This window comes from Oncorhynchus keta, chromosome 21, assembly GCF_023373465.1.
Source record: "Oncorhynchus keta strain PuntledgeMale-10-30-2019 chromosome 21, Oket_V2, whole genome shotgun sequence".
NCBI classification, from domain to species: domain Eukaryota; kingdom Metazoa; phylum Chordata; class Actinopteri; order Salmoniformes; family Salmonidae; genus Oncorhynchus; species Oncorhynchus keta.
Genome location: NC_068441.1, coordinates 46,471,049 through 46,543,137, shown reverse-complemented (window position 1 = coordinate 46,543,137; position 72,089 = coordinate 46,471,049). Strand labels below are relative to the sequence as shown.

General features: G+C 41.1%; 1 protein-coding gene across 5 annotated transcripts; it reads right to left on the bottom strand.

Moving 5' to 3' along the window:
* Positions 1-14,383: 14,383 nt before the first annotated feature.
* LOC118399721 (nuclear factor of activated T-cells, cytoplasmic 2-like) lies at positions 14,384-59,054 on the bottom strand. 5 transcript variants are annotated; one of them, XM_052474038.1, is made up of 10 exons: positions 58,785-59,054; positions 42,249-43,272; positions 40,780-40,951; positions 38,725-38,927; positions 38,388-38,560; positions 35,168-35,308; positions 27,957-28,012; positions 25,388-25,520; positions 24,464-25,171; positions 14,384-16,425 (listed from the first exon to the last, which is right to left on the bottom strand). In XM_052474038.1, the coding sequence occupies exons 1-10, from the start codon at positions 58,921-58,923 to the stop codon at positions 16,376-16,378; spliced, it is 2,799 nt and encodes a 932-aa protein (XP_052329998.1). In that variant the 5' UTR covers positions 58,924-59,054; the 3' UTR covers positions 14,384-16,375. The 5 variants fall into 5 exon arrangements, with proteins under 5 accessions (XP_052329998.1, XP_052329999.1, XP_052329995.1 ...); XM_052474039.1 differs by having other exon boundaries at positions 24,464-25,153; XM_052474035.1 differs by lacking the exon at positions 14,384-16,425 and having other exon boundaries at positions 24,378-25,171.
* Between the last annotated feature and the right edge of the window lie 13,035 nt (positions 59,055-72,089).

Below are 72,089 nucleotides of genomic sequence, written 5' to 3'. Positions count from 1 at the left end.
ACCCTACTACAGGGGCTGAGTGACTGGCTTACTGCTGCTCTTCCATGCCGTCCCTAGGAGGGGTGTGTCACTTGAGTGGGTTAAGTCACTGACGTGATCTTTCTGTCTGGGTTGGTGCCCTCCTTGGGTTGTGCCGTGGCGGAGATCTTTGTGGGCTATACTTGGCCTTGTCTCAGGATGGTCTCAGGAAGTTGTCTCAGGAAGTTGTCTCAGGAAGTTGGTGGTTGAAGATATCCCTCTAGTGGTGTGGGGGCTGTGCTTTGGCAAAGTGGGTGGAGTTATATCCTGTCTGTTTGGCCCTGTCCGTGGGGGCTGTGCTTTGGCAAAGTGGGTGAGGTTATATCCTGTCTGTTTGGCCCTGTCCGGGGGTGTCGTCGGGTGGGGCCACAATGTCTCCTGACCCCTCCTGTCTCAGCCTCCAGTATTTATGCTGCAGTAGTTTATGTGTCAGGGGGCTAGGGTCAGCCTGTTATATCTGGAGTATTTCTCCTGTCTTATCCGGTATCCTGTGTGAATCTCTCTAATTCTCTCTGTTTCTTTCTTTCTTTCTCTCTGAGAAGGACCTGGGCCCTACGACCATGCCTCAGGACTACCTGGCCTGATGACTCCTTGCTGTCCCCAGTCCACCTGGCCGTGCTGCTGCTCCAGTTTCAACTGTTCTGCCTGCGGCTATGGAACCCTGACCTGTTCACCGGACGTGCTACCTGTCCCAGACTTGCTGTTTTCAACTCTCTAGAGGCAGCAGGAACAGTAGAGATACTCTGAATGATCCGCTATGAAAAGCCAACTGACATTTACTCCTGAGGTGCTGCCCTGTTGCACCCTCGACAACCACTGTGATTATTATTATTTGACCCTGCTGGTCATCTATGAACATTTGAACATCTTGGCCATGTTCTGTTATAATCTCCACCAGGCACAGCCAGAAGAGGACTGGCCACCCCTCATAGCCTGGTTCCTCTCTAGGTTTCTTCCTAGGTTCTGGAGTTTTTCCTAGCCACCGTGCTTCTACACCTGCATTGCTTGCTGTTTGGGGTTCTAGGCTGGGTTTCTGTACAGCACTTTGAGATATCAGCTGATGTAAGAAGGGCTTTATAAATAAATTTGATTTGATAACTTCAATAGGCACTAAAGGTAGTTAGCATCTATGAATGGTTTAGAGACATGTGAAACAGTAACAGTAGCAAAAGTTCAATAAGCAGACTACAATCTGACTATTCTCACCCACCAGCCGTCTTGGACGTCTGGTTTCACAGCGACTCAGAATGGAATTTGACTGGGAGTCTACAGGCGGATTAAATTAATCTGGCCTGGGGTACATCGGGCGAAAGCGGGGAGGAAGGAGCGCCCTTCTCAAATGGTACAGTAATCTGACCCACTCGATCATGTTGTCAACAAGGCAACATGGAGCATTGTCCAGAAAATAAATGTTTGAAATTTCAAACTAGTTTTCATTGGGATGAAAAGCAATCACCTTTGCATATGAAAACACAGAATCCTACTCATTACTCCACTTACTTAATTATGTCACTTTTGTTTGGAGCTGACTTCGCTGTGGGCTTTGAAAGCGGCACTTGGCTTACCCCTAAAGGCAGCCAGGCTCCAAATCGAACGCAATCAACTTTCAGCCTGTGCAAAAACACACCTAGCCAGGTGCCCGCGAGAGATTAATCGAATCCTCTATATGACAGGAGCGGAAAAAACAGCCATCGGTTTTAATTGGATGATCTCTCTGTCCATCACCATCTAGGATAACCCTTAGAACCTCCCCACTACAACATATGTGGACTTCCAATGAAGTGAGCTCATCTTATAAATAGTTTTCACATATAAACGTTATATGACTGAACTCAATTGGGCACCCCAAAAACAATATGGTATTTTTTGTCTCTAACATGTAGGCTCAGCATTCCCAAACAGTCCCATTACAAGTCCGAATGTTGAAGAATCTTAATTTCAACGTAATATACCTGTCGGATGTAATCTGATACAAAATATCCACAGGGAAGGGTTATGATCTTCAGTCAGGGATGCAAACTGTTGAGGGCCCAAAAAGGTGACACTGAAACAACAACAAAAACCTGCCAGGGGGAAACGCAGGTTTACATTTTTGTAATTAAGCAGGCAAGTCCATTAGAAACAAATGCTTATTTACAACCTTCTCCAGCCAAATCCAGATGACACTGGGCCAATTGTGCACTGCTTTATGGGACCCAAACACATGCAGCCTGGATTTGAACCAGGGACTCATGATGCCTCTTATGTTGAAATGCAGTGTCTTAGATCACTGCACCATTTGGGAGCCCAGTGTTTTAACTAATTAAACAACAAAGAATATGATCTACATGATCAGTCTGTGTGTAAAATAAAAAGTGGTTCATGTGAACCTAACTCACAGATAAAACACGTAATGAAAGCAATCCAATGTTATTTGTTACCTAGACTTTACTGCAAATGACACTCGAGTCTTGAGGAAAAACAATACACTAATACTGCAGTTAGCCATGACAGCCTTTATAATAGAACGCTTGTGACCACACACATCTAAATATTGCACTTGGGAAAAAAACTTCTTAAAGTAGAAATAGAATGAAACAAACAGGCATTCTATTTTTGCTCTATTATAGTGGCTACCATATTAGACATCGATCAAGTGCACAAGGCTACATGTGTGAAAAAATAACATTCACTGAGTAAAAATTGAATAATCCCCCCTCACTCACCCATAAGTGTTACTGTCAAGTTCAACACAACTAAAGCATTATCTTTGGGCTACACTGCACGTTATTACATTGTACACTTTCTGCCTGTGGGCATCTGTTCTACAATGTGCCAGCAGAGCATGATGCCCTTTGTGATACCCTTTGTTGGCATAATTGATCTCTTTCAGGCAGAGAGTACACCCGGTATACCCGTTTTATACACTGTATTGAAAGAGGGATAGAGTGTGGTGTTTCTTTCACCTCTGTTAGCATCCAGCATAAGCTAGGCCCAGCCAGTGTTGCCAACTTAGCGACTTTGTCGCTATATTTAGCGAGTATTCAGACCACTCTAGCGAAACATTTTCAAAAAAGAGACTAGCGACAAATCTAGTGACTTTCTGTTTTTTTGGAGACTCTGACGTGAAAGCACGTATCGTTCTTACTCTTCTCAACGAGCAGCAGGTGCTGCCGTGGGCCCCACCCCAGTCCCAAAGCACTCACAGGCAGCCCAGTCCTCGTGCAGCAGAAGTACAAAATGTTATGTTTAAAAATGTCCGTGTTTTACTGTGACTTGTTGTAGGCTCCTAAGAGGACCATAAGGTTAAAACCAAACCAAATTAAGAAGTATTAAATAAAATAATTTGTCTATTTGTTTACATATTGTGCATCACATGCAATGCTTCAAGAGATTGAAATCACAAGTGACAGAACCTCCCGGCGCCTCAAAGTAGGGTAAACAACATTTTCCCCTGGATACCCTATCTTCACCTCCTACCATCAAAAGGACCAACAGCACAGACAGCCGGTAAAGTGTGAAAATCATTTTATTCAACATTCTGGCTTTGTAGAGACTCTTGTCTTTTTTAGTCAGACTTCTTTCAGACTGAATAGCCATGGGGTAACCATGGTAGCAGTCTGCTGTTTAGGCAAACCCCTTTCAAGTCCCACTTTGTGGCACAGTGTTACCAGGCTCTATGCGCCAGCAATTCGAGCCTGGGGACGAGGTTACAATAAGACAAAGGGGAAAAATACAAACGATCAGGCCTATAGGTCTACGGCTTTCATACATAATGGCGTAAGTAAACCTACATTAAACAATTACAATATTATTATTATTATTATCGCGATTATTATTATTGTTATTATTACAAAGTGTTAACTGCCAACAGAAGAACCGTCTACTATACCTGTTCATACCAGTTGGAGGTGGGTATTATGACAGCCAAGATGCAGAGGAGTTGGACAATAGCTCCCAGAAAGAGTCCATTGTCCAGGAGGCTCTCGCTCCCAGAAAGAGTCCATTGTCCAGGAGGCTCTCACTCCCAGAAAGAGTCAATTGTCCAGGAGGCTCTCGCTCCCAGAAAGAGTCCATTGTCCAGGAGGCCTCTCGCTCCCAGAAAGAGTCCATTGTCCAGGAGACTCTCGCTCCCAGAAAGAGTCCATTGTCCAAGAGGCTCTCACTCCCAGAAAGAGTCCATTGTCCAGGAGGCTCTCGCTCCCAGAAAGAGTCCATTGTCCAGGAGGCTCTCGCTCCCAGAAAGAGTCCATTGTCCAGGAGGCTCTCGCTCCCAGAAAGAGTCCATTGTCCAGGAGGCTCTCGCTCCCAGAAAGAGTCCATTGTCCAGGAGGCTCTCGCTCCCAGAAAGAGTCCATTGTCCAGGAGGCTCTCGCTCCCAGAAAAAGTCCATTGTCCAGGAGGCTCTCGCTCCCAGAAAGAGTCCATTGTCCAGGAGGCTCTCGCTCCCAGAGAGAGTCCATTGTCCAGGAGGCTCTCGCTCCCAGAAAGAGTCCATTGTCCAGGAGGCTCTCGCTCCCAGAGAGAGTCCATTGTCCAGGAGGCTCTCGCTCCCAGAAAGAGTCCATTGTCCAGGAGGCTCTCGCTCCCAGAAAGAGTCCAGTGTCCAGGAGGCTCTCGCTCCCAGAGAGTTCATTGTCCAGGAGGCTCTCGCAGCCAGAAAGAGTTCATTGTCCAGGAGGCTCTCGCTCCCAGAAAGAGTCCATTGTCCAGGAGGCTCTCGAGCATAGCAGCCTACTTTCTGCTCCCTGTGTGCAAGAACATGACATTTGTGAAAATAAGGATTAGCCTGCAATGCTTTCGTGATTTTACATTGTTTGGCTACAAAACTCAAAACTATATTTGCAAAATCATCAAAGACCATACTGTTTACAACAGCTGCAATGTAACAGTGGCTACAACCATGTTGACACGCATCTCTCAGTCTCGATACAACACCAAGAACAATTTGCAGTTCGGCTTAGTGATGGGTCGTTCGCGAACGAATCGGCTCTAAGTGCGAGCTCTTGTAGGTGAACGTTGGGAGCTGGCTCGCATATCAGAAGACCCTTATCTATTCATAAACATATTTTTAAAATTAAGATATGAATAATCAAAATATTTCAATGAATAGAATTAACTAATTCAAAGAATTAAAAAATAAATATAATAATATATACCTAAATGCTCAAGCGCCCACATTCGTTCTGACTGTCTGCTCAGACTAACAGCCTCACCTGTTGTTCCTGTCAATCAGACACGCAGTGCCAACCAATGAACCAAAGATGCTTGAGGGAGGGCCGAGCAAACTCACTCACAGTCACACACTTAGCAGCCGAGGAGAGAGAGGAAGGACAGCTGTGAAAACAAAAGCTGGAAAATGAGTCTGTATCATTTGGATGCATTTTAATAATGTAGACAATGTTAGAGCACAGTGTAGAATTTGCCAAAACAAAATCTCATATAAAGCCGGTTCTATGTATCCACTCAGTCAAGTAGGCCTACTCCGTGACCCACTGCAACGCAGACTTCTATGGACCAGTTTATGCCAATGTCTATGTTTGTAGCAAAACAAGGCCAAATTGATATTGCATTGGCTAAAATGATTGCCACTGATTTCCAGCCTTTTTAGATGGAGGACAGAGGCAGGAAAACCCTTTCAGAATCACTTATTCCACAACTGTACGAGAGCACACAAGCTTCAGTGCGGGAAAGAGCCCAAAAAGCTACTGCAGTTTGCCTTACCACTGACTGCTGGAAATCAGGGATAACCACTTCTTACAAGTCACTTCATTGAAGATTTTACGATGTCTAGCTGTCTTCTGGACTGCTTTGAGTTCAGTGACAGACACACCGCAGAGAACTTGGCAGAGGAACTGTTGAGAGTGGCCTTCTCTGGCAAGTAGATGGAAAAGTGTTATGTTGTGTTAGCGGCAATGCAGCTAACATAACCAAAGCCATGAACATTTTAAAATGGACCCATCATCCATGTCTTTCCCACACAATCAACCTGATTGTAAGAGATGCTCTGAAGGTGATGAAGCCCACTGTGGACAAAGTGAAAGGAGCTGTGGAATACTTCCACAGAAGCAAACTAAAGTCTACACAACACCAGATGGGGATGCCTGAGCTGAGGCCTAAACAAGACTGCACTACAAGGTGGAATTCAAAATGTTATATGTTGAAGGGGTTTCTTGAGTCAAAGGATGCCATCATCTCTACCCTGGCCATTGTCAATGCACCTGTTGATGCTCTGACCCAAGAGGAATGGGAGGTGATGGAGGAGGGGTCACTGTGGAGATCAGTGAAGAGAGGTACAGTAAGCATTTATTACTACATATTATTTAATCCAGTATTATATATGTATATGAGCAGTAGATGAGAATGTAGTATCAGTTGACAAAACATGAACCTGAACTAATAAGTAACTGTTCTCTCTTTCCAGCTATGTGACAGCGTCAACAATTATACTCGTGTGTAAGGGTCTGCAGCCAATCACAGCCAGCTGCCAGAGAGAAGCAAATGTAACCACAGGACATGCGACAGAGTTGATGGACACCCAATGTTCATCAATGGACAGAAAGTTCCACAGAATGGAACATAATCACGTGCTATCAGAAACTGCTGCACTTGACCCCAGGTTTAAGAAGTTAGCCTTCAGTGATGCCAGAGCGATTGATCAGGCTCTTCAAAGAATAACCTCAGCAGCAGGGAGGGACAGCCCCAGCAATCAACTGGCTCAGGCACCAGGGCAACAGGAAGAAGAGGGATCAGATGGAACAGAAGCACCAGAAGTAGTGCCACAAACATCTGCTGTTTGGATGCTGTTTGACGAGAGAGCAACTGGGGATGCAGCACGAGGGAATCCCTCAGCAGATGCCATAATGGAGGTCCCATCCTATTTGGAGGAGCCCCTCCCTCAAAGATATGCAAATCCTCTGAGCTGGTGGAAGAACAAGGCCTCTGTCTACCCACAGCTTACTAAAGTCAAGACAGGGAGACTCTGCATAGTGGTCACATCCATTCCCTCTAAGAGGGTCTTCTCGAAAACGGGACAAATAATTACAGAGAGAAGAAACTGTATCAGCCCCTCAAGTGAGGCAGCTTGTATTTCTGAATGCAAATCTACATTAAAAAAGTTGTACTTTAAATACACATGTGTAATAGCATTCTTCTTTTTTACATTTATTTCAATTTGTTGGATGCTGCAGTTTTGCTAAATGTTATTTATTTTTCTTTGATATGGTGCAATATTCTATTATGCTGTTCAGCCAGATTGTATTCGTTTTGAATGGTTAGATTTATATGCACTAAATACATATGCACTATGTATATAAAGTTATACTTTAAATGCAAATGTTTAACAGCATTCTTTTTTCATAACAAACCAATGCATTTTTAAATACATTGTGGTTAAGGTAGAGTATGATTTCATTTAATAATTTAATTATAATTGTTTTAACACCAATCATAGTCAAACTATCGCAAACTGTTTGACTTGAAAAAATTACAAATCTTTTTTTTTTTTAAAGAGCCATTTGGGAGCCAAAAGAGCCGAATCTTTTTTTGTGAGCTGAGCCGAACGAGCAGGCTCAATGAAAAGAGCCGGAATGCCCATCACTAATTCGGCGAATCTAACCATACAGTGGGGCACTTACTCAGTTCGTCATTCGTTCTTTTTACAGCACCAAACACAACATTGAGTATTCGTGAGTTCAATGTAATTTGTATCAGGGCAAAAATTAACATTTGCATCGGAAGTCAAGTCATTGTGGGTCGAATCCGCTTCCTTTCTTAATTTAATGTGAATTCGCGATAAAGGCTTTCTACTAGTAACCATAACCACAAAGTCAAAATTGGCTGTTGAAACAAAATGGTTATTTTTTGTCTTGATTTAAGGTTGGTGTTATGCATACGGTTAGCAGCATGGTTACGGTTAGGGATAGGTTTAAAATAAGATTTTAAGAAGATCAATTGTAGAAATAGGCGGGGTTTATGACTGTGTGGCTCTACTAACTTACAGCAGGGCCAACCCTGGGAAACGTCGCCCTCTACTGTAATTTATTTTTTACAATTTATATTTTAGTAATTAAACAGACGCTCTTATCCAGAGGTATACACTTAGTGCATTCATTTTAACATAACTAGGTGAGACAACAAAGTATTTATCAACAAAGTCAGTGTTAGTGGAAAAGGGACAAGTAAAAGGAACAAGTACTTTGTTTGTATTCTTAAAAATAAATACATACATTGGGGGGTCGTCAGGGCACTCAGGGCGCTGAAGATAGGAGAAAGCTTGTTCCACAATTGGGGTCCCAGGAAAGAGAAGAGCTTTGACTCGGCTAGGCAGAAGCTGCCCTCCCGCAGGGATGGGTGGGCCAAGAAACCAGAGGAGGCGAAACGGAGTGCTCGAGTTGGGATGTAGGGTTTGAGCATGGTCTGGCGGTAAAAGAGGGGCAGTTCCCCGTTCTGCACCGCAGGCAAGCACCAGGGTCTTGAAGATGATGCAAGCTTTGACGGGGTAACATGGGGGGATTTAGGAAGGTTGAACATGATGGCTGCGCCATTCTGGATACATTGCAGGGGTTTGATGGCACATGCGGGGAGCCCAGCCAACAGAGATTTGCAGTAGTATATACGGGAGATTTCAAATGCCTGGATTAGGACCTGCACCGCATCCTGTGTGAGGAAAGGTTGTGCTCTAAAGATGTTGTAGAGCATGAATTTTTTTTTACCAAGAGATAATCTAACCAAAATGAGATGAGAGATTACAAAAAAATTAGACAATGGAATGAAGTTGGAAATTATATTAAGGCATATAACATGCAAAAATGAGATAAGAGAAGAAGAAAAATTAGAGAGTGGAAAGATTCTGACAAATGAGATGACATATGAAACAATGGAGACCGTGGAAAGAAGTTGTAAATTATATTTATAACATGCAAAAAATCACAATATTAGAAACGAAAGTCACATGAAGACATGTGGTTGAATGAAGGATTAGATAAACAGTTAAACTGTATAAATCATGGTCGATTATATGTGATACAAAAAATATAACGAATAGCCCAGTAAATTAAAAGAGAAGAGACATCATTATATGTTTCCTCAACAAACAGAACTTTACAGATCTCCAACACTTGATTGTAATTAGACTTCCATGCCGATTAAACAATACAGGGTCACAATACAAAACAAAGATATTTATAACTACCCCAAGATAGTTCATCTGTGTCGTTTACAGTGGGAACAAATTAAGCATAGTGGGCAGAACAAGCAAGGAGGTGGGCAAAGCCAAGCACGAGCTAGCAAGATCCTATTGGCGCGTTGTAGTGTGTATTTGCATGTTTCTGTCAGGGGACGTCTCATCTGTAGAGTGCTCGTGTGCACAAACAATTCGCATTTGCACTCCCTTCTAACCAACGCATCTTTGTAAAACTTTGGTAAATCGTCAAGATTATAAATGTTAGTATACTGTGTTCGTAACAGAGTTTAGTTTTGGGAAAAGAAAAATGGATTGAGATCAGATGTTTCATCGATGATATAATTAGAAGACTGTCGGCCCAGTTTCACCTAGTTCCATCCTCTCCCATTACCCGCGAATTGACTTCCTCTCACTACCGTATTTGATGGTGAGAAAAGGTTCCAAACGGATGCTTCAGCTTCATAGCCCCTGTGATGTGTCTGGGTTTCCCCTTCTGTCTGTGACACCAATGCGTCATCATCATTTTCAGAATTCACAGAATTCTCGAGATACGATTATTCATGGTTTAGCAAACAACCAGGACACCACGTTAATCTGTTTCTAAATTGTAATATCAATATTATATTGCATTAAAAAAAGCAAATATGGAGAACGGAGAATGGTGGTGGCAGCATCAAACTGTGGGGATGTTTTTCAGCGGCAGTGACTAGGAGACTAGTCAGGATTGAGGCAAAGATGAACGGAGCAAAGTACAGAGCGATCCTTGATGAAAACCTGCTTCACAGCACTCAGGACCTCAGACTGGAGCGAAGTTTCACCTTATAACAAGACAATGACCCTAATCACATAGCCAAGACAACGCAGGAGTGGCTTCGGGACAAGTCTTTGAATATCCTTGTGTGGCCCAGTCAGAGCCTGGACTTGAGCCCGATCGAACATCTCTGGAGAGACCTGAAAATAGCTGGCAGCAACTCTCCCCATCCAACCTGACAAAGCTTGCGAGGATCTGCAGAGAAGAATGGGAGAAACTCCCGAAATACAAGTGTGCCAAGCTTGTAGCTGTAATCGCTGCCAAAGTTGCTTCAACAAAGTATTGAGTAAAGGGTATTAATACTTATGTAAATATGATATTTCGGGTTTTTATTTTTAATAAATTAGCACAAAATAAATTGCTTTGCCATTATGGGGTATTGTGTGTAGATTGATGAGGGAAAACATTTTTTAAATACATTTTAGAATAAAGCTGTAACCTAACGAATTGTGGGAAAAGTCAAGGGGTCTGAATACTTTCCCGAAGGCATTGTAGATAGATAGATAGATAGATAGATAGATAGATATTCCCAAGCATCTAATAACATCTCTCCATTGGTTGATGAGATGAATTTGTGGGAGCCAATCAACTGTATTGGTTGTCCCTCTGCCATACAGTTCCTCCTGAAGGACCTGAAAGATGAAGCTGTCAAGCCCAGTGCTGAAACAGCTTCAAGTGGCCTGACTCAGGACCTAAACATGGGCTATGATGCCCATAATGACTGCTGTTTCCACCCTGCTCTGTGCTGGTAAGGATTGTGCATCAGTTCATTTTGTGTAGAAAGAGATATCAAGGTGCTAAATCAGGCTTATAGACATAGTTACTGTAGGATGTCATTACTTAGCAATTTAACCAAATACAAAATAGCCTACATATTGAATGATTGTTTTATGCTTGAGCGACAGTATATGTGGAATGTGTATCAGTTGAGGCTCCTTGTCACGCCTTGGTTATTGTATTTTGTGTTTTTGTTATATATTTGGTCAGGCCAGGGTGTGACATGGGTTTATGTTGTTGTATTTCGTATTGGGGTTTTGTATTATTGGGATTGCGGTTGAGTAGGGGTGTTGTATAGGCTGGGCTGCCTGAGGCGGTTCTCAATCAGAGTCAGGTGTTTCTCGTTGTCTCTGATTGGGAAACTTATTTAGGTAGCCGGGGGTTCACTGTGTATTTCGTGGGTGATTGTTCCTGTCTCTGTGTAGTTTCACCAGATAGGCTGTAATTAGGTTTCACGTTCCGTTTTGTTGTTTTGCATTTGTATAGTTATTTCATGTATCGCTCTTCCTTCATTAAAGACATGAGTAACCACCACGCTGCATTTCGGTCCGACTCTCTTTTGACAAACGAAGAACGCTGTTACACTCCTTCCATCTCCTGTACAGATTGGGAGCCCAGTGCCTCCACCATCTCCTGCCTATGGAAACATCTCTTGGCATTCAAAAAAAATTGACGTCTCATTTACTAGTGACCTGGTCTCTGAGCTATAATTTGATTTTGATGAGGAATTCAAACCTCGACGGAAGGATAGTTTGTCCATCATTTCTGATTACCTCACCAGAACCACACAGGCAGGTAATGCAATGGACGTCAAGAACAACGGTTCCCCCATTTATGTTCATATCACACGGCAAGACAGGAAGAGACAGTCTGCTTCCAAGGCCTCTGGAGACTATTTGTATAGGGATAGAAAAACACAATAATAGCATGCTATGCTGTTATTCACTACTATTACTCTAGGTCATTTCTCAATTGTTGCTCACGAGATTTGTATTAGCTAGATTTAAGTTTTTGTTTATTTATAATATTTTTTTTAACCTTTTTTAAACAGGAGAAGTACCTTCCAGCATATGAAACATTCAAACCCAAGGATGAGCTGAGCGATGGTGCAGGTACCTGCAAGAAGCAGCCACTAGAAGGCAGAGGGGAACGTAGACGTTCTCAGCCAAGGATGAGCTGAGCGATGGTGCAGGTACCTGCAAGAAGCAGCCACTAGAAGGCAGAGGGGAACGTAGACGTTCTCAGCCAAGGATGAGCTGAGCGATGGTGCTGGTACCTGCAAGAAGCAGCCACTAGAAGGCAGAGGGGAACGTAGACGTTCTCAGCCAAGGATGAGCTGAGCGATGGTGCTGGTACCTGCAAGAAGCAGCCACTAGAAGGCAGATGGGAACGTAGACGTTCTCAGCCAAGGATGAGCTGAGCGATGGTGCAGGTACCTGCAAGAAGCAGCCACTAGAAGGCAGAGGGGAACGTGAGCTGAGCGTTCTCAGACAGCCAGGATGAGCTGAGCGATGGTGCAGGTACCTGCAAGAAGCAGGTGCTGGTACCTGCAAGAAGCAGCCACTAGAAGGCAGAGGGGAATGTAGACGTTCTCAGCCAAGGATGAGCTGAGCGATGGTGCAGGTACCTGCAAGAAGCAGCCACTAGAAGGCAGAGGGGAATGTAGACGTTCTCAGCCAAGGGGAAAATACCTTCCTTTCAACCTACTGCATCTGATCACCCCTCGTGGTTCAGCCCTGTTTAGAAAGCCTCACCTTGATGTTCATTGGAGAGACCCTCGTGGTTCAGCCCTGTTTAGACAGTCTCACTTTGATGTTCATTGGAGAGACCCTCGTGGTTCAGCCCTGTTTAGACAGCCTCACCTTGATGTTCATTGTAGAGACCCTCGTGGTTCAGCCCTGTTTAGACAGTCTCACTTTGATGTTCATTGGATAGACCCTCGTGGTTCAGCCCTGTTTAGGCAGCCTCACCTTGATGTTCATTGGAGAGACCCTCGTGGTTCAGCCCTGTTTAGACAGCCTCACCTTGATGTTCATTGGAGAGCCCCTCATTGGTTCAGCCCTGTTTAGACAGCCTCACCTTGATGTTCATTGGAAAGCCCCTCGTGGTTCAGCCCTGTTTAGACAGCCTCACCTTGATGTTCATTGGAGAGCCCCTCATTGGTTCAGCCCTGTTTAGACAGCCTCACCTTGATGTTCATTGGACAGACACTTTTTTTATTTAAACAAATGTTAGTTAATTGTGTATTTATTTTTCATCAATGAAAAGCGTGCACTATTTCCTCATGAATAATGGGTGTAATATTGAACTACAAACAACAATCGTTAGAAGTCTTATAGAAAATACAATGAAATGTACAGCTGTGTCGACATTTATCTGACACCTCCCAAGTGGCGCAGTTGTCTAAGGTACTGCATTGCAGTGCTAGCTATGCCACTAGAGATCCTGGTTTGAGTCCAGGCTCTGTCGCAGCCAACTGCGAACTGGAGACCAATGGGGCGGAGCAAAGTTGACTACCATATTTGGTATATTAGATTACATGAAAAAGTCATCATCCAGAAGAGGTATGGTACCTTTGGTAGGGTTGGGTTATGTCCAATTAGATTGACTGCATTGGTATTACAAATCAATGGAAATCTGTGATTGCTACATCCATTTTTGGACTTTTAAACTCATGACATATAGACATTGATTCATTTCGAGATCCATTTAATCAACACACAATACAATTTTAAATATATATTTTAATGACAGGCAGACTAAATGAAATAATAAAATAAAAAAATATAATGAAATTGCCAACATCATGACAGAAAAAATATGTTTCTCAATCATCAATCAGTTTTTTTCATAATTTTCTTCGTAATTACAGACATTTTCATGAAGTTGTTTTTATTTACAATTACAAGAGCTTACATTGAGGCCACATACATGATTACACATGATAAAATAATAAAACTGTTTAAAAGGTAGCCCATGGTCAACACACTTATTGAAATCTGGCACTGCATGCCCCTAACTGGGTATCATGTGCATCCACAATACAGTATATACAGTATGATGTTGGTGAAAACGCACTTTGGCTCTTTGGTGATGAAATGTAACATACCCTTAGCATTATATCAAAAAAGTTGGATTTCTACGTAATACATTCGATAATGAGCACCGAGCTATGTTGGCATAGCCGTGCAGGTTTCTTTTAACAACTTTTGAGGATTTTACATTTTGTGGTCGTCAAGTTGTTTCCGCGGGTCACAAAAATCTAAATTAGCATGACACAAACTGAATTAAATGTTAAAAGTCTTTGAAAATAAAATGTTTGCTCAGTGGCGTGTATTCATGAATGCCAAGGGAAGCCAGGCTTCCCCAAATATTTGACCAATACATCTTTCTTCTCTCTGTGTTTTCATAATTTCCCTTCAATTCACAAGTGGCTGAATCTCACCGGAGAAATCTCATCTGAGTGAGGGAAACAGCGCCCCCTCTGTCTCAGTATGTATTGCCCATGTATCTGATGCTGTCTGAACAGGGAAACAGCACCCCCTCTGTCTCAGTATGTATCGCCCATGTATCTGATGCTGTCTGAACAGGGAAACAGCACCCCCTCTGTCTCAGTATTTTTTTATTTTACCTTTATTTAACCAGGCAAGTCAGTTAAGAACACATTCTTATTTTCAATGACAGCCTGGGAACAGAACTGCCTGTTCAGGGGCAGAACGACAGATTTGTACCTTGTCAGCTCAGGGGTTTGAACTCGCAACCTTCCGGTAACTAGTCCTTCCGGTTACTAGTCCAACGCTCTAACCACTAGGCTACGCTGTCGCCCATGTATCTGATGCTGTCTGGAACAAAAGAGTATTACATGTTGACGCAGTAGCAATTGATTAATTGATACCAGCAAGCATTTGGCCTCCCTTGATTTAAAAAAAATACAATAATTAGCCAATCATCGTTGAGCTAAGCTCAACAGTGGGTTGTCATGGTGTAGCGAAACACCCCCCCAAGGGAGGCCAGTTTAGATTTGGCTTCACACCAATCAAATCAGATCTTCTGATCTTCTTAATCTTTGTGTTGATGTACTGCAGTAACTTGCTTGCTAAATTGGCCCTTTCCTAAGCCATGGATGGAGATGTGGATTTAGACTTGTGGTTTTGACTTAATTCTCTGTACAGGCCAATGACAGCGATTCTGATCTAACCATAAATAAATATGTTGTACCACTGGCCTGAGATGATTGAAGTTCAATATGTAGCCTAGATGTAGTCTAGTAGGCTCACATTAACTAGCTAGCTAACTTAGCTGTTTCATTGTTGCCCAAGCGAGGAAGTTAGGCTAGCAAGCATTTTAGCTAGGTAGCCTATGACAACAAAACTAAAAGTGTACTGTATGGCAGAGCCCTAGACCGTTGTGCCAACATGAAAGCGAGGAGGATGGCATTGGCGTTCAACTAGTCTACCAGTAGGGGGAGTCCACATTTTTTGTTTTACTTGCATGCGCACACACACATACATACACACAGACTGACAGAAATCAATACCATGGACATAATTGATTGGACTAAATCTTTTTTGGTATCTTTAAGTTTGTTTTCAGTGTATTAAACTAAGCATACTGTATATAGCCTTGTTGATTTGATGATGTTTAAATGTTTTAGTTGAAATGGTGCTGAAATAGCAGAGGCAGTGCTCTTTTTGTCTTTGTGCTGACTTGTGGTAACTCTCTGCTTCTAAATCAGTAGAAAACATTAACTTGCTTGATGATGCTGAAGGTGATATATCTGTTTGTTGCATGCAATATTTTCTTTGTGGACTTCACTAGACAGATGTTGCTCTCCGGTTTTGTGAAACAAACTTATGTGTAGCTGAATTTATTCTACCACTGTGTGACTATTTGTCTTTTTGTTGTCACGGGCCTTATTGTATATCAATAACGGTGGCGTATGAACGAATGGGTTATAGAGCAAACAACGCAATTATCAAAACGTAGGTTGTAATATGACTTTTTGACCTTCTTGGCTTGCTCAGTGATTTTACCCACTCACGGCTCCTGGTACACGCTCAGTGATTTTACCCACTCACGGCTCCTGGTACACGCTCAGTGAAATCTTCAAAAAATAACAGTAAATTCAAATGAAACTGAAAAGCATATACTAAAATATTAAAATACAATATGTCTTCTCAAAATCGATATCCATCTTACCTCTACATTTTTTTTTTGTCTCAATGGGAAAGTGAGCCTGTCAGGTAGCCAGAAGCCCAGAGTCCAGCCTCACTGATCCAATGCAATTTTCCTAATTTTATAACTTTTGAGATTTTTTTCTCTGGCGTCCATTGTTTTAGTCACCGTAATTCTGACCATCCTTCAAGGGTAAAAACTCCAATAACTTGTGAACAAATTATGATAAAGACATGAAGTTTGGACCATTTGTTTTCTTAGAGGATTATCTACACAATTAACACATTAGTCTACCCATTTGTGAAAAGATGTGATTTTGACTTAAATAACACCCTTTAAACAGTACATATAAAGGGGGGCAATCAGACAGTAGAATGACGTCATGGCATTTCTGGAGCCCGTGTGATTGTTGGTCACAATATAGATGCTTTTTACTGCTCGTTACTGCGGACAGTCAGATCATTCCTTATGATGTCATTCACTGAAGAACAAGAAAGTGTGAGATAATGGTTAGGACAGTGTGTAACACATAGAGAGAGGCCTGTTGTGTACTAATGGTGTACTGCCAGTTTACAAATCGCATTGACACTTATGCTCCACAAGGTGTCATATCACCGTTTTTTCCTAGCAACCACAGGCAGAGATCATCTTTGCAACAGGTACTCACTTTATTTGGTAGTGCTTCCTGTTTCTGTACTACATAAGATCAAATGGAAACTTTTCTCTAGAATGTACAGGGGTGTATATGTGTTTTCCGACACCTACAGTATAAGCTAACCAAGGGCATTGTTTCCATGTTAAACCACATTCTGTAGCAAACTAACTATTATAATGTATCAGCCCTGGGTTCAAATACACATGTATATGAGTATCTGGTATTTAAAATACTTTTTCTGTGTATTTGAGCAGTCCAAAACAAGTACTCTTCTTTGAGTATTGGAATGGTAATTTGTAAAAACGAAATCGTCTACCAATTTGTATTTGAGAGTATTTTCAAATGCTTTTTTTCAAATACCTGGGTTAAATGCATGGGAGTGTATTTGGGCCAGTATATTTTAGTATTTTCAAATAAGTGAAAGTGTATTTCCAAAAACATTGACAGAATTTGTATTTTTATTGGTTTATTTTTAATGAATTTTAATGGTTATATATTGTCCTTGATCTGTTAATAAAACAGAATGAATAAATTATACTGTAATGTATTATACTGTAATGTACTATACTGTAATGTATTATACTGTAATGTACTATACTGTAATGTACTATACTGTAATGTATTATACTGTAATGTACTATACTGTAATGTATTATACTGTAATGTATTATACTGTAATGTACTATACTGTAATGTATTATACTGTAATGTATTATACTGTAATGTACTATACTGTAATGTACTATACTGTAATGTATTATACTGTAATGTACTATACTGTAATGTATTATACTGTAATGTACTATACTGTAATGTATTATACTGTAATGTATTATACTGTAATGTACTATACTGTAATGTATTATACTGTAATGTATTATACTGTAATGTACTATACTGTAATGTACTATACTGTAATGTATTATACTGTAATGTACTATACTGTAATGTATTATACTGTAATGTATTATACTGTAATGTATTATACTGTAATGTACTATACTGTAATGTATTATACTGTAATGTACTATACTGTAATGTATTATACTGTAATGTACTATACTGTAATGTATTATACTGTAATGTACTATACTGTAATGTACTATACTGTAATGTATTATACTGTAATGTACTATACTGTAATGTATTATACTGTAATGTATTATACTGTAATGTACTATACTGTAATGTACTATACTGTAATGTATTATACTGTAACTATACTGTAATGTATTATACTGTAATGTATTATACTGTAATGTACTATACTGTAATGTATTATACTGTAATGTACTATACTGTAATGTATTATACTGTAATGTATTATACTGTAATGTATTATACTGTAATGTATTATACTGTAATGTATTATACTGTAATGTACTATATACTGTAATGTATTATACTGTAATGTACTATACTGTAATGTATTATACTGTAATGTATTATACTGTAATGTACTATACTGTAATGTATTATACTGTAATGTACTATACTGTAATGTATTATACTGTAATGTATTATACTGTAATGTACTATACTGTAATGTATTATACTGTAATGTACTATACTGTAATGTATTATACTGTAATGTACTATACTGTAATGTATTATACTGTAATGTACTATACTGTAATGTACTATACTGTAATGTACTATACTGTAATGTATTATACTGTAATGTACTATACTGTAATGTATTATACTGTAATGTATTATACTGTAATGTACTATACTGTAATGTATTATACTGTAATGTACTATACTGTAATGTACTATACTGTAATGTATTATACTGTAATGTATTATACTGTAATGTACTATACTGTAATGTATTATACTGTAATGTACTATACTGTAATGTATTATACTGTAATGTACTATACTGTAATGTATTATACTGTAATGTACTATACTGTAATGTATTATACTGTAATGTACTATACTGTAATGTACTATACTGTAATGTATTATACTGTAATGTATTATACTGTAATGTATTATACTGTAATGTACTATACTGTAATGTATTATACTGTAATGTACTATACTGTAATGTACTATACTGTAATGTATTATACTCTAACATATGGCCTTTTTCTTTTTCCCTAACACAGTCCTCACCATATTTGAACAGTAAAGCTAACATTTTAATACTAACAATTAATACTTTTTTACTCTCCAGCATTTTGGATTTGAGATGAAATTATGAATATGAGGTCACAGTACACGTTTGTACTTGGTATAGTGATTGCGTGCAATGGATATGGGATCAAATATACTTCTGACTACTTCTTTAAGTGAATTTGAATTTGTGGAGAACTAGATACATGAAGTGCTTTTACTTCTAAACGGTAAATCAGATATTTATGAAAATTGCCTCAAATAAAAGGTGACACTCTGTACTCTTGATCTCAAATCCAAAATACTGGAGTATAGAGACAAAATGTAATAATAATATATGTTAGCTTCACTGTCCAAATATATATATGGTGAGAACTGCATGTCAATTCTGTCCAGATCACATGCTCAACTTCATTTTATTTACCTCTGAAAAGCAATTAATCATAAATGAACACACAAGGGAACAAGCCTCTGCAATAATCAACACAATACATGAATAACTAGATGTCATGGCAGACTTCGACACAACATGTAGAGAGAGTTCAGTCATGACGAAGGCTTACTAAATCGTCATTATTTGGATGCCAAATCACATTTAGCGACTAGGGGAGTCTAATTGTATCCATTCTGAAATGATCGATAGCTTGTACTCTCACTGACCTTGCCAGGCTTAGTGTCAGTTCACACATAGATAAACAACTTCAGCTGGCTTTTAGCTGGGGACTATTTAAAACTTTGACCCACATAGCTGGACAAGCAAGGAAAGGGAGCATCCACAAAAAAAGTGTTACTCTGAATCCCACATCAACCCCTACACCCTTCCACCCTGCCTCCTGGGTCATATGTGTCAAACTCATTCCACGGCAGGCCGAGTGTCTTCGGGTTTTCGCTCCACCCTTATACTTGACACGCTAATTAGTGTTTACAGGTTTCGGTTTTTCTATTTTCGAGGTAGCACATTAGCATGTAGGGAGCACTGATTTGTGTCACCTTGTTAGTAAGAATGTGTTACACCTGTGCTGGCTTGTCCATCTTGTTAGTGGGAACCTGTTTCACCTGTGCTGGCTTGTCCATCTTGTTTGTGGGAACCTGTTTCACCTGTCCTGGCTTGTCCATCTTGTTTGTGGGAACCTGTTTCACCTGTCCTGGCTTGTCCATCTTGTTAGTGGGAACCTGTTTCACCTGTCCTGGCTTGTCCATCTTGTTTGTGGGAACCTGTTTCACCTGTGCTGGCTTGTCCATCTTGTTAGTGGGATCCTGTTTCACCTGTCCTGGCTTGTCCATCTTGTTAGTGGGATCCTGTTTCACCTGTCCTGGCTTGTCCATCTTGTTAGTGGGATCCTGTTTCACCTGTCCTGGCTTGTCCATCTTGTTAGTGGGATCCTGTTTCACCTGTCCTGGCTTGTCCATCTTGTTAGTGGGATCCTGTTTCACCTGTCCTGGCTTGTCCATCTTGTTAGTGGGATCCTGTTTCACCTGTCCTGGCTTGTCCATCTTGTTAGTGGGATCCTGTTTCACCTGTGCTGGCTTGTCCATCTCGTTAGTCAGAAGGTGTTTCACCTGTGCTGGTTTGTCCATCTCAAACGCTTGTCCATCTCAAACGCTTGTCCATCTCAAACGCTTGTCCATCTCCACTTAAACGCTTGAGAGATATTGGGAAAGCTACACAAAGGTACACTTCACAGCAGCTGAGGTGCAGTTTCGAGCTCAACCGTTTAAGTTTGAAAGAAGGCAAATTTTTGTTATTATCTCTGTTTGTTTCGCTCCATATTCTTTTTACTCCCTGTCCTAAGTTGTTGTGGGTTTTTCTCTTCGTTTGTCTTTTCGAGAGTCAAACCTAGTGGCCATGGGTGTCTTTTAGAACCCCTTACTAGTGGCTTTGCCAACATTCAGTGGGCACCCACATGGGTGCCTTTTCAGAACCCCTTTTGAACCCCTTTCTGTTTTGTTTTGGTTGTCAAAATGTATTTTTCTTTGTTAGTTCCCTTTGTGGTGAGCGACACTGAGTTTGTCTTGTGGGAACGTAACATTAGTAAGGAACCCCAGTCTAGGTACTTGTAGATTTGAGAGAACTGAATAGGTGTATGCAACACCCTGGTAACTCCCTCTTGCCCTCTACTAAGTGGAATTGTCACCATATTACTAGCTAGGTTTCCATCCAATTGGAAACAGATTTTCATGTGAATATCAAAAATCTGCATAAAGAAAATATGCGCATTTTCCCACCAGTGGTTTGTTCCCACCAAGAGGATTTGTTGTGTATAAAAATCAGTGTGTGATGACATAGTACATAGTAAAAATGTACTTTTTCGCTAAAGTCTTCAAGTACCAAATAGAAATCTGACGTTCAATGTGTTTCCATCACATTCTGTCACAAACTATTGTGTTAAATAGCAAATGTGTCTACTCTGGTTTTGGCACGTGCTCTCTAGCCAACAGCTCACAGATGCAGTGTGGGTAGGCTAGTCTACATGATGAGACTAAAATGGATATGGAATATTATGGAATATTTTTATTTGTCAAATGGCAGTCAAGCATCGAATATGTCATCAGAATCAAACCCTTGATATTTATTGGAAAGGAGCATCAAGATCACCGTGCACTTTTACCACCCTGTGAAGTTCATCATAACTTGATTAATACAGTGGCTTGCGAAAGTATTCACCCCCCTTGGCATTTTTCCTATTTTGATGTCTTACAACCTGGAATTAAAAATATATTTTTTGGGGGGGCTTCTATCATTTGATTTACACAACATGCTTACCACTGTGAAGATGCAATATATATTTTTACTGTGAAACAAACAATAAATAAGACAAAAAAAACAGAGAACTTGAGCGTGCATAACTATTCACCCTCCCAAAGTCAATACTTTGTAGAGCCACCTTTTGCAGCAACTACAGCTGCAAGTCTCTTGGGGTATGCCTCTATAAGCTTGGCACATCTAGCCACTGGGATTTTTGCCCATTCTTCAAGGCAAAACTGCTCTAGGTCCTTCAAGTTGGATGGGTTCCGCTGGCGTACAGCTATCTTTAAGTCACACCACAGATTCTCAATTGGATTGAGGTCTGGGCTTTGACTAGGTCATTCCAAGACATTTAAATGTTTCCCCTTAAACCACTCGAGTGTTGCTTTAGCAGTATGCTTAGGGTCATTGTCCTGCTGGAAGGTAAACCTCTTTCCCAGTCTCAAATCTCTGGAAGACTGAAACGCGTTTCTATCACAAATCCCCCTGTATTTTAGTGCCATCCATCATTCCTTCAGTTCTGACCAGTTTCCCAGTAGCACCATTGAACCCCCCACATGATGCTGTGGGGATGGTGTTCTCGGGGTGATGAAAGGTGTTGGGTTTGCACCAGACATAGCGTGTTTGCTTATCTTATTCTTTAAGCAATGGCTTTTTTCTGGACACTCTTCTGTAAATCTCAGCTCTGTGGAGTGTACGGCTTAAAGTGGTCCTATGGCCAGATACTCCAATCTCCGCTGTGGAGCTTTTCTCTCCTTCAGGGTTATCTTTGGTCTCTTTGTTGCCTCTCTGATTAATGCCCTCCTTGCCTGGTCTGTGAGTTTTGGTGGGCAGCTCTCTCTTGGCAGGTTTGTTGTGGTGACATATTCTTTCCATTTTTTAATAATGGATTTAATGATGCTTCGTGGGATGTTCAAAGTTTTTGATCTTTTTTATAACCCAACCCTGGTCTGTACTTCTCCACCACTTTGTCCCTGACTTGTTTGGAGAGCTCCTTGGTCTTCATGGTGTCGCTTGCTTGGTGGTGCCCCTTGCTTAGGGGTGTTGCTGACTCTGGGGCCTTTCAGAACAGGTGTATATATACTGAGATCATGTGACAGATCGTGTGACACTTAGATTGCACACAGGTGGACTTTAATTAACTAATTATGTGACTTCTGAAGGTAATTGGTTGCACCAGATCTTATTTAGGGGCTTCATTGCAAAGGGGTGAATACATACGCAGGCTACACTTTTCCATTTTTAGAATTCTTTGAAACAAGTCATTTTTTTCATTTCACTTCACCAATTTGGACTATTTTGTGTATGTCCATTACATGAAATCCAAATAAAATCTATTTAAATTACAGGTTGTAATGCAACAAAATAGTAAAAATGCCAAGTGGGATAAATACTTTTGCAAGGCACTGTATGTAGCCTAATAAACTGCATAGTTTCCCGAGTCGTAGTGGGAGGACCACACACCAAATCATTGCATGACTCCAAGTTTACTTCGATATGATGGTTATTATATCAATATTTAGCATGAAGGCGTTTCCACCACCATTTCTTGCATAATACATTTTACCGAAACAAAAAGATCACACCATGTCGAACGAACTAATGATCTCTCTGCATTTCAAAAATGAATGAAATGAAACTTCCTGTTTCCATCACAGCTGTCATGATTTTTTTTATACGTTGTGACTGTACTCACATACGAACTGTGGATGGAAATGTGGTTACTCATAGCTATCTAATCTTTCAAAGGGATACTTCGGGATTTTGGCAATAAGGCCATTTATCTACTTCCCCAAAGTCAGATGAACTCATGGATACCATTATGTCTCTGTGTCCAGTATGAAGGAAGTTAGAGATAGTTTTGATAACTACCGTTAACTAAATGACTGGAAGTCTATGGGTATCTATGCTAACGCAACTTCAAACTTGTACGCAAAGACATAAAAATGGTATACATAAGTTCATCTGACTCTTAGGAAGTAGATAAAGGGCCTCATTGCCAAAACCCAGAATCTAGTGTTGGGTCTAAGAATTGATTTGATGCTGAGGGATTCAGAGTAGAAGAGGCCCAAATGCTAGGGCAGTTTATAATGGGAGGCTACTGCTGGCACACATTCACATACTGACTGTTAACATGTGCTCTACACACACACAAAAATGAAGGTTCCTCAAGGGTTCTTTGGGAAGGGTGATGGTTATATGTGGAACACTTGTTGCACTTCAATGGTTCTTTAAAGTTCATAAAAGGGTTGTTTGCTCTTTTAGTGATAATGTATGGGAGGTGGCTTACTTGAATATTTTGTTGCATGGTTTGCTCACAGCTCTTTTTGTGCAACCTCGAATGAGAGTGTCATTCCAGTTTACCTAAAGTGTTGTGTTATGCCATTACATATTATATATGAATGTGGCCAGTGATGGTGTCTTGTGGTTATTTATAGATCCATTCTCCATAAAGGTTCTATAAATAACCATAGAAAAGGGTTGTAACCATTGCAAAACCCTTTTTTGGTACTATATAGAACCTTTTTTAATGGTTCATTATAGAACCTTAGGGAAAAGTTTTTTTTACAGGACCATACAGGTTCCATTTGGAACCTTATGAGCATGGTTATTGAACCTTAAAAACAGGCTTCCGCTATGGTTACAAGACAAAGAACCCATATCTGGTACTATTTAGAATGTTTGTTTGTGTGTGTATATGTTCTGTTTCTGTTTGTTCATCATCAAATCAAAATCAAATCAAATTTATCTGTATCTCTTTTGTACAAACTGTAGTCAAGCTTAGGGATACGACTAAATGAGTTTCCTCTTAAAAACATATCAGAGTCTCTTTGAAGATGTTGCTGTGCACTGTGTATCAGTATAGTCCATCTCAAGTTCCAGCAGCAATAACCATTTAACCATACACATTGTCACGAATTCAAAACAACAAGTTAGAGGAGCCTGGGGTACAGTACGTTTCTGCAGTATCCAATATGTTTTGTACTAACTCACCATCATCCAGATAGGCTTGGTTCAGGTTTTCTTGCTTCGCTGTCACTTTCCCAGGGACTGGCCCACTCTGGCTCCCTGTAGCGGCTGGACCTCTCTGGGTCAGGATGTGGCTGTGTCGTGGTGGAGACCTGCTCAAGACAGGCACCACCGTGTGCATGAAGCCCTGGTACTGGCCTTCTGAGGAACAGGCCTCTGGCGAGTCACCAACCTTCCATAATGAAGCTGCAGCCCGGTACCCATCACCCACCATCGTGGCGTGCTGGTGTTGGTCCAATGGGACAGCTACGTTGACAACTCGCTGATTGGTGGCCGAGCGAGAGGGGTGGAATGGTTGGGACACTTGGCTGGAGTAATGCTGGGTATAGGACATCTGAGATGGGGAACCACTGTGGATCATCACTGGGTGGTGGTTCATATCTTGATACTGGACAGGGGTGCTACCCAGGCTTCGGCTTTTACTGGGGTAATAGACATATGGGTCCTGTGGTTGATAGGCATTGGGATCGTGATGGCTTGCACGCTGGCAGGATGCCAAGGATGTCATGCCAGCCACTATGTGGCTATTGGGGTTGAGATGGCTACTGGGGGTGTGGTGGTAGGACTTGGATGACATTCCTAGGATTTGGGAGACAGCGCAGCCCAGCTGGCCAAACTGGAAGTCATCTATGGGTTCCGTTTTAATGGCGGGAACTGAAAAGGACGTGAAATCTAAATAAAATTTTGGATTATAATTAACAGTTGGTGCTCAAAACAAGTTAAAGGGATAGTTCACACACGTTTTAAAAAATGACACATTGTCAATATGTAACTATTCCTTCAACTAGTAATCAATGGGATAGTGATGAAATTGTCAATGTAAGGCGTGGCCGTATTCAGTTCTAATGATGACTAAAAGATGTAAGGGTAGAGCAAGGATGGACTCACCGGTTAAAGGAGTGTAGGTGAAGTGCTGCGCCTGACTGCGTTTTCTCCTCCCGTTGATCACATAGAAGTTGACTTTAACCGCGTGATGAATGGTGGGATCTCGATACGGAGGGATCTCCACAAACAGCATGCTCTAGATATAACATATGGTGCAGATGAACGTCAATCAGTCATTTGTCATAGAGAGTATCACTGGCCGACGGTGTGGACATATCTATACTGAGACTGTATGACATCATGTAGAAGAACATTGACAAGGAAAAGTACACTGTTAAAATGAAGTGCTTTGTAACATCACAACTAGTGGCAACTGAGCTACCACCAACTTGAAGGAGACAAAACCATATCAAAAACACATCATCCTGAGATGTTCTGAAACATTACATGGTGTGTTGTAACACCACTTAATCAAGTGTTGTGCAACACCTTGCCAGGGACTGGCAGCACTAACAGAAAACATTGAAAACACTATTTTGGTGTTTCGAGTCCTGTTTAGTACAGAATTAGATATCTTCTATTTTGGTGTTGTTTCCACTCTCTAAAAGCTTCTAAACACCATTATGATATTTTAAGTCCCATTTAGGGCAGAATTAGATCCCTTTTTATGAAGTGTCTTAGCTTACATTTTTGGCCGGCATTGTCAAGTACAGTGTTCAAACAACCAGCACTAGCTGGAGGTTGAACTGCAAGAATATAATGTCAATTTGACTGACGGTTTTGATATGTGTTCATTATGAACCATTACACCTCATGGCACAACAAGCTTCATACTAATATACTTTTTTTTTCTTCAAACATGCATACAACATTGTTTGAAAGAATCAAAAAGTCAACTTTTTATTTTATTTCACACAATCATGTGGCAAGATAGGAAAAGCAAGGTGATTAAAACCAAAGACTTCCAATGAGTTCAATCCTTCAATTTTCTCTCTCAGTCTCTTTGGTTATCCTCATGAAAGAAATTGAGCAACTGTCATGACTTCCGCCGAAGTTGGTCCCTCTCCTTTTTCGGCGGCGTTCGGCGTTCAACGTCACCGGCCTTCTAACCATCGCCGATCCACTTTTCATTTTCCATTTGTTTTGTCTTTGTTTTACACACCTGGTTTCAATTCCCCAATTACACGTTCATTATTTAACCCTTTGTTTTCCCCATGGTTTTTGTGCGTGTTTGTTTATTGTAAGTTCGGTGTGATGTTTGTGGGCTTGGTGTTACTTCATGTATTTTGAATTTTTGAGTAAAATTCCTTTTGTTACTCATCTCTGCTGTCCTGCGCCTGACTCCTCTGCACCAGCTACACCCAGATCCTTACAGCAACATATTAATTTTGATATATTCTAACATTATTTTGGTAAAATTAAATTAACAAAATCATTGAAATTAATGAAAAAAGTGAAAACATATTTAACACTTCATTGAGGCAGTTATGAAATGACAGAGGGGATACAGATAGGTGGGAGAAACAGACTGAAGGGTTGTAGCAGGGAATTTAACCCCGGTCTTCAGTGTGGAAACGGGTGATGTGTCTATGCCGGAGGTGTTACCGCTAGACCACAGGCTCTGCAATGATCCAAGGTTTTTCCACCCCTGGTTGCGCAATCGATATGCTGATAAAATTTAGGGAGTCTTGTTTTCAGATAAGCCTTGTTAAAATCCCCAGCTACAATGAATGCAGCCTCAGGATGAATGGATTCCATTTTTTGGTCCATTTAAATTCACCCCAGAATAATTTCTTACATTGTGGCTGTGGTTGATTGAGTAAATGTACCATCTTACTGCCCCTCCTGTTTCTAATCTGTCTAATAAAAGCGTTGAACAAATAAAGGTGGAATTTCACAAAAAAATATTGATATTTAGGTTATAAACTAGTAGCATTTGTAAACCATTGATCGTATGAGAAAACACAGTTTTTGTGTTTTGATGCTGACTTTTACATGCACTGAAACCCCAAAAAGTGTTTTCACAACACTCTCTTAAAAACACCAATATTCAGGTTGAAGGACCACTTTGAGTGTTTCAGAGTACTTCATTTCTGTTTTAAAGGTGCAATATGCAGAAATTGCTCCGCCATTTCCTGGTTGATAAAATTCTAATTGTTTGCCTAATTTCAGTTTACGTGACAAAACAAGCAATGCATAGTGTAGAGAATCATTGTAACATCTAAACTGCTGTGAAATATATTTTCAATAACCACAAATATTGTATTTACAGCTGTTTGAAGCTGGTGTACAAAAACTTAAGAATGGGAAGCATAGAAATAGCTCACATAGAACAGATCTACCGTTCCTTAGAGTTGCGTTCAATGAGAATGATAGATCTTTAACTCACATTTCTATGTGAATTTGGTCGGGTCACCCCAGAAAGTTACATATTACAGCGTTAAAACACATTCAGTGTATCATAACTCTTATATTGGGTTTAGATTGAAACACCCTCCAAACACCAGATTTCAGCTTAGGTGCACTACTTCTCATGGTTTCACTACACAGTCATGGTGTTCTGAGACTTTCTATTTTTACAGTGTAGGAGTTAGCTAGTACTGTTGGTAAAGGTGATAGGACGGTAACTCACTTTCTGGCTCTTGTCTCGGTCTACTGTAGCTTCTGCTTCCCAGATTTGCACCCCGTCTGAAAGAAACACAATGCAGTGTACCTTAATCAGGAGGGGAGCAGAGATTGATATGAACAAACCATACAATAAGTAGAGAGGAATATGAAGGCAGGAATGTGAAGAAGGGAGTGTGAAGGCAGGAATGTGAAGGAAGGAGTGTGGAGGCAGAAATGTGAAGGCAGGAGTGTGAAGCCAGGAATGTGAAGGTAGGAATGTGAAGGAGGGCGTGTGAAGGCAGGAATGTGAAGGTAAGAATGTGAAGGAGGGAGTATGAAGGCAGGAATGCGAAGGCAGGAATGTGAAGGCAGGTATGTGAAGGAGGGAATGTGAAGGCAGGAGTGTGAAGGCAGGAATTTGAAGGCAGGTATGTGAAGGCAGCTAGAAACTAGAAATACAATTTATTGTTATTATTAAAAATATAAGTATATAAAACAAGTTAGCTGGTGTATTTACAGTCAAATAGAAGCTTTAACATTCCACAAACACTCACCAACAAACACAGGTCTGTGTTGGTAGCATCAAATTTAGCAATTACAAAAACAATTGTCACAATGTTAAGCAAGCATCTGTAAACCTATAATGGTGATGAGGATTTATATAAAAACCCCATATCCACCCCCACGTTCCTCTCAGAAACTGGTACGTAGGCAGTATCAGTAATGATTGCCATTGATCTCTGTTTTAGTATATTCCCATCTCAACGTTTACCTCCTGCTTAGAGACCACGTTTTGAGTAAAGTGAGATAGAAACGTCTGTCTGCTTGGAGATGGTATCGATGTTTGTCTAACCACATCCTCTCGCACTAAACCACATGCTAAACAAGAGAGCAGTTTACAAGCTCATAACAGTGCCTTTATTCTGCACCCAGGCCTTGTTAGCTAACACCTCTATGTTAGAAGACCCAGATGTTGTTACCTAACACCTCTATGTTAGAAGACCCAGACCTTGTTACCTAACACCTCTATGTTAGAAGACCCAGACCTTGTTACCTAACACCTCTATGTTAGAATACCCAGACCTTGTTACCTAACACCTCTATGTTAGAAGACCCAGATGTTGTTACCTAACACCTCTATGTTAGAAGACCCAGACCTTGTTACCTAACACCTCTATGTTAGAAGACGTAGCACTGGCCAGGCTAAGATCATGGGTTCCATTCCCAGGCTAAGATCATAGGTTCCATTCCCAGGCTAAGATCATGGGTTCCATTCCCAGGCTAAGATCATATTCCATTCCCAGGCTTCCATTCCCAGGCTAAGATCATAGGTTCCATTCCCAGGCTAAGATCATAGGTTCCATTCCCAGGCTAAGATCATCCATTCCCAGGCTAAGATCATAGGTTCCATTCCCAGGCTAAGATCATAGGTTCCATTCCCAGGCTAAGATCATAGGTTCCATTCCCAGGCTAAGATCATAGGTTCCATTCCCAGGCTAAGATCATAGGTTCCATTCCCAGGCTAAGATCATAGGTTCCATTCCCAGGCTAAGATCATAGGTTCCATTCCCAGGCTAAGATCTTAGGTTCCATTCCCAGGCTAAGATCATAGGTTCCATTCCCAGGCTAAGATCATAGGTTCCATTCCCAGGCTAAGATCATAGGTTCCATTCCCAGTCTAAGATCATAGGTTCCATTCCCAGGCTAAGATCATAGGTTCCATTCCCAGGCTAAGATCATAGGTTCCATTCCCAGGCTAAGATCATAGGTTCCATTCCCACAGGAAAAAAGTGTCTGCTAACTGGCATATTTGATTGATTTGTGTTCTTTGAGCATGTGCAGTGCATAACTGTTTTGTGACTGTTTCAACTTCAAGCTTTTGGGAGTAGTGCATCACTGTAAAACGATTATCTAGTTTCCCTTCCTGTATTGCAGTCAGGATGTTATTACGACAGAACTAGACATATCACTGCCCTGTACTATGGTTCCAGTGCTAACAGTTGCCTTGGCAATATGCAAACTGGATGGGAATACAAATAAACAAACTAGATGATAATAATCATATCCATGTTGGGCTAGTAGTGGTGGTCTGAAATAAATCTTTGTATTATACAGCCATGGTGATGATTGAGAGCTTGGAGTCCATTGAAACCAGTCCATTGAGAACAGTAATCTATACAAATCTAAGCAGGTCAAAGCGGTGCAGGTTGGTTTCAGAACATGCAGTACATTAATTCTAGATCACAACAGAGTAGAATTGCGAGAGAAAGAGCGAGCCAAAGGTTAAAACAATTAATTCATAAATAAATAATGTTCTGGAAATTGTCCTCTCAATAGGACAACTATTAATAATGATCATTTAGAGCTGTAGGAACTCAGAGGCCTTGTGGTTTGAGTGTCTGCCCTGAGATCGGAAGGGTGGGAGTTTGATAGTCGTAAGAATCCGACCCGGTGCATCTCTACTTGGCACTCAGCATTAAGGAGATAGATTTGGAGTAGGGTTGAATATTTTACAAATGTTCCATCCCGAGAGTAAATCCCTTTTCTCTCAGGTAACCCGTTCATACTTCCGGCGCCGACAGAGATGGCCGCCTCGCTTCGCGTTCCTAGGAAACTATGCAGTTTTTTGTTTTTTTATGTGTTATTTCTTACATTAGTACCCCAGGTCATCTTAGGTTTCATTACATACAGTCGAGAAGAACTACTGAATATAAGATCAGCGTCAACTCACCATCAGTACGACCAAGAATATGTTTTCCGCAACGCGGATCCTGTGTTCTGCCTTACAAACAGGTCAATGGAATGGATCGCATGCAGCGACCCCCAAAAAAAAACGACTTCGTAAAAGAGGGAAACGTAGCGGTCTTCTGGTCAGACTCAGGACACGGGCACATCGCGCACCACTACCTAGCATTCTTCTTGCCAATGTCCAGTCTCTTGACAACAAGGTTGATGAAATCTGAGCAAGGGTAGCATTCCAGAGGGACATCAGAGACTGTAACGTCCTCTGTTTCACCGAAACATGGCTCACTGGGAAGACGCTATCCGGGGCGGTGCAGCCAGCGGGTTTCTCCACGCATCGCGCCGACAGAAACAAACATCTTTCTGGTAAGAAGAGTGGCGGGGGCGTATGCCTCATGACTAACGAGGCATGGTGTGATGAAAGAAACATACAGGAACTCAAATCCTTCTGTTCACCTGATTTAGAATTCCTCACAATCAAATGTAGACCGCATTATCTACCAAGAGAATTCTCTTAGATTATAATCACAGCCGTATATATCCCCCAAGCAGACACATCGATGGCTCTGAACTAACTTTATTTAACTCTTTGCAAACTGGAAACCACTTATCCGGAGGCTGCATTCATTGTAGCTGGGGATTTTAACAAAGCTAATCTGAAAACAAGACTCCCTACATTTTATCAGCATATCGATTGCGCAACCAGGGGTGGTAAAACCTTGGATCATTGTTACTCTAACTTCCGCGACGCATATAAGGCCCTGCCCCGCCCCCCTTTCGGAAAAGCTGACCACGACTCAATTTTGTTGATCCCTGCCTACAGACAGAAACTTAAACAAGAGGCTCCCACGCTGAGGTCTGTCCAACGCTGGTCCGACCAAGCTGACTCCACACTCCAAGACTGCTTCCATCATGTGGACTGGGACATGTTTCGTATTGCGTCAGATAATAATATTGACGAATACGCTGATTCGGTGTGCGAGTTCATTAGAACGTGCATTGAAGATGTCGTTCCCATAGCAACGATAAAAACATTCCCTAACCAGAAACCGTGGATTGATGGCAGCATTCGCGTGAAACTGAAAGCGCGAACCACTGCTTTTAATCAGGGCAAGGTGTCTGGTAACATGACCGAATATAAACAATGCAGCTATTCCCTCCGCAAGGCTATTAAACAAGCTAAGCGTCAGTACAGAGACAAAGTAGAATCTCAATTCAACGGCTCAGACACAAGAGGCATGTGGCAGGGTCTACAGTCAATCACGGACTACAAGAAGAAACCCAGCCCAGTCACGGACCAGGATGTCTTGCTCCCAGGCAGACTAAATAGCTTATTTGCCCGCTTTGAGGACAATACAGTGCCACTGACACGGCCTGCAACGAAAACATGCGGTCTCTCCTTCACTGCAACCGAGGTGAGTAAGACATTTAAACGTGTTAACCCTCGCAAGGCTGCAGGCCCAGACGGCATCCCCAGCCGCGCCCTCAGAGCATGCGCAGACCAGCTGGCCGGTGTGTTTACGGACATATTGAATCAATCCCAATACCAGTCTGCTGTTCCCACATGCTTCAAGAGGGCCACCATTGTTCCTGTTCCCAAGAAAGCTAAGGTAACTGAGCTAAACGACTACCGCCCCGTAGCACTCACTTCCGTCATCATGAAGTGCTTTGAGAGACTAGTCAAGGACCATATCACCTCCACCCTACCTGACACCCTAGACCCCTCTCCAATTTGCTTACCGCCCAAATAGGTCCGCAGACGACGCAATCTCAACCACACTGAACACTGCCCTAACCCACCTGGACAAGAGGAATACCTATGTGAGAATGCTGTTCATCGACTACAGCTCGGCATTCAACACCATAGTACCCTCCAAGCTCGTCATCAAGCTCGAGACCCTGGGTCTCGACCCCGCCCTGTGCAACTGGGTACTGGACTTCCTGACGGGCCACCCCCAGGTGGTGAGGGTAGGCAACAACATCTCCTCCCCGCTGATCCTCAACACGGGGGCCCCACAAGGGTGCGTTCTGAGCCCTCTCCTGTACTCCCTGTTCACCCACGACTGCGTGGCCACGCACGCCTCCAACTCAATAATCAAGTTTGCGGATGACACAACAGTGGTAGGCTTGATTACCAACAACGACGAGACGGCCTACAGAGAGGATGTGAGGGCCCTCGGAGTGTGGTGTCAGGAAAATAACCTCACACTCAACGTCAACAAAACTAAGGAGATGATTGTGGACTTCAGGAAACAGCAGAGGGAACACCCCCCTATCCACATTGATGGAACAGTAGAGGAGAGGGTAGCAAGTTTTAAGTTCTTCGGCATACACATCACAGACAAACTGAATTGGTCCACTCACACTGACAGCGTCGTGAAGAAGGCGCAGCAGCGCCTCTTCAACCTCAGAAGGCTGAAGAAATTCGGCTTGTCACCAAAAGCACTCACAAACTTCTACAGATGCACAATCGAGAGCATCCTGGCGGGCTGTATCACCGCCTGGTACGGCAACTGCTCTGCCCTCAACCGTAAGGCTCTCCAGAGGGTAGTGAGGTCTGCACAACGCATCACCGGGGGCAAACTACCTGCCCTCCAGGACACCTACACCACCCGATGTTACAGGAAGGCCATAAAGATCATCAAGGACATCAACCACCCGAGCCACTGCCTGTTCACCCCGCTATCATCCAGAAGGCGAGGTCAGTACAGGTGCATCAAAGCTGGGACCGAGAGACTGAAAAACAGCTTCTATCTCAAGGCCATCAGACTGTTAAACAGCCACCACTAACATTGAGTGGCTGCTGCCAACACACTGTCATTGACACTGACCCAACTCCAGCCACTTTAATAATGGGAATTGATGGGAAATGATGTAAATATATCACTAGCCACTTTAAACAATGCTAATGTTACTTACCCTACATTATTAATCTCATATGCATACGTATATACTGTACTCTATATCATCGACTGCATCCTTATGTAATACATGTATCACTAGCCACTTTAACTATGCCACTTTGTTTACTTTTTCTACATACTCATCTCATATGTATATACTGTACTCGATACCATCTACTGTATGCTGCCCTGTACCATCACTCATTCATATATCCTTATGTACATATTCTTTATCCCCTTACACTGTGTATAAGACAGTAGTTTTGGAATTGTTAGTTAGATTACTTTATGGTTATCACGGCATTGTCTGAACTAGAAGCACAAGCATTTCGCTACACTCGCATTAACATCTGCTAACCATGTGTATGTGACAAATAAAATTGGATTTGATTTGATTTTGATTTCCCGCCAAAAGATACAGAGATTATACACTTATGAATAACCCATCCTTCAATAGATATACTGGATGAATGTATTGTCTGAAAGGCGTAGGCTAGGACATCTATATGAAACAAATGATCCCCTTACAAAAAAAGATTGCAGTTAGAGTGCAGTATAACTGCAGTCGGAGTGCAGTGTAACTGCAGTATGCTGCAAATACTGCATCCACAATAACACTGTGTTTTTTTTACCGCAGTAATTTTGTAGTGTAAGTGCAGTTAGAGTGTTGGAATAACACTGCAGTTATTATGCAATTACTGGGTCCAAAATACCACAGTAATTTACTGTACATTTACTGCGGTTTCAAAACTTTTTTTGAAAGGGTCTATTTGTATTGGCTGGAATTTTAATGGAATTGTTGGAGAGAGAGAGACAGTGCTCCCGTATGCACTGATTTAAAACAACTACAATACGGTACACTAAAAAACATATGGTGGCCCCCGAAAGCCAGACGGAGATGTGTAAATTAGATGCACATTCAGCCCTTATGTTACTGTAGCATAGGCAATGCTGGAGCAAATGTAGGGCCTACCTGTCACAAGAAAAAAAATGACCATGTTGAGATTAAACATGCGCTGTCTGTCCCCAGTGTTGATCATTGATCATGCAGATAGCAGAGTGAAGGGCATTGAGAAGAACATATTTAGATATCTCATATAATTTAACAGTTCCAATTCAGTTCCAAATCAGTGCATACATATAAATAATTTACAGTTTGCTTGCAGTTATTTATCCCGGGAATAGGGAGTGGTTTTGGGAGGGAAATCTCGGTATATCTCGGTAACCCGTTTCCCGGCATTCAACCTACATTTGGGGTAAGGCCCTGCAATAGATCATAGATAGACTATAGCATCCTGTTCAGGGAGTGTACTTGTACATCAAGCTGCCTCACACTATGCTCCGGGCTCACACAACCCAAGGCTACTTACTAACTGCTCTATGAAGAAAAGACTTAAAGGCTTAGCCCATTTCTATAATTTACTACCATGATGCTGAACTAAAGGTAGTGTACAGTATGCCATTATTAGATACAATTACTTTTGCCCTTCTGTTTACTCTTAGGAGTCTAGGCAAGGCTACTGTAAAGTACAACTGTTGATATAAAAGGGCTTCATAAATATATTTGATTGATTGATTGTAAAGTCCTCACCAGGTGTCTTTTCTGTGAACACCACCTTGGAATCAGAGGTGAAGTTCTGTCCTGTCAGTATCACCTGCTGTCCCCCTAGAACCGAGCAGCGCTCCACGTCCTGGCGCTCTACAGTGGGAAGCTCGTGGGCCGACCTCTGGGCTGTGGAACGACAGTAGAACGTCTTTAGGAGAACATTAGAACAACCATAGGAGAACATGAGTCACATTCTGAGGGCAACGTTTTGCACAAGCTGTGTGTAAAATAAGTGTCATTACCAGATTCAGCTGAGGTTTAGAACTTACGGAATGATTTGAACCACAATGCTCTTTTAGAGATGTTCAGGACCAGTTTATTACTGGCTACCCATTCCAAAACAGACTGCAACTCTTTGTTAAGAGTTTCAGTGACTTCATTAACTGTGGTTGCTGATGCGTATATGGTTGAATCATCAGCATACATGGACACACATGCTTTGTTTAATGCCTGTGGCAGGTCATTGGTAAAAATAGAAAAGAGTAGAGGGCCGAGAGAGCTGCCCTGTGGTAGACCACACTTTACATGTTTGACATTAGAGAAGCTTAGATTAAGGAAACCCTTTGAGTTCAATTAGATAGATAGCTCTGAATCCAAGATATGGCAGAGGTTGAAAAGTTTTTCAACAACAGGTTATAATCAATAATATCAAAGGCTGCAGTGAAATCTAACAGTACAGCTCCCGCAATCTTATTATTATCAATTTCCTTCAACCAATCATCAGTAATTTGTGTCAGTACATGTTGAGTGACCTTCTCTATAAGCATGCTGAAAATCTATTGTTAATTTGTTTACAGAGAAATAGCATAGTATTTGGTTGAACACAATTTTTTCCAAAAGTTTGCTAAGAGCTGGCAGCAAGCTTATAAGTATGCAGTTAGAACCAGTAAAGGCAGCTTTACCACTCTTGGGTAGCATAGACTTTCCTCTGGGCTCAGATTAAAGATATGACGGATAGGAGTGGCTATAGATTCAGCTGTCATCCTCAGTAGCTTTCCATCTAAGATGTCAATGTCAGGAGGTTTGTCATTATTGATCAATAACAATAATTCTTCCACCTCTCCCACACCAACTTTACAACAGTCAATCCTGCAATGCTTTTCAATGCTTTTCTTGCATTATTATTATTATATCCAGCATCTGGATGCACCTTATTAATCACATCAGACCAACAAATATTTGTAACGTCATCCACATAATAGTCACAGCTAAATATTTTGTATGATCTCCAATACACTATTTTAGGCCCAGCTTTTGGGACTTTGGCTTTCCTGGATATAGCCACTATACTGTGATCACTGCATCCAATGGGTACGGATACAGCTTAAGAACAAAGTTCTACAGTATTAGTAAAAATGTGATTGATACATGTAGATGATCTTGTTCATGTAGTGTTTGTAAACACCCTGGTAGGTTGATGGGGGAGGTGTTGCTTAATTGATTAATGACCTGAACCAGATAACAGGCACTGGTTGCAAAAATAAGCTTCCTCTTGAGCAGACAGCTTGATGAAAATCAGTCAATATTCAGGTCCCCAAGAAAGTAGACCTCTCTGTTTACATCACATACACTAATAAGCATTTCACACATATTATTTAGATACTGACTGTTAGCACTTGGTGGCCTATACCAACACCCCAAAAGAAAAGGCATTAGATGTGCCAAGTGAACCTGCAGCCACAACACTTCAATAACACTAGACATGAGATTTTCTCCAAGCATTACAGGGATATGGCTCTGAATATAAATACTGTATATATACAGCAACACCTCCCCCTAAGCATTTCTGTGTCTTCTATAGATGGTATATTGTTATATTGCTACTGCTGTATTATCAAATTAATTATCTAAGTCTCAGAAATGGCTAATATAGCAAGTTATTGGTTTCATGAACCTTATTTCTAAGGCTACATATATTAATATGGGCTCTTTTCAGCCATTTCCTGTGTAGCTTATCAGAGATTTGGAAAATAGCAAACAAAGCAAGAGAAAAAATATATACATTGAGCAGTCCATTAATCAATTGGTATGTGTGTGCTGGCTTCTGTCTGGCCACTCTACCATAAAGGCCTGATTGGTGGAGTGCTGCAGAGATGGTTGTCCTTTTGGAAGGTTCTCCCATCTCCACAGAGGATCTCTGGAGCTCTGTCAGAGTGACCATTGTGTCCTTGGTCAGGGAGCTCTAGGAAGAGTTTTGGTGGTTCCAAACTTCTTCCTTTTAAGAATAATGGAGGCGACTGTAGACCTTCAAGAAAGTTTTTGGTAGCCTTCCCCAGATCTGTGCATTGACACAACCCTCTCTCTGAGCTTTCCGGATATTTCCTTCGACCTCATGGCTTGGTTTTTGCTCTGACATGCACTGTCAACTGTGGGACCTTATATACTGTAGACAGGTGTGTGCATTTCCAAAATCATGTCCAATCAATTGAATTTACCACAGGTGGACTGCAAGAAAGTTGTGGGATGATCAAAGGAAACAGGATGTGCCTGAGCCCAGTTCCGAGGCTCACAGCAAAGGGTCTAAATACTTATGTAAATAAGGAATGTCTGTTTAAAAATTTTAATGAATGTGCAAAAAAATCTGAAAACCAGTTTTCACTTTGTGATTATGGATTATTGTGATGTCACTATGGGGTATTGTGTGTAAATTGATGAGGAAAAAATTATTGGATCAATTTTAGAATTCGGTTATAACATAACAAAATGTGGAAAAGGGGAAGGGAACTGAATACTTTCCGAAAAAGGGATGGGGTCTGAATACCTTCCGAATGCACTGTATCTGTATAATCACATAGTGTTGCCCTATTATGTGGTCTGAACGTAGTGAAAAGTGGATCTTTTATTTAGGAAAATTAGAAACCAGAAGTTGTGCCGCTTGAGCAGTCAGCATATATATATTATAAATATTAATATTTATATATAAACTCAATACATTAATGACTTAAATTCAAAGATAACCTACCTACAGCACTAGACTACGCTTCACTTGCGTCCTCCTTGTGGCATTGAGAGATAATCATGGTAATGCCTTCACTGATTGCACATAAAGGAAGATAGTTCCCACATGCTTGCTTTGATATCCAACTGATCTTGTGTCCTTTCTGTCATCCTGTGAACCCCGTTCATTGCTGCTCGCAGCTATATTTATTATTATTATTTGTAGTAGTAATAGAATTTTAGGTTTCAGGAACAAAAGTTCACTTACAACACTCAATGGGAAGGGAGGCCACTTGAAGAGAGACATACTGTCCTCCTGGTTGAGGAATATGGACACGAAAGACAAGGCGCACACAGGTGTTTTTGCGTCCCATGTCTGTCTCGCCTGTCCTGAGCTCGATGTCAGCATTTCTCAGCTTTAGTATCCCAGCACAGTCAATCCTTTACAAGGGAAGTAAAACAATGTTTTATTCATTATTTTATACCCTAGCTCTGAAAACATATGTGTGCGCATGTATATGTATGTTTGTGTGTGTGTGTGTGTGTGTGTGTGTGTGCGTGCGTGCTTGTGTGTGTACTGTCTCTAACTTGACTGCTCTCCTTACACTGCTCTCATGTTGTTCTTGGGCTCCAGAGCGATCTCCAGCACCTTGGTGCCATGGACCTTTCCCTCTTGGCTTGGTGTGGTGACCGTTTTCCCAGTGATGCGGTGCACCTGGTAAAAGGCATGGGGTTTGAGGACCCTCTCGTCAGCCGTTCCGATGAACACCAGCAGACCCAGTGGAGCAGTGCCTCTGTACCCATGAAGCTGTCGAGAGATACAACCAAACAAACCGTTTTACCTTTAAGGGGACGTTACACTCCAAAAACCAACGTTTTCAGACCTGAATAGTGGTCTTGTGTTGAGATATGTCCACATCCCAAGACATCTATTGTGTAGAATCACCTATGTGCCAAAACTCCAAATAAATGGAAAAGATAAACACCATGTAATATACACATCTTATTGGCTGCTTATCTTTTCCATTCATTTGTGGTTGAGGCAGAGCTGACTCTACGCAATCAATGACATTGGATGTGGGGTCTAAAAACAACTGACACACGTCGATCTTGGAGTGTATCCATTTAACATTTTTTGATACTGTTGAATTCAACACTGTGTCCTCTGTACTGCAGAGCTACACTAATCTTACAGCTTTTAAACATGACAGTAAATAATCATATCTCTAACTAAAAGTGTTACTTTTGAACTGTGCACCTCCTTCTAATATGTAATCCAAGGGACCATAATTCATTCTACACTCTTAGAACAAGAAGGTGCTATCTAGAACCTTAAAGGGTTCTTCGGCTGTCCCCATAGGAAAACCCTTTTTCTTGGAACCCTTTTTTCTAAATGTACTCAAAATATTAACTGATAAAACTGTTGAACGTCCATAATTACTTTGAGAACATCAAGGGTTAACTACCTTCAACAATATCACAGTTGAATTCTGTTACATAATGTAGGAAAATGACTTCATAGGTTACGAAAGGCCAACTCCCGACATAATTATTTGCATATGTAGCGTGTGGCTAATGGTTAGCAGAAGGATAGCATCACTATTGTTGCCCTGGACCCAGAAATGGCTTTCACATCCTGAGATGAGAAGACAGCTCACTGCGTTAGTAACTATACATTAAAACCAGTATGGCTTAGTCAATATGTCCCTGAACTTTATACTTCATATGGGTGGATCTTCCATCATTTAAAATACACTGGAAAGTTAACCTCCATCCCAGGCTTAATTGGTAAAGAGCCGGGAGCGTTTGGTACCCTGGTCCGCTCTATGTAGCGTGTGTGAAACACAAAGGAACCCTGGAACCCTGCGTCAGTAGCAGTTCCAGGATTCAGGACTGGCGTGTCAGGTATTGGGTTAATCGCGTGGAACTGTTTTCACCCTTGTAAACAAGCTAGCTTGCTAATGTCATGTTGAATTTGCGTCTCGCAAATCATACCCTGAATCGGTTATTATCAGGTCATGTGAAACCAAAATGTAATTCTCACAAATGCTCCAGGAAACTAAACCAGCGTACCGATTTTCATATGAAAACGTCCTATGGTGGTTTAACTGTGCTGGTTTTGTGGTTGAATGGGTTTAGTCATAATAATGCAGCCTGATACATTTGTTCATTTACATATTGTTGCTGGGCACCTGAGACAGACATGGTGATGTAATGACAAGGAAATACCACCACAGACACATTCATACACACAGGAGTAAAAGCTGTACTGTACACTGAGTATACCAAATTTGGGTCAGCAACAAGGTCAAGGTGTCGAAAGCATTCCACTTGTCAACACCCATACATACATGCATACATACATACATAGATACGCACGCACGCACGCACGCACGCACGCACGCACGCACGCACGCACGCACGCACGCACGCACGCACGCACGCACGCACACACACACACACACACACACACACACACACACACACACACACACACACACACACACACACACACACACACACACACACACACATACATACATACATACATACATACATACATACATACATACATACATACATACATACATACATACATACATACATACATACATACAAAGGTTAAACAAACACACACTCCCCCATCCCACACCCAGTACCTGAACCACAGTGTGACCTCCACTGGCCGCTTTGACTGCTCCCCTGCTGCCCTCTGTCTCGTAGTGGGCCCGGTGGTGCTGTTTAGGCTGCTGCTCCAAACAGAGCTCATACTGGTCGGAGTGACTGGGCAAGTGCCACTCTAGAGGGGGCATAGATGGCACAGGGATGCCACTGATGAGCGAGAGAGAGCGGGAGAGAGGGAGAGAGAGATAGAGAGAGATGAGTAAGACATAGAGAGAAAGGGTGTGGGAGAGAGAGAGAGAGGGAGAGAGGGAGAGAGAGATAGAGAGAGATGAGTAAGACATAGAGAGAAAGGGTATGGGAGAGAGAGAGAGAGGGAGAGAGGGAGAGAGAGATAGAGAGAGATGAGTAAGACATAGAGAGAAAGGGTGTGGGAGAGAGAGAGAGGGAGAGAGGGAGAGAGAGATAGAGAGAGATGAGTAAGACATAGAGAGAAAGGGTGTGGGAGAGAGAGAGAGAGGGAGAGAGGGAGAGAGAGATAGAGAGAGATGAGTAAGACATAGAGAGAAAGGGTGTGGGAGAGAAAGAGAGAGGGAGAGAGGGAGAGAGAGATAGAGAGAGGGAGAGAGGGAGAGAGAGATAGAGAGAGATGAGTAAGACATAGAGAGAAAGGGTGTGGGAGAGAGAGAGAGAGGGAGAGAGAGATAGAGAGAGATGAGTAAGACATAGAGAGAAAGGGTGTGGGAGAGAGAGAGAGAGAGGGAGAGAGGGAGAGAGAGATAGAGAGAGATGAGTAAGACATAGAGAGAAAGGGTGTGGGAGAGAGAGAGAGAGAGGGAGAGAGGGAGAGAGAGATAGAGAGAGATGAGTAAGACATAGAGAGAAAGGGTGTGGGAGAGAAAGAGAGAGAGGGAGAGAGAGATAGAGAGAGATGAGTAAGACATAGAGAGAAAGGGTGTGGGAGAGAGAGAGAGAGAGGGAGAGAGGGAGAGAGAGATAGAGAGAGATGAGTAAGACATAGAGAGAAAGGGAGAGAGAGATGAGTAAGACATAGAGAGAAAGGTTGTGGGAGAGAAAGAGAGGGTTTAACATTTCCTGCCATAACACACAAAATACACATCAGTACATTACATCACAATTTCAAATGAAATTCCTCTAAGGTTTTCTTAATACTACTTCTTTACCTGCCATTACAGATTCATGTGACTGTCATTACTTATTTACCTGTCATTACAGATTCATGTGACTGTCATTACTTCTTTACCTGTCATTACAAATTCATGTGACTGTCATTACTTCTTTACCTGTCATTACAGATTCATGTGACTGTCATTACTTCTTTACCCGTCATTACAGATTCATGTGACTGTCATTACTTCTTTACCTGTCATTACAGATTCATGTGACTGTCATTACTTCTTTACCTGTCATTACAGATTCATGTGACTGTCATTACTTTTCATTCTTATGAGGGATCATCATTATCATAGCACATTGCACACTATACCTGAAGGCTCCATGGGCTAGTGAAGCCGGCCAGAAAGATGTAGGGAGGATGTAGAAGGTCTCAGCCCCAGCTCTGCCTCTCCGCCCATGCTCCCCCTGGCTCTCTCCATACGTATAGCACTCAACACTGGGCCGCACCATCTTGGAGGGGACCGCCCTGGACATGCTGGAGCTGAGGCTGGAGCTGAGGCTGGAGCTGAGGCTGGAGTTGAGGCTGGAGTTGAGGCTGCTCAACACCTCTTCAACGCTGGGCATCTGCTGAGGGGCATTGCCCTGTGGGTCAGCTTGGGCCAAGGGTCGTTCTTGGGGGTGGTGAGGCGAGGGGCTGGGGCTGGGGCTGGGGCTTGGGCTCCGGGAGCGCTGCTGCTGGCTGGTGGTCCCCAGATTGGGGCCGCTGTACTGGTCGTAGGTGCGTTTTCCCTGAGGAGAGGCGGAGCGAGAGCGGGGGTAATCGTGGGAATGTGGCGAGGAAGACCGCTGACTCTGCGGTACCAGGAAAGTCTCCTCTGTGATGCTGGTTCGCGGGGAGGTCCCAGGGGAGGAGTGGGCCGAGGACGTATGGATGCCCTGGAGGCCTGGGAGGAGGTCCAAGGCGGTCAAGCCAACCATGCCCCCACCACCACTGGGAGATACACAAGGCGAGACCCAGGGCGAATAGGCCTCAGACAACCAACCCGTGGAGGAGTTGCTGCTGGCAGGGCTCTGGGGCTCTCGGTAGGCCGTGTTCTCATAGCCAGGCACAGTCAGGGCCGTGGTTCTGGGGCTGGCGTCCAGGGGATGAGTCTGGTGAGGGTCCCCTGATGGGGTGATCTCAATCCTGGGGCTGGGAGAGGGAGCACCCCTTGGCCTGGAGGGGAGATCCAGTGAGTTAAACCCAGGCCCAGACAGGCTGTCAGGGACAAGCCCATGGTGGTAAGAGGACTGGCTGGAGGTTGTAGGGGCGTTACTGGAGCTTCCGTCACAAGGGTAGATCACCACAGATGAGGGGTTGTGATCTCCGCGAGGGGGAACCCCTGAGTTGTCTGCTAAGAATATGGCAGGATGAAGGGAGTACTCATTTAGGCATTATGTATTGCAACATTTCAGGATCAGAATGGTGATTTCTTCTAAACTCACACCTGCCATTTCAGTGACTATATAATTTGTTCTTAGAGATTTTGTTACCAAGTAGTTTTTAATGAACATCAGGCAATTACCAGCAATAATAGGAAACTTGGTCTTAAAACAGCAGGCATGTGAAATAGACATAGAGTTACACTGGGTCGAGGGTTTTACAACATAAGCGTTTGACAGCTGAGTGGGCTGTTCCTCTATTATTGGATAGTCCATAATTCAACAGGGGTTAAAAATGGCTAAGGGACACATCAACATTTACTGGTGGAGGGGCTGGTCCAACTCAAGGTATCATAAACAAAATGCACCCCCCATCCCAAAGTCCAAAATATTGTCACATGACCCTCCCCTTGTACTTTAAAATACATTGAACACCCTCACCCCTCATAGAATTAACTCAAAGAATTAACCACAAATAACGGTAACTGTAGTGACCCTGTGTTTATAAATGTGGATATCGACTTAACTACTTCAGTATGCTTTTGTGGCACAGTCGATGCGACATAGGCCTACGGGCCAAAGGTTGAGGCTTTCCCGACCACCACAGACGAGCTCACTCTCACTGCCTGTTTCGTTACACTAAAATCAGAACCGGCTGCAGACAATGATCAGCTAGTGTCTGTATCAGACTTTCAACATTTTGATGCCATATTTATAATTTTATTAAATATATGCTACACATTTTCCACCAACAGGTTTCTGTTCCAATGCAACATACAACCAATAAACAAAACATACCAACTTCAATATCATGGTTTTCATTTTCAACACCACAATAATAGACTACTGTATGTCAATACCTCCCTACCTTGTAGGCTGACCCAGTAACACAGGCCTAGCTCGTCAATCTCTCCCTACCTTGTATGCTGACCCAGTAACACAGGCATAGCTTGAGACAATCCCTCCCTGCCTTGTATGCTGACCCAGTAACACAGGCTTAGCTTGACAATCTCTCCCTACCTTGTATGCTGACCAAGTAACACAGGCGTAGCTTGACAATCCCTCCCTGCCTTGTATGCTGACCCAGTAACACAGGCTTAGCTTGACAATCCCTCCCTGCCTTGTATGCTGACCCAGTAACACAGGCTTAGCTCGTCAATCTCTCCCTGCCTTGTATGCTGACCCAGTAACACAGGCTTAGCTCGTCAATCTCTCCCTGCCTTGTATGCTGACCCAGTAACACAGGCTTAGTTTGACAATCTCCGAATGTTATTAAACTTTTTGGTGTTTTGTAACAGATGTCTAATTCAATTCCTCAATTAGCCGCTGCACAGTTTGGATTGATCGATTAATTGATTTTATTTGTCTGTTAAAAAAAAATAATATATATATATATACACATATATATACACAAATATGTTGTCAAGTGACCGGGATTCCACAATAAAGTCGGGGACTTATTTCCATTGTGGTCACTATTTTTTTTAAACATAAATACATATACAATTCCATGGATACAGACACATTACAGAGATACAGACACAATACAGACACATTACAGAGATACAGACACATTACATAGATACAGACACATTACATAGATACAGACACATTACAGAGATACAGACACAATACAGACACATTACAGAGATACAGACACATTACATAGATACAGACACATTACAGAGATACAGACACATTACATAGATACAGACACATTACAGACACATTACATAGATACAGACACATTACAGAGATACAGACACATTACAGAGATACAGACACATTACATAGATACAGACACATTACAGAGATACAGACACATTACATAGATACAGACACATTACATAGATACAGACACATTACATAGATACAGACACATTACAGAGATACAGACACATTACATAGATACAGACACATTACAGAGATACAGACACATTACATAGATACAGACACATTACATAGATACAGACACATTACATAGATACAGACACATTACATAGATACAGACACACTACATAGATACAGACACATTACAGAGATACAGACACATTACATAGATACAGACACACTACATAGATACAGACACATTACAGAGATACAGACACATTACAGAGATACAGACACATTACATAGATACAGACACATTACAGACACATTACAGAGATACAGACACATTACATAGATACAGACACATTACAGACACATTACAGAGATACAGACACATTACAGAGATACAGACACACTACATAGATACAGACACATTACAGAGATACAGACACATTACATAGATACAGACACACTACATAGATACAGACACATTACAGAGATACAGACACATTACAGAGATACAGACACATTACAGACACATTACAGAGATACAGACACATTACATAGATACAGACACATTACAGACACATTACATAGATACAGACACATTGCAGAGATACAGACACATTACAGAGATACAGACACATTACAGAGATACAGACACATTACATAGATACAGACACATTACAGACACATTACATAGATACAGACACATTACATAGATACAGACACATTACACAGACACAGACACATTACAGACACATTACATAGATACAGACACATTACACAGATACAGACACATTACATAGATACAGACACATTACAGACACATTACATAGATACAGACACATTACAGAGATACAGACACATTACATAGATACAGACACATTACATAGATACAGACACATAACAGAGATACAGACACATTACATAGATACAGACACATTACAGACACATTGCAGAGATACAGACACATTACAGAGATAGAGACACATTACAGAGATACAGACACATTACATAGATACAGACACATTACAGACACATTACATAGATACAGACACATTACAGAGACATTACAGACACATAACAGAGATACAGACACATTACAGAGATACAGACACATTACATAGATAGAGACACATTACAGAGATACAGACACATTACAGAGATACAGACACATTACATAGATACAGACACATTACAGAGATACAGACACATTACATAGATACAGACACATTACATAGATACAGACACATTACATAGATACAGACACATTACATAGATACAGACACATTACAGGGATACAGACACATTACATAGATACAGACACATTACAGAGATACAGACACATTACATAGATACAGACACATTACATAGATACAGACATTACATAGATACAGACACATTACATAGATACAGACACATTACATAGATACAGACACATTACAGGGATACAGACACATTACATAGATACAGACACATTACAGGGATACAGACACATTACAGACACATTACAGGGACACAGACACATTACAGGGATACAGACACATTACAGGGATACAGAGACATTACATAGATACAGACACATTACATAGATACAGACACATTACAGGGATACAGAGACATTACATAGATACAGACACATTACATAGATACAGACACATTACAGAGATACAGACACATTACATAGATACAGACACATTACATAGGTACAGACACATTACAGACACATTACAGAGATACAGACACATTACAGACACATTACATAGATACAGACACATTACATAGATACAGACACATTACAGGGATACAGACACATTACAGAGATACAGACACATTACATAGATACAGACACATTACAGAGATACCGACACATTACAGAGATACAGACACATTACAGAGATACAGACACATTACAGAGATACAGACACATTACAGACACATTACATAGATACAGACACATTACATAGATAGAGACACATTACATAGATACAGACACATTACAGAGATACAGACACATTACAGAGATACAGACACATTACATAGATACAGACACATTACATCGATACAGACACATTACATAGATACAGACACATTACAAAGATACAGACACATTACATAGATACAGACACATTACAGACACATTACATAGATACAGACACATTACAGAGATACAGACACATTACATAGATACAGACACATTACATAGATACAGACACATTACAGAGATACAGACACATTACATAGATACAGACACATTACAGACACATTGCAGAGATACAGACACATTACAGAGATAGAGACACATTACAGAGATACAGACACATTACACAGATACAGACACATTACATAGATACAGACACATTACAGACACATTACATAGATACAGACACATTACAGAGATACAGACACATTACATAGATACAGACACATTACATAGATACAGACACATTACAGAGATACAGACACATTACATAGATACAGACACATTACAGACACATTGCAGAGATACAGACACATTACAGAGATACAGACACATTACATAGATACAGACACATTACATCGATATAGACACATTACATAGATACAGACACATTACAAAGATACAGACACATTACATAGATACAGACACATTACAGACACATTACATAGATACAGACACATTACATAGATACAGACACATTACAGGGATACAGACACATTACAGAGATACAGACACATTACATAGATACAGACACATTACAGAGATACCGACACATTACAGAGATACAGACACATTACAGAGATACAGACACATTACAGAGATACAGACACATTACAGACACATTACATAGATACAGACACATTACATAGATAGAGACACATTACATAGATACAGACACATTACAGAGATACAGACACATTACAGAGATACAGACACATTACATAGATACAGACACATTACATCGATACAGACACATTACATAGATACAGACACATTACAAAGATACAGACACATTACATAGATACAGACACATTACAGACACATTACATAGATACAGACACATTACAGAGATACAGACACATTACATAGATACAGACACATTACATAGATACAGACACATTACAGAGATACAGACACATTACATAGATACAGACACATTACAGACACATTACATAGATACAGACACATTACAGAGATACAGACACATTACATAGATACAGACACATTACATAGATACAGACACATTACAGAGATACAGACACATTACATAGATACAGACACATTACAGACACATTGCAGAGATACAGACACATTACAGAGATACAGACACATTACATAGATACAGACACATTACATCGATATAGACACATTACATAGATACAGACACATTACAAAGATACAGACACATTACATAGATACAGACACATTACAGACACATTACATAGATACAGACACATTACAGAGATACAGACACATTACATAGATACAGACACATTACATAGATACAGACACATTACAGAGATACAGACACATTACATAGATACAGACACATTACAGACACATTGCAGAGATACAGACACATTACAGAGATAGAGACACATTACAGAGATACAGACACATTACACAGATACAGACACATTACATAGATACAGACACATTACAGACACATTACATAGATACAGACACATTACAGAGATACAGACACATTACATAGATACAGACACATTACATAGATACAGACACATTACAGAGATACAGACACATTACATAGATACAGACACATTACAGACACATTGCAGAGATACAGACACATTACAGAGATAGAGACACATTACAGAGATACAGACACATTACATAGATACAGACACATTACAGACACATTACATAGATACAGACACATTACAGAGACATTACAGACACATAACAGAGATACAGACACATTACAGAGATACAGACACATTACATAGATAGAGACACATTACAGAGATACAGACACATTACAGAGATACAGACACATTACATAGATACAGACACATTACATAGATACAGACACATTACAGAGATACAGACACATTACATAGATACAGACACATTACATAGATACAGACACATTACATAGATACAGACACATTACATAGATACAGACACATTACATAGATACAGACACATTACAGGGATACAGACACATTACATAGATACAGACACATTACAGAGATACAGACACATTACATAGATACAGACACATTACATAGATACAGACACATTACATAGATACAGACACATTACATAGATACAGACACATTACAGGGATACAGACACATTACATAGATACAGACACATTACAGGGATACAGACACATTACAGACACATTACAGGGATACAGACACATTACAGGGATACAGACACATTACAGGGATACAGAGACATTACATAGATACAGACACATTACATAGATACAGACACATTACAGGGATACAGAGACATTACATAGATACAGACACATTACATAGATACAGACACATTACAGAGATACAGACACATTACATAGATACAGACACATTACATAGATACAGACACATTACAGACACATTACAGAGATACAGACACATTACAGACACATTACATAGATACAGACACATTACATAGATACAGACACATTACAGGGATACAGACACATTACAGAGATACAGACACATTACATAGATACAGACACATTACAGAGATACCGACACATTACAGAGATACAGACACATTACAGAGATACAGACACATTACAGAGATACAGACACATTACAGACACATTACATAGATACAGACACATTACATAGATAGAGACACATTACATAGATACAGACACATTACAGAGATACAGACACATTACAGAGATACAGACACATTACATAGATACAGACACATTACAGACACATTGCAGAGATACAGACACATTACAGAGATAGAGACACATTACAGAGATACAGACACATTACACAGATACAGACACATTACATAGATACAGACACATTACAGACACATTACATAGATACAGACACATTACAGAGATACAGACACATTACATAGATACAGACACATTACATAGATACAGACACATTACAGAGATACAGACACATTACATAGATACAGACACATTACAGACACATTGCAGAGATACAGACACATTACAGAGATACAGACACATTACATAGATACAGACACATTACATCGATACAGACACATTACATAGATACAGACACATTACAAAGATACAGACACATTACATAGATACAGACACATTACAGACACATTACATAGATACAGACACATTACAGAGATACAGACACATTACATAGATACAGACACATTACATAGATACAGACACATTACAGAGATACAGACACATTACATAGATACAGACACATTACAGACACATTGCAGAGATACAGACACATTACAGAGATAGAGACACATTACAGAGATACAGACACATTACACAGATACAGACACATTACATAGATACAGACACATTACAGACACATTACATAGATACAGACACATTACAGAGATACAGACACATTACATAGATACAGACACATTACATAGATACAGACACATTACAGAGATACAGACACATTACATAGATACAGACACATTACAGACACATTGCAGAGATACAGACACATTACAGAGATAGAGACACATTACAGAGATACAGACACATTACATAGATACAGACACATTACAGACACATTACATAGATACAGACACATTACAGAGACATTACAGACACATAACAGAGATACAGACACATTACAGAGATACAGACACATTACATAGATAGAGACACATTACAGAGATACAGACACATTACAGAGATACAGACACATTACATAGATACAGACACATTACATAGATACAGACACATTACAGAGATACAGACACATTACATAGATACAGACACATTACATAGATACAGACACATTACATAGATACAGACACATTACATAGATACAGACACATTACATAGATACAGACACATTACAGGGATACAGACACATTACATAGATACAGACACATTACAGAGATACAGACACATTACATAGATACAGACACATTACATAGATACAGACACATTACATAGATACAGACACATTACATAGATACAGACACATTACAGGGATACAGACACATTACATAGATACAGACACATTACAGGGATACAGACACATTATACAGACACATTACAGGGATACAGACACATTACAGGGATACAGAGACATTACATAGATACAGACACATTACATAGATACAGACACATTACAGGGATACAGAGACATTACATAGATACAGACACATTACATAGATACAGACACATTACAGAGATACAGACACATTACATAGATACAGACACATTACATAGATACAGACACATTACAGACACATTACAGAGATACAGACACATTACAGACACATTACATAGATACAGACACATTACATAGATACAGACACATTACAGGGATACAGACACATTACAGAGATACAGACACATTACATAGATACAGACACATTACAGAGATACCGACACATTACAGAGATACAGACACATTACAGAGATACAGACACATTACAGAGATACAGACACATTACAGACACATTACATAGATACAGACACATTACATAGATAGAGACACATTACATAGATACAGACACATTACAGAGATACAGACACATTACAGAGATACAGACACATTACATAGATACAGACACATTACATAGATACAGACACATTACATAGATACAGACACATTACAAAGATACAGACACATTACATAGATACAGACACATTACAAAGATACAGACACATTACATAGATACAGACACATTACAGAGATACAGACACATTACATAGATACAGACACACTACATAGATACAGACACATTACATAGATACAGACACATTACATAGATACAGACACATTACAAAGATACAGACACATTACATAGATACAGACACATTACAGAGATACAGACACATTACATAGATACAGACACACTACATAGATACAGACACATTACAGAGATACAGACACATTACATAGATACAGACACACTACATAGATACAGACACATTACAGAGATACAGACACATTACAGAGATACAGACACATTACATAGATACAGACACATTACAGACACATTACAGAGATACAGACACATTACATAGATTGTTTTAGTTCACAATGGAGCCCCTAGATCCACTCTGCATACCCCTGTTACCTCCTTTGTCCCACCCCCCACACATGCGGTGACCTCACCCATTACAACCAGCATGTCCAGAGATACAACCTCTCTCATCATCACCCAGTGCCTGGGCTTACCTCCGCTGTACCCGCACCCCACCATACCCCTGTCTGCGCATTATGCCCTGAATATATTCTACCATGCCCAGAAACCTGCTCCTCTTATCCTCTGCCCCCAACGCTCTAGGCGACCAGTTTTGATAGCCTTTAGCCGCACCCTCATACTACTCCTTCTCTGTTCCGCGGGTGATGTGGAGGTAAACCCAGGCCCTGCATGTCCCCAGGTACCCTCATTTGTTGACTTCTGTGATCGAAAAAGTCTTGGTTTTATGCATGTCAACATCAGAAGCCTCCTCCCTAAGTTTGTTTTACTCACTGCTTTAGCACACTCTGCTAACCCTGATGTCCTTGCCGTGTCTGAATCCTGGCTCAGGAAGGCCACCAAAAATTCAGAGATTTCCATACCCAACTATAACATCTTCCGTCAAGATAGAACTGCCAAAGGGGGCGGAGTCGCAGTCTACTGCAGAGATAGCCTGCAAAGTAATGTCATACTTTCCAGGTCCATACCCAAACAGTTTGAACTACTAATTTTGAAAATTACTCTCTCCAGAAACAAGTCTCTCACTGTTGCCGCCTGCTACCGACCCCCGTCAGCTCCCAGCTGTGCCCTGGACACCATTTGTGAATTGATCGCCCCCATCTAGCTTCAGAGTTTGTCCTGTTAGGTGACCTAAACTGGGATATGCTTAACACCCCGGCAGTCCTACAATCTAAGCTAGATGCCCTCAATCTCACGCAAATCATCAAGGAACCCACCAGGTACAACCCTAACTCTGTAAACAAGGGCACCCTCATAGACGTCATCCTGACCAACTGGCCCTCCAAATATACCTCCGCTGTCTTCAACCAGGATCTCAGCGATCACTGCCTCATCGCCTGTATCCGCCACGGAGCCGCAGTCAAACGACCACCCCTCATCACTGTCAAACGCTCCCTAAAACACTTCTGTGAGCAGGCCTTTCTAATCGACCTGGCCCGTGTATCCTGGAAGGACATTGACCTCATCCCGTCAGTTGAGGATGCCTGGTCATTCTTTAAAAGTAACTTCCTCACCATTTTGGATAAGCATGCTCCGTTCAAAAATGCAGAACCAAGAACAGATACAGCCCTTGGTTCACTCCAGACCTGACTGCCCTCGACCAGCACAAAAACATCCTGTGGCGGACTGCAATAGCATCGAATAGCCCCGTGATATGCAACTGTTCAGGGAAGTCAGGAACCAATACACGCAGTCAGTCAGGAAAGCTAAGGCCAGCTTCTTCAGGCAAAAGTTTGCATCCTGTAGCTCCAACTCCAAAAAGTTCTGGGACACTGTGAAGTCCATGGAGAACAAGAGCACCTCCTCCCAGCTGCCCACTGCACTGAGGCTAGGAAACACGGTCTCCACCGATAAATCCATGATTATCGAAAACTTCAATAAGCACTTCTCAACGGCTGGCCATGCCTTCCGCCTGGCTACTCCAACCTCGGCCAACAGCTCCGCCCCCCGTAGTTCCTCACCCAAGCCTCTCCAGGTTCTCCTTTACCCAAATCCAGATAGCAGATGTTCTGAAAGAGCTGCAAAACCTGGACCCGTACAAATCAGCTGGGCTTGACAATCTGGACCCGCTATTTCTGAAACTATCTGCCGCCATTGTCGCAACCCCTATTACCAGCCTGTTCAACCTCTCTTTCATATCGTCTGAGATCCCCAAGGATTGGAAAGCTGCCGCAGTCATCCCCCTCTTCAAAGGAGGAGACACCCTGGACCCAAACTGCTATAGACCTATATCCATCCTGCCCTGCCTATCTAAGGTCTTCGAAAGCCAAGTCAACAAACAGGTCACTGACCATCTCGAATCCCACCGTACCTTCTCCGCTGTGCAATCTGGTTTCCGAGCCGGTCACGGGTGCACCTCAGCCACACTCAAGGTACTAAATGATATCATAACCGCCATCGATAAAAGACAGTACTGTGCAGCCGTCTTCATCGACCTCGCCAAGGCTTTCGACTCTGTCAATCACCAAATTCTTATCGGCAGACTCAACAGCCTCGGTTTTTCGGATAACTGCCTTGCCTGGTTCACCAATTACTTTGCAGACAGAGTTCAGTGTGTCAAATCAGAGGGCATGCTGTCCGGTCCTCTGGCAGTCTCTATGGGGGTGCCACAGGGTTCAATTCTCGGGCCGACTCTTTTCTCTGTATATATCAATGATGTTGCTCTTGCTGCGGGCGATTCCCTGATCCACCTCTACGCAGACGACACCATTCTATATACTTTCGGCCCGTCATTGGACACTGTGCTATCAAACCTCCAAACGAGCTTCAATGCCATACAGCACTCCTTCCGTGGCCTCCAACTGCTCTTAAACGCGAGTAAAACCAAATGCATGCTTTTCAACCGATCGCTGCCTGCACCCGCATGCCCGACTAGCATCACCACCCTGGATGGTTCCAACCTTGAATATGTGGACATCTATAAGTACCTAGGTGTCTGGCTAGACTGCAAACTCTCCTTCCAGACTCACATCAAACATCTCCAATCAAAAATCAAATCCAGAGTCGGCTTTCTATTCCGCAACAAAGCCTCCTTCACTCACGCTGCCAAGCTTACCCTAGTAAAACTGACTATCCTACCGATCCTCGACTTCGGCGATGTCATCTACAAAATGGCTTCCAACACTCTACTCAGCAAACTGGATGCAGTCTATCACAGTGCCATCCGTTTTGTCACTAAAGCACCTTATACCACCCACCACTGCGACTTGTATGCTCTAGTCGGCTGGCCCTCACTACATATTCGTCGCCAGACCCACTGGCTCCAGGTCATTTACAAGTCCATGCTAGGTAAAGCTCCGCCTTATCTCAGTTCACTGGTCACGATGGCAACACCCATCCGTAGCACGCGCTCCAGCAGGTGTATCTCACTGATCATCCCTAAAGCCAACACCTCATTTGGCCGCCTTTCGTTCCAGTACTCTGCTGCCTGTGACTGGAACGAATTGCAAAAATCGCTGAAGTTGGAGACTTTTATCTCCCTCACCAACTTCAAACATCAGCTATCCGAGCAGCTAACCGATCGCTGCAGCTGTACATAGTCTATAGGTAAATAGCTCACCCTTTTTCACCTACCTCATTCCCATACTGTTTTTATACTGTTTTTATTTATTTACTTTTCTGCTCTTTTGCACACCAATATCTCTACCTGTACATGCCCATCTTATCATTTATCACTCCAGTGTTAATCTGCAAAATTGTATTATTCGCCTACCTCCTCATGCCTTTTGCACACATTGTATATAGACTGCCCATTTTTTTCTACTGTGTTATTGACTTGCTAATTGTTTACTCCATGTGTAACTCTGTTGTCTGTTCACACTGCTATGCTTTATCTTGGCCAGGTCGCAGTTGCAAATGAGAACTTGTTCTCAACTAGCCTACCTGGTTAAATAAAGGTGAAAAAAAAAAAAAAAAAAAAAAAATACAGACACATTACAGACACATTACAGAGATACAGACACATTAAAGAGATACAGACACACTACATAGATACAGACACATTACAGAGATACAGACACATTACATAGATACAGACACACTACATAGATACAGACACATTACAGAGATACAGACACATTACATAGATACAGACACATTACATAGATACAGACACACTACATAGATACAGACACATTACAGAGATACAGACACATTACATAGATACAGACACACTACATAGATACAGACACATTACAGAGATACAGACACATTACAGAGATACAGACACATTACATAGATACAGACACATTACAGACACATTACAGAGATACAGACACATTACAGAGATACAGACACATTACAGAGATACAGACACATTACAGAGATACAGACACATTACAGAGATACAGACACATTACAGACACATTACATAGATACAGACACATTACAGAGATACAGACACATTACATAGATACAGACACATTACAGAGATACAGACACATTACAGAGATACAGACACATTACAGAGATACAGACACATTACATAGATACAGACACATTACATAGATACAGACACATTACATAGATACAGACACATTACATAGATATACACATTACAGACACATTACATAGATAGAGATACACATTACAGACACACTACAGAGATACAGACACATTACAGACACATTACATAGATAGAGATACACATTACAGACACATTACATAGATAGAGATACACATTACAGACACACTACAGAGATACAGACACATTACAGACACATTACATAGATAGAGATACACATTACAGACACACTACAGAGATACAGACACATTACAGACACATTAGATAGATACAGACACATTACATAGATAGAGAGGAAAACATGCTCCAGATGAGTTTGAGGGGGGAGTTTAAGTACAGTTCTTACAAGCTGGTTTGGCTGATATTTGGGGCTGCTTGTGAACCATGATGTGCAAGATAATCAAAGAGACACTGAACTAGTGCACTTGCCAGAGTCTTTGGGGGGGGTCTATAGGTTTCCATCCAATTGGCGACAGATTTTCACGTGAATATTCTAAAATCTTCCAAAAAGAATATGCCATTTCAGAGTTTCCTTTGGGAAAATTTGGAGGCGGACAACATGACAGCGAAGATTTTAAATTACCGAACATTTGAAAAATGTACATCCATATGCATTCAGATCCACCCTGGGGCAGCCAGCGCCATCAATAAACAAGGGACGTTGCCCAATTGAGCCACCTTTACGTGTCCTTAAAAACAGCCTATAACAAATTACAAAACACACTATTGCTTGTGTTTCAATGTGTAACATATGCAAAACTATATAGCCTATTTTTCTATTTAGTTTTTGGTTACTTTCCTAAAACAATAATTGTCCACCTCACGGTTCAGCTGTCAGGGGCATTGCATGCATAGGCCTATAGGGTTAGGTGTCCACTGTATGATATGAACATTTTAATAAATGAATAAGTATATAAAGGAAGAGAAGTTTAGGCCCCAGACAGAAGGAGAGAGAGAGATGCTGGTAACATGCTACGACACACCACGCATTTCTTTATGTCAGATTGTCTACTGTGTCTGCTATACAGACATAGATGTACAGAAAGAGGGTAATTGGTTCATTTTCTATCAGAAATATTTTTCTAAAGATAGGCATTATATTGTTTGATTATAGGAGAATCTCTGGCAGACCTGAAACTGTCTTCCCTCACCTCAAATTCAACTGTTGGAGTCAGTTGGCGCGCCAGGGCTCCCTGCCTTCATATCATAGGCCTGCAGTAGCTAAAGCTTAATAATAGCCACCAAACCTTCACAAACTATTCTAAACTTTATTAGGGTAAAATCAAAATATTGACATGCCATTAACCTTACAATAACCTGATCCTAGCCATTGTTTTTAGGGAAAATATGAGCAGAAGAGCGAATAAACTAGGGACAAACACACTAGCCCCCCTGTGCCCCCTCCAAAAAAATCACACCACCCTCCCCCATTTTGGACCACCCCTCACAGTAAATTATGATCTGTCCCTAAATATTAACTAAATCAGAAAGCCATGCATGAATTTGAACAGTGGAGACCACAGACCAGCATGTCAAAGCTATTGAAATGTATTCTATCACATTTCGGTTTGTGACTGTAGCCTTTTCTGACTAGGCTAGTGTACACAATGTGATATGGTATGCTACCTTTGTTTTTTAAATCACGAATAAACATCGAATTGTTGTAAACTCCAATTTAAACATACATTATTGATTGCTCTTTACGGCATGCCAGGAAGATGCTCTGCACAGTTGGATTGATCGATTGATTGATATGTCTGTCAGTTCAAAAAATATATACATATATATTGGGTCTGGGACTTATTGGTCTGGGACTTATTTCCATTGTGGTCCCTATTTTTTGTTTTACATATATACGCTTACAATTACATAGATATAGACACGTTACAGAGATAGAGACGAAGAAAATGCTCAAACTCCAGATAAGTACTTTAACTACAATTCTTAAAAGCTTCATTGGCTGATAGCTTTCTTTTCTATTTAGATGTTTGGCGCTCCTGGTAAACCATGATGTGCAGGCATAATCAACGAGACGCTGGACGACCTGAGTCTTTCGGCGACAGATTTTCATGTGAATATTCTAAACTCTTCTATCTTTTCTGAGTAGGCTAGTGTACAACATCTGATTATGTGATTAGGCTACCTTGGTTATTTTTGTTATCCTGAATAAACATCTAATTGTTGTAAACTCCTATTTAAACATACGTTATTGATTGATTGCCTTTGACGGCACTTCAGGAAGATGCTCTTACCTTCAATCACGCGAAAGTCGTCAGATGGGTTGTACAAAAACAGGTAAGAAAAGTCCAACTCCTCTTGACTGTTATCTTGACCAAGATCTTCCACAAGCTCCAAAGAATGTTGGTCATTGTCTTTGTAGATGGAAGTCATCTTAAACACGTAAATTATTTATCAAAATGAAAAGAGAGACAAAACAACAGCTGATGTTAGGCTATACTTTAGGATTTTCACGACGATTCTGTATTAACTTCAGGCAATTGCAACAACGGAAGTCTAATGGTTCAAATGAAATATGACAGCCACATAAAAAGAAGGCTGTCGATATTGCTTCCTGTTTCTATTCTGTTGCATAGTCTAGTGAGGCGGGTGATTCTGTGGTGATGATGTAACTGTGTCTGTCGGGTAATTTTGTATCAAATGTTTTGAGTCTGCAAATGTAGATGATATATTTGGATTGTTGCTCAATAAAGTAACAGAGACAGGAAACAGAAATGAGAACAAAAACAGAAAAGGACACTGCATTTTGTTTTTAAGGTGCAACAAAGCCATACTTCACTGTTATAAGGCTAACGAGTGGCGCAGCGGTCTAAGGCACTGGAACAACAATTATTTTTGAAATATATATATATATATATATATATATATATATTTAAAAAAAATGTAAATAAGAACTTGTTCTGTATATATATATATTATATTATTTTTGAAATATATATATATATTTCAAAAATAATTGTAGAATTGACTGAGCCGGACAAACGATGTATAATTTTGGAAGCATGTTAACATAATATAGTATTAGTGACTTGGCGGATTTCTGTCACAAGTGGAATGAATAGGCCACTAATCCATTGGGTGGTGCTACTGTTACACGAAGCCTACCCAACAGACAAAATGTATTGAGTGGAATCTGTCATTTGGGGCAAAGGATACTTTGAATGTAAAATCCAAATTGTATTATTTTGAGCCAGGGCCCGTATTCATGAAGCATCACAGAATAGGGGTGCTGATCTGGGATCAGGTGCCCGTTGCCCATCTAATCTTGTGCTAAAAAGGCAAATCTTTATGACATTTTATGAATATCGCCCGGCACAGGCGAGCAGCCCTGTAACCAGTAGGAGGCATAATGACTCTAGTTTTGTAGATCAGCCCCAAAACTTCACTCTGAGATATTTTATGAATACGGCCCTGCATGGGTAGCAGCCCTTTAACCAGTAGGAGGAATAATGACTCGAGTTTCAGACGACATGAGAAGCTATTATCACATGACAAGATACCCTGACAGGGATCATCAGATGACAAACACACACACACGCATGCATGCATGCATGCACGCACGCACACACACACACACACACACACACACACACACGCACGCACGCACGCACGCACACACACACACACACACACACACACACACACACACACACACACACACACACACACACACACACACACACACACACACACACACACACACACACACACACACACACACACACACACACACACCAGGACCCACCACAGTGTAGATTCATGTCATCACCTGGACCCACCACAGAGTAGATTCATGTCTTCACCAGGACCCACCACAGAGTAGATTCATGTCTTCACCAGGACCCACCACAGTGTAGATTCATGTCTTCACCTGGACCCACCACAGTGTATACTAGATTCATGTCTTCACCGGGACCCACCACAGTGTATACTAGATTAATGTCTTCACCTGGACCCATCACAGTGTAGATTAATGTCTTCACCAGGACCCACCACAGTGTATACTAGATTCATGTTTTCACCTGGACCCACCACAGTATAGATTCATGTTTTCACCAGGATCCACCACAGTATAGATTCATGTTTTCACCAGCACCCACCACAGTGTAGGAATGTCTTTACCAGGACCCACCACAGTATATATTCATGTTTTCACCAGGACCCACTACAGTGTAGATTGCACAAAAACTGACCCATTTGTCATGCCATTAACCTTACAATAACCGGATCCTATCAAGGTGACCAATTAAGATGTCAAAACTCAAATATCCCACCCTGGGTTTGTTTTGCAGGTATGTGTCATCCATGGTCGCTGCGGAATAACAAGTTTATGGCTACAAAGTCTAAATAGTAATACAGTACACAAAATAGGTTCAAGAGACAGTGTCCTTGCTGCCGTGATTACGCAGCGAGCAGTGAACCATCAGCGATGATAACACATCAATGTGTAATACCTATAGGAGGTCAGTCACTCCATGGCCCCACTGCCCCCTGGGACGGTAGCCAGCTACACGGGCGGCCAGTTGGACATGGGATGGTCATTTGAGCCTCTTCTGTAAACTCAGAGATCAACCCTGCTATAAATCAAATCTTATTGTATTGGTCACATACGCATATTTAGCAGATGTTATTTAGCAGGCTGTAGCAAAATGCTTGTGTTCCTGGCTCCAACAGTTCTGTAGTATCCAACAATTGACAGAAATACACACAAATCTAAAAATAAAATAATGAAATTAAGAAATATGTAAAGCAATGACAAAAATACAGTAGAATAGAATACAGTATATAGAGTTGAAGTCAGAAGTTTATATACACCTTAGCCAAATATAGTTAAACTCAGTTTTTCACAATTTCTGACATTTAATCCCAGTAAAAATTCCCTGTGGTCAGTTAAGATCACCACCTTATTTTAAGAATGTGAAATGTCAGAATAATAGTAGAGAGAATGATTTATTTCAGCTTAAAACTATTTAATCACATTCCCAGTTTGTCAGAAGTTTACATACACTCAATTAGTATTTGGTAGATGCTAGATGAGTAAAGCAGTATGTAAACATTATTAAAGTGACTAGTATTCAAGTATTATAGTGGTAGGTGATTCCAATTCTATGTGTATAGCACAGCAGCCTCTAAGGTGCAGGATTGCGTAACTGGGTGGAAGTCGGCTAGTGATGGCTATTTGTAGTCGCCAGATAGGCTGTATAGGTTTTCACGTTACGTTTGTTGTTTTTGTATTGTTCGTGTTTTTTTTTTCTTCATTAAAGATGTATCGAACTAACTAGTTTGACCCATATGGTCTATATGGGCAGCAGCTCGTCTAGCGGTTAAGTGCGTTGGGCCAGTAACCAAAAGAGCATTGGTTCAAATCCCCGAGCCAACTAGGTGAATAATCGGCCAATGTGCACTTAAGCAAGGCATTTAACCCTAATTGATTCTGTAAGTCGCTCTGGATAAGAGCGTCTGCTAAAATATGATTTGACAAATTGTCAATGCAAGCAAATTAACTTCTTATTAGGTAGCTTAGTTCAAATCACATTTGTTGAAGAGTTGTTCTGAATTCAAATTCACTCGAATACATTTATGTGGTAGTTATCACTTCATCGACTGGTAGAGACGAAATCCCATGAACCATCTGAACACACCATTAGCCTAGTTAACTATCCTTAGCCTAGATCAGAGGGTCTCAAACTACCGGCCTGCGGTCCCAATGCTTGTTTTATTAAATGAGACAGTATTTTCCAAAGTTAACCCTGTTCTGGTTTGATATTTGATAACTAGTGATAGTCTAGTTAGTTAGCAATTGACACAAATGACGCATAACAACACTTTCCTATTGGGGAACATAGAGGATGACGACGCTCTTAGAAAAAAAGGTGCTATGTAGAACCTGATACCATGGTTCTTCGGCTGTCCGAATAGGGTAACCCTTTGAAGAAGCCTTTTCGGTTCCAGGTAGAACTTTTTTGGATCCAGGTAGAACCTTTTGAGTTCCATGTAGAACCCTTTACACAGAGGGGTCTATATTTAATGCAAAAGTGTTCTACCTGGAAGCAAAAACGGTTATCCTATGACAGGGATCTTCAACTAAATTCAGCAAAAAAAGAAATAGCACTTTTTCAGGACCCTGTCTTTCAAAGATCATTTGTAAAATTCCAAATAACTTCACAGATCTTCATTATAAAGGGTTTAAACACTGTTTCCCATGCTTGTTCAATGAACCATGAACAATTAATGAACATGCACCTGTGGAGCGGTCATTAAGACACTTACAGTTTACAGACGGTAGGCAATTAAGGTCACAGTTATGAAAAGTTAGGACACGAAAGAGGCCTTCCTACTGACTCTGAAAAACACCCCGGGTCCCTGCTCATTTGCGTGAATGTGCCTTAGGCATGCTGCAAGTGTTACCGCTTTCTTCCGTCAAAGGAGAGTCGGACCAAAATGCAGCGTGGTTAGTTCGATACATCTTTAATGAAGGAAAAAAACACGAACAATACAAAAACAACAAACGGAACGTGAAAACCTATACAGCCTATCTGGTGACAACTAACACAGAGACAGGAACAATCACCCACGAAATACTACAAAAATATGGCTGCCTAAATATGTTTCCCAATCAGAGACAACGATAATCACCTGACTCTGATTGAGAACCGCCTCAGGCAGCCATAGACTATGCTAGACACCTCACAAAAACCCCATGACAAAAACGCACCACAATAGCCCATGTCACACCCTGGCCGGACGAAATGAATGAAGACAAACATACATTACTTCGACCAGGGCGTGACAGCAAGGAGGCATGAGGACTGCAGATGTGGCCAGGGCAATGCATTGCATTGTCCGTACTGTGAGAAGCCTAAGACAGCGCTACAGGGAGACAGGACAGACAGCTGATCATCCTCGCAGTGGCAGACCACATGTAACAACACCTGCACAGTTTCGGTACATCCAAACATCACACCTGCGAGACAGGTACAGGATGGCAACAACAACTGCCTGAGTTACACCAGGAACTTATAATCCCTCCATCAGTGCTCAGACTGTCTGCAATGGGCTGAGAGAGGCTGGACTGAGGGCTTGTTCATACAAATATTTACATATGTTTAGTTTGCTGAAAAGGAACACAGTTGACAGTGAGAGTTTGGATTCAGCCGCATGACAATTTTTTCTTGAGCGGATGGTCATAATTTGTACACTGCAAATATATAATATTTGACTAAAACATAATCATCAAAACCTTGCTTACATTTATATACGTTTACATAAATCTCTTTGTTATGCGTGAGAATACTTTGGAACAGATTTTCAGAATTAAAATAACTTTTTTGTTTTTTTTGCTCAGAAAACTTAGGGGGACATATTTGTTGTGCGTGATGCCGATGGGGAACCTTGTCCTATGGGCACAGCCAAAGAACCCTTTTGGAACCCTTTTTTCAAAGGGTGTACTCCTGCTCTGGATCTAGAATACATCTGGCACCACCTCACCCTCCCTTATCTGATTGCTCCTGAACTAGGGGCAGTGTGCTGGCGCCCACCCAGCCACACACTCATCACCGTCACACACAGGACCTAATAACAAAGTAGTGTCTCCATTACCCCCCTCCCCAAACTCAAATGCGGGTCCCAGACGTGCTCAATGGGATTGGGGATCCAGATTTGATTTGATTTGATTTGATTTGCGTGTGTTGAGTTGAGCAGAGGTGGCCTGTCAGAGGTAGTCTATAAAACAAACAACTAGGTCACGGCTAGCTAGTGTCACTAAAAAAGCAGGAAATCGCATTTTGATCTGATCAACAGAATGACCTGAGGGCTTGCTATGTCAACACAGCCTTGGCATCACCTATTCTCTGGCACCAAAGTCAGACAGATGTTGTAACCAACCTGTGCTGTGAGTGGTCACAGAGGAGATTGTAAAAGGAGATTGCAGACACACAGGGAGAATTAAAGAAAAACAGGTGTGTGTTTATGCTAACAAAGTACCCACCCTTTGCCTTGATGACAGCTTTGCACACTCTTGGCATTCTCTCAACCAGCTTCACCTGGAATGCTTTCCAATAGTCTTGAAGGAGTTCCCACATAGTCTGAGCACTTGTTGGCTGCTTTTCCTTCACTCTGTGGTGCAACTCACCCCAAACCATCTCAATTGGGTTGAGGTCGGGTGATTGTGGGTCACCAGGTCATCTGATTTAGCACTCTGGGTCTTCCTTTCCTGTGGTGGTCCTCTTACATTTTCCAGATTGACTGACCTTCATGTCTTAAAGTAATGATGGACTGTCATTTCTCTTTGCTTATTCGAGCTGTTCTTGCCATAATATGGACGTGGTCTTTTACCAAATAAGGATATATTTTGTTTCCCCGCCCTAATTTGTCACAACACCACGGATTGTCTCAAACGCATTAAGAAATAAATAAATTACACAAATTAACTTTTTACATGGCACACCTGTTAATTGAAATGCATGCCAGGTGACTACCTCATGCAGCTGGTTGAGAGAATGCCAAGTGTGTGCAAAGCTTTGAAGAATTTAAAGTGTAAAATGTATTTGTAATTTCTTAACACTTTTTTGGTTACTACCTGATTCCATATGTGTTATTTGATAGTTTTGATTTCTTCAGTATTATTTTACAATGTAGAAAATAGTACAAAATAAAGAAAAACCCTTGAATGAGTAGGTGTGCCCAAACTTTTGTCTGGTACTGTATAAGTAAACACACGTACCCTCATAAAGGGTTGGGGAGTAACTGATTACTGATTACTGATTACTCCCCAACTCTGTAATCAGTTACATGTAATCGGACTACCCCCTGAATATAACTGTAATCTGTTACGTTACCAGCAACAACAAAAAACTTGATGATTACTTCTAAGATCACTTTTAAATTCAGAAAGAATATTAATGAAAAAATACTTTGACGCCTTTCTGTTTCCTGGATAAGAGCGTCTGCTAAATGACTTAAATGTAAAATGTAAATGTTAAACCTGAGATTATTACTGTACACATCAAGGAATGTTGTTCACCGAGTGAGTGACAGAAATGATCTCCCCCAATTAAACCTGAGATTATTACTGTACACTCCAAGGAATGTTGTTCACCGAGTGAGTGACAGAAATGATCTCCACCAATTAAACCTGAGATTATTACTGTACACTCCAAGGAATGTTGTTCACCGAGTGAGTGACAGAAATTATCTGGTCATATTTGTCCATCACTTTTTGTCTTTTTGTGGCTGCTTTATTAAATTTGAACTCTTTATGAACGAGACTCCAAACACATATCATTGAAGAATCTGAACACACAGCTCATTGAGAAGAGTAAGCTAGCAATATGTTACACAGTACACCAGTTGTCATAACACTGGGACTAATACATAGGACACCAGTTGTCATAACACTGGGACTAATACACAGGTACACCAGTTGTCATAACACTGGGACTAATACACAGTACACCAGATGTCATAACACTGGACTAATACACAGTACACCAGTTGTCATAACACTGGGACTAATACAGTACACCAGTTGTCATAACACTGGGACTAATACACAGTACACCAGTTGTCATAACACTGGGACTAAATACATAGGACACCAGTTGTCATAACATTATGTAAAATGTATTTGTGGGACTACTACAGTACACCAGTTGTCATAACACTGGGACTAATACATAGGACACCAGTTGTCATAACACTGGGACTAATACATAGGACACCAGTTGTCATAACACTAGGACTAATAAACCTGAGGACACCAGTTGTCATAACACTGGGACTAATACACAGTATACCAGATGTCATAACACTGGACTAATACACAGTACACCAGTTGTCATAACACTGGGACTAATACACTGTACACCAGTGTGTCATAACACTGGGACTAATACACAGTACACCAGTTGTCATAACACTGGGACTAATACATAGGACACCAGTTGTCATAACACTGGGACTACTACTGTACACCAGTGTGTCATAACACTGGGACTAATACATAGGACACCAGTTGTCATAACACTGGGACTAATACATAGGACACCAGTTGTCATAACACTAGGACTAATACATAGGACACCAGTTGTCATAACACTGGGACTAATACACAGTATACCAGTTGTCATAACACTAGGACTAATACACAGTATACAAGTTGTCATAACACTGGGACTAATACACAGTACACCAGTTGTCATAACACTGGGACTAATACATAGGACACCAGTTGTCATAACACTGGACTAATACACAGTACACCAGTTGTCATAACACTGGGACTAATACACAGTACACCAGATGTCATAACACTGGACTAATACACAGTACACCAGTTGTCATAACACTAGGACTAATACACAGTACACCAGATGTCATAACACTGGACTAATACACAGTACACCAGATGTCATAACACTGGACTAATACACAGTACACCAGTTGTCATAACACTGGGACTAATACAGTACACCAGTTGTCATAACACTGGGACTAATACACAGTACACCAGTTGTCATAACACTGGGACTAATACATAGGACACCAGTTGTCATAACACTGGGACTACTACAGTACACCAGTTGTCATAACACTGGGACTAATACATAGGACACCAGTTGTCATAACACTGGGACTAATACATAGGACACCAGTTGTCATAACACTAGGACTAATACATAGGACACCAGTTGTCATAACACTGGGACTAATTCACAGTATACCAGTTGTCATAACACTAGGACTAATACACAGTATACCAGTTGTCATAACACTGGGACTAATACACAGTACACCAGTTGTCATAACACTGGGACTAATACATAGGACACCAGTTGTCATAACACTGGACTAATACACAGTACACCAGTTGTCATAACACTGGGACTAATACACAGTACACCAGATGTCATAACACTGGACTAATACACAGTACACCAGTTGTCATAACACTAGGACTAATACACAGTACACCAGATGTCATAACACTGGACTAATACACAGTACACCAGTTGTCATAACACTGGGACTAATACATAGGACACCAGTTGTCATAACACTGGACTAATACATAGGACACCAGTTGTCATAACACTGGACTAATACACAGTACACCAGTTGTCATAACACTGGGACTAATACACAGTACACCAGATGTCATAACACTGGACTAATACACAGTACACCAGTTGTCATAACACTAGGACTAATACACAGTACACCAGATGTCATAACACTGGACTAATACACAGTACACCAGTTGTCATAACACTGGGACTAATACATAGGACACCAGTTGTCATAACACTGGACTAATACACAGTACACCAGATGTCATAACACTGGACTAATACACAGTACACCAGTTGTCATAACACTGGGACTAATACACAGTACACCAGTTGTCATAACACTGGGACTAATACACAGTACACCAGTTGTCATAACACTGGACTAATACACAGTATAACCAGTTGTCATAACATTGGGACTAATACACAGTACACCAGTTGTCATAACACTGGGACTAATACACAGTACACCAGTTGTCATAACACTGGGACTAATACACAGTACACCAGTTGCCATAACACTGGGACTAATACACAGTACACCAGTTGCCATAACAATGGACTAATACACAGTACACCAGTTGCCATAACACTGGACTAATACACAGTACACCAGTTGTCATAACACTGGGACTAATATACAGTACACTAGTTGTAATAACACTGGGACTAATACACAGTACACCAGTTGTCATAACACTGGACTAATACACAGTATAACCAGTTGTCATAACATTGGGACTAATACACAGTACACCAGTTGTCATAACACTGGACTAATACACAGTACACCAGATGTCATAACACTGGGACTAATACACAGTACACCAGATGTCATAACACTGGGACTAATACACAGTACACCAGATGTCATAACACTGGTACTAATACACAGTACACCAGATGTCATAACACTGGGACTAATACACAGTACACCAGATGTCATAACACTGGGACTAATACACAGTACACTAGATGTCATAACACTGGGACTAATACACAGTACACCAGTTGTCATAACACTGGGACTAATACACATTAAACCAGATGTCATAACACTGGGACTAATACACAGTAAGGACTAATACACAGTCAGGACTAATACACAGTAAACCAGTTGTCATAACACTGGGACTAATACACATTACACCAGATGTCATAACACTGGGACTAATACACAGTAAGGACTAATACACAGTAAGGACTAATACACAGTACACCAGTTGTCATAACACTGGGACTAATACACAGTAAGGACTAATACACAGTAAGGACTAATACACAGTACACCAGTTGTCATAACACTGGGACTAATACACAGTAAGGACTAATACACAGTAAGGACTAATACACAGTAAACCAGTTGTCATAACACTGGGACTAATACACATTACACCAGATGTCATAACACTGTACTAGTACACAGTACACCAGATGTCATAACACTGGGACTAATACAGAATACACCAGATGTCATAACATTGGGACTATTTCACAGTACACCAGATGTCATAAAACTGGGACTAATACACAGTACACCAGATGTCATAACACTGTACTAGTACACAGTACACCAGATGTCATAACACTGGGACTAATACACAGTACACCCGTTGTCATAACACTGGGACTAATACACAGTACACCCGTTGTCATAACACTGAGACTAATACAAAGTACACCAGATGTCATAACACTGGGACTACTACAGTACACCAGTTGTCATAACACTGGGACTAATACATAGGACACCAGTTGTCATAACACTGCGACTAATACATAGGACACCAGTTGTCATAACACTAGGACTAATACACAGTATACCAGTTGTCATAACACTGGGACTAATACACAGTACACCAGTTGTCATAACACTGGGACTAATACATAGGACACCAGTTGTCATAACACTGGACTAATACACAGTACACCAGTTGTCATAACACTAGGACTAATACACAGTACACCAGATGTCATAACACTGGACTAATACACAGTACACCAGTTGTCATAACACTGGGACTAATACATAGGACACCAGTTGTCATAACACTGGACTAATACACAGTACACCAGTTGTCATAACACTAGGACTAATACACAGTACACCAGATGTCATAACACTGGACTAATACACAGTATACCAGTTGTCATAACACTGGACTAATACACAGTACACCAGATGTCATAACACTGGACTAATACACAGTACACCAGTTGTCATAACACTGGGACTAATACACAGTACACCAGTTGTCATAACACTGGGACTAATACACAGTACACCAGTTGCCATAACACTGGACTAATACACAGTACACCAGTTGTCATAACACTGGACTAATACACAGTATAACCAGTTGTCATAACATTGGGACTAATACACAGTACACCAGTTGTCATAACACTGAGACTAATACACAGTACACCAGTTGTCATAACACTGGACTAATACACAGTATAACCAGTTGTCATAACATTGGGACTAATACACAGTACACCAGTTGTCATAACACTGGGACTAATACACAGTACACCAGTTGTCATAACACTGGGACTAATACACAGTACACCAGTTGCCATAACAATGGACTAATACACAGTACACCAGTTGCCATAACACTGGACTAATACACAGTACACCAGTTGTCATAACACTGGGACTAATATACAGTACACTAGTTGTCATAACACTGGGACTAATACACAGTTCACCAGTTGTCATAACACTGGACTAATACACAGTATAACCAGTTGTCATAACATTGGGACTAATACACAGTACACCAGTTGTCATAACACTGGACTAATACACAGTACACCAGATGTCATAACACTGGGACTAATACACAGTACACCAGATGTCATAACACTGGGACTAATACACAGTACACCAGATGTCATAACACTGGGACTAATACACAGTACACCAGATGTCATAACACTGGGACTAATACACAGTACACCAGATGTCATAACACTGGGACTAATACACAGTACACTAGATGTCATAACACTGGGACTAATACACAGTAAGGACTAATACACAGTCAGGACTAATACACAGTAAACCAGTTGTCATAACACTGGGACTAATACACATTACACCAGATGTCATAACACTGGGACTAATACACAGTAAGGACTAATACACAGTAAGGACTAATACACAGTACACCAGTTGTCATAACACTGGGACTAATACACAGTAAGGACTAATACACAGTAAGGACTAATACACAGTAAACCAGTTGTCATAACACTGGGACTAATACACATTACACCAGATGTCATAACACTGTACTAGTACACAGTACACCAGATGTCATAACACTGGGACTAATACAGAATACACCAGATGTCATAACATTGGGACTATTTCACAGTACACCAGATGTCATAACACTGGGACTAATACACAGTACACCAGATGTCATAACACTGGGACTAATACACAGTACACCCGTTGTCATAACACTGGGACTAATACACAGTACACCCGTTGTCATAACACTGGGACTAATACAGAGTACACCAGATGTCATAACACTGTACCAGTACACAGTACACCAGATGTCATAACACTGGGACTAATACACAGTACACCAGATGTCATAACACTGTACTAGTACACAGTACACCAGATGTCATAACACTGGGACTAATACACATTACACCAGATGTCATTACACTGGGACTAATACACAGTACACCAGATGTCATAACACTGGGACTAATACACAGTACACCAGTTATCATAACACTGGGACTAATACACAGTAAGGACTAATACACAGTACACCAGATGTCATAACACTGGGACTAATACACATTACACCAGATGTCATTACACTGGGACTAATACACAGTACACCAGATGTCATAACACTGGGACTAATACACAGTACACCAGATGTCATAACACTGGGACTAATACACATTACACCAGATGTCATTACACTGGGACTAATACACAGTACACCAGATGTCATAACACTGGGACTAATACACAGTACACCAGTTATCATAACACTGGGACTAATACACAGTAAGGACTAATACACAGTACACCAGATGTCATAACACTGGGACTAATACACATTACACCAGATGTCATTACACTGGGACTAATACACAGTACACCAGATGTCATAACACTGGGACTAATACACAGTACACCAGATGTCATAACACTGGGACTAATACACAGTACACCAGTTGTCATAACACTGGGACTAATACACAGTAAGGACTAATACACAGTACACCAGATGTCATAACACTGGGACTACTACACAGTACACCAGTTGTCATAACACTGGGACTAATACACAGTCAACCAGTTGTCATAACACTGGGACTAATACACAGTACACCAGTTGTTCTAACACTGGACTAATACACAGTACACCAGTTGTCATAACACTGGGACTACTACACAGTACACCAGTTGTCATAACACTGGGACTA

Bases quoted from the DNA above. Each gene is read 5' to 3' on its own strand.
- LOC118399721 (XM_052474035.1), bottom strand. From the start codon at position 58,923: ATGACTTCCATCTACAAAGACAATGACCAACATTCTTTGGAGCTTGTG. The intron at 38,928-40,779 runs GTACTGGGTGTG...ATCTCTCGACAG, and splicing joins GAGGTCACACTGTGGTTCAG to CTTCATGGGTACAGAGGCAC. The intron at 28,013-35,167 runs GTGAGGACTTTA...TGTTTCTTTCAG, and splicing joins GTTCACAGAAAAGACACCTG to ACGGGGTGCAAATCTGGGAA.